This window comes from Scleropages formosus, chromosome 9 (assembly GCF_900964775.1).
Source record: "Scleropages formosus chromosome 9, fSclFor1.1, whole genome shotgun sequence".
In the NCBI taxonomy this organism is placed as follows: domain Eukaryota; kingdom Metazoa; phylum Chordata; class Actinopteri; order Osteoglossiformes; family Osteoglossidae; genus Scleropages; species Scleropages formosus.
Window position 1 is genome coordinate 13,895,115 of NC_041814.1, and position 57,881 is coordinate 13,952,995.

Sequence of the window (57,881 nt, forward strand, 5' to 3'; positions counted from 1 at the left end):
AACCCTTAGGTTTTAGAGCAGTCCCACGCAGCCTCTCCCGTGATTGGCTATTCCCTGCACGATTGTTACGTGTTCCAGCTCTCTGATTGGACAATTTGAGGCGCTCGCGATAAACCATCATTGGCTCTTTATTTCTATATATTTCGCTCTTTATGCCGCCATTCTACCAATCAACCTGAACCGAATACACCAACGCGTGTTTGAGGTGTATTCACGTAAAATTTAAGTAACTTCGACTACGCACTGTCGAGAAAGGAGGCGTATATTACGTAGTTTCCCTTAAAGGGTACACACCAGGTGAGGTCAAACGTCGTGTGCAGAAAAGGGAAGCATTGTTGACAGGTGCGCGGAATTATACAGGAAGAAATGGCTTCCAAAGCAGTTTTGTGCGAGAGCCTCCTCGTCTGGGTGAGTTTGGCCTGTTTTTTTTACCGCGTTGTAAAACGGCGAGTCAGCGTTTGCGGTGCCCGCGCCGCATTTTCCACTCTAAATGAGAACCGAAGCATTTTTACCTGTCGCAGGTAGCGACGGACACCATTCATACACGATCCAAGAGTTAGCGGCCGATGTTACATTTCATTCACTGCGCCTTCCGTTCCCATGATTCTGACAAGCGCGTGAGCTCTGCGCTGCTTTTCACTCCCGGAAAAAAATGGATTATGGAGCACACGCCTCCTTGTGTTAGATACATTAAATTATTATTCAAGGATGTGAAGTTACAGTGCAAATGAAATGAGTGAGTAGACAGAGAGAGCAATTTTTTTGCTGCTTGCTTTATCCTATTTCGCTGTCTCTAAATTAGAGTCTAATCTTGTTAGCAGCAGGCGAGCTATTTGTGGAGACATTTGACGATCATGGTTCCGAGTCGAGTGCGCAGAGTAACGCACAGACACTACTCCAGCCCAGCTTTGACAGGCTGTGCTTTTTTTTTTTTTTTTTTTTTTTTCTTCCCCTCGTTACTATCAAAAATTTGTTCGTTAAATGTTCCCTCCAATAACATGAAATTGATTGAAATTGTGCCAGAGCTGCCCCTTTTTTTTTCCTCTCTCTCCTCCCCTGAAGACAACGTGGGAAGTGCTGTAAGTGCGGGGATGCGGCAGTATCATGTTCCTTTTCAGTGTGAGAAATGAAGTGATGAAATCGAATGGTATTTTAGGGTAAGTGCACCATTCCCCCCCCCCCTGTACAGCGGTGCTACCTGGAGCTCTCGGCGGGGACGGCCTGTTGACCCTGCCTCTGTGTGCTCACCCTTTCCGAGTGGCTGCTGTGTTGGGCTGTGCGGCACAGGAGCCACTCGGAAAGGATCCCTAGGGTTTGCGGGGCACCTCTGATCTCTGTGCATCATGGCGCAGGAGCCACTTGGAAAGGATCCTTAGGGTTTGCGGGGCACCTCTGATCTCTGTGCATCGCGGCACAGGAGCCACTTGGAAAGGATCCCCGGGACACCTCTCGGATCTCCACGTTCCCGTGGCCCTTGATGCCGTGACTCTTCACGCCGCACTCTCGACCCTTCACTTTACACGCCGGCAGTGCTCTGAATTGTTAACGTGTGGCGGAAGCGCCTCTCTCCCGCAGCCCGCTTACGTTTGACCCCTGCCTTCAACCCGAAGGCCCGCGGCTCTGCGCGCGTGGAGCGTGACGTTCTTCCAGGTTTTTTCGCTTCGCAGCCGCATGCTGGGTGTCGCTACGGGAACGTTTGCGTAAACCTTGCGTGACGCGGGTGGCACCCGTCAGTTTGGGTGCCATGCTCCTGTTTGCCCATCTTGTCTTTGTTGCAGGTATTCCGCAGATTCGGGTTAGTGGCGTTAAAGATGACAGACCTACCATGGAAACGGTTTAGAACTGCGTGAGAACTTCAGCTGATGGATCACTTAACAATTAGTTTGGAGCTCAGAAAGTACAAAAAAAAACTGTACACAGGGTGCTGGCAGAACCTGCATTGAAACCTTTGAGCTAGATGCTGAACTGCTGTTAACTACAATCATGGTATCACTGCCAATACTTGCAGACTTTTTTTTTTTTTTCCGAGGAAGAAAGAATTAAGTTAATTGGCTAGCAACTGAAACTGCTGGTTTCGTTTCGTAGTTAGTCCTGCTGTCCTGGGATGCAGCGGTTGCAGGTTTGAATAACCACCTCTGGCTGTATTACCCTTGAGTAAGGTACTTACTCTAAATTTGATCTAGTAAAACTACCCAGCTGTGTAAAAAGGGTAAATAATTGTAAGTTGCTTTGCAGGAAAAAATGTCAGCTAAATGTAAAGTGTCAAAGGTTGTGTGTGGTTTTTTTTGATCACTTTACACCTAAGGTCTAGGTTTTTTAAATTTTACAAATGGTAGACTATGTTCCGCATAAGTGTGCTGTAATACTTCTATGTGATCCACAATTAGGAAATTTTTGTAATTCCTTGTCTGTTTCACCAAATTGTAAGGAAAATAAAGCATGAACTTACTGTTAAATATATAGGCTTATTTTCTTTAAAGGCTTTCAAATTTAAAGCAAAGTAATTCATCACTTCTGTTAGTGTGAGGTGATAATTATGTGTCAACATGCATTTTTTCCATCCAGTTACAGACCTTCAATACTCCTTCACCATGCAGGACTGTAGAGGACCTGACTTCAGGTGTGGCTGTATCGCAGGCCCTCCATCAGATGTATGTCCCATGTCAGTCTTCAAGCTTACAATATGCTGTTATCTGTGAAAAGTATTGCTGAGAATTTGCTTCAATTGCCTTACTCTTTAAAAATGAGTTGTGCCTCCATTTAGATATGATGAAAGATGTGATTCGGTTTACTGGTTGGGAGTTCTTGCCATCAGTGTTGAGTTGCTTGTATAGCATTTGAATTTCAGTGATTCTGCACTTGCATTTCAGAGATCCAGTGTGGTTCAGTGAGAACTGGCTGGGTCGCATTAAAGACGACGTGACTGACAACTGGAGGTTAAAGGTATTACCTCAGCATTTGTCTGCTCAAGTGTGTGAATGTGTCCAGAGTGTCGGTGTGTGATTGCCTTTAGCCAACAAGCAGAGCCTGCAGATGACTTTTCAGTGTGCCTTTGCTTAACCTTCCAAGATCGTTTTGGGAATTTTCTCACGTCAGTGCAGCACAGACGCTATATTCAATAAGCAGGTTTTTTTTTTTTTGTTTCTTAATTCAACAACATTGATGCAGAATAAGAAGAATTTTTGGCCGTGTCACTTGTGCACAGATCTGGTTGTTTTTACCAAATGGTATATTTTCACAGCTGCCCAGTAGTTGTTGTGGCTGCTAGAATAAACAGCTTTTTGCTTGTATTTGTTAATTCATTGCAATAGTGGTTGCTTCTTGTAATCAGCTGTTTGTTCTTTTCACCTAGATGAACAACCTTAAAAAGATTCTTCAAATGGTGGTGGATTACTATAATGAAGTAAGATACTTTTTACGTGATGATTCTGTACTATATTATTATAATTGAAAGTTCAGTAATGCATAATTTTGTAGTTTGCGAAAACATGCAAAATGTATTTTTTGTGTGCCTGTGATTTCCCAACAATGGCAGGTTTTGATGCAGCAGATTTCTGATTTCCCACTACCGGACCTGGCCCTGTTGGCAGAACGCTCTGACCCAGTAGAGCTGGGTCGCCTTTTACAGCTGATTCTTGGTTGTGCTGTTAAATGTGAACGAAAACAAGGTATTTGTAAACAAAGATGAAATCCACCTTCTTAAATAAAACCACCTTTAAATTTTTTACAGCAGAAGCCATTGAGTACCATAAATTGTGATGCTGAAAATAGAGGGTTTCTGCTTCTATATTGTGGTCTACTTTTCATTGCAGAATACATCAAGATCATAATGACCTTGGAGGAGTCGGTTCAACACGTTGTGATGACAGCTATTCAAGAGGTGATTTTCGACTTTTTTTAAAAATTCACGTACACCTGTAGGAATGTTGCTTTATTTCTGCGCAGAAATAGAAGGGAAGTGTTAGTGTTTAAACTGAGGGGTTTTTTTATATCAGATTTAAACAGTTTAGGCTGTAGTCTAAGTACCTCATTACTTGTATTGTTTCACAGATGGTTTGTACTGATGCCATCTGCACCATGGGGGTGTGCATCTTACACCCACCTACACAATTTAGTAGTCGGTTGCACTGAAGTGTAAAGCTGTGATTTGAACATCCTTACCTGTAGCACCCTAACAACACCCCTTGGGCACATTTTAATTGGGAACTCCAGGCTTTTTTGTTGCATTTTATAATGCCAAAACATAAAATAAACTTGGCTACCTTGCTGATGTATGCAAGTATAACTCTAATGCATGGATGTCCCAGTTTTAGATTTATTTTTGTTTTTCAGCTTATGAGTAAAGAGAACATTTCACATTTTGGAGCAGACACCCTGGTGGACATTGAGCAACAGGTAGCTGTTTGAATTGTGCAGCTGTGTATGCACACAGTGGGCATATTGAGGTTATCCCAGACTTCAATGCCACCTGTTTCTGTGACTTGTGATGTGAGCCAAACCCCCTTTTTGTTTTTCTTCCTAGTTGAAGAAAGCATTGGAGGATCTGTCGGAACTTGCGGCAGAAAAGGAGGAGCTGGCTCAGAGGTGTCTGGAGCTGGATGCACAGGTGAGATTGCTATAACTGTCAGTGATAAGGATAGAATAATAATCCTGCGATGCGTGGTGGATTGTATCCATCTTTCCATTTTGGCACAGTATACTGCACAGCCTAGCTGTAGCTTACAGCTTTGAAATCAATACTTTGGTTAGTAAATGTGTGAGCGTACTTATTTGCTTCTGTTACATCACTGCCGTTTAGATGAAATAAGGCTTGATGAAATGGAAGAATTTATCCTTTTAATTGCTAATGCCTTACTCGGACTGATTCTTGACAGATTTGAGTTATGTGAATTTTGTACAACTCAATCCCCATAATGGTAAGTAGAAACTGATACCGAGCTGGTATATAACTTCACTAATGTGCTGCCACTAACAAATGTAATATGGCGTGAAGGCTGAAAACACTTTCATTTGTTGTATTGCAACAACTGGTTTAATTTCAAATGGGTGTGAAGGAGAAGCAAAGGGTACAATGCTTTAATTTAACTGATATTGGCCCTTTTTGTTACAACTAACCAGGAATTCTTGAGTTCAGTTTTTATTAACAATGTGCTAACTTTTCTGTGCTATTAAATGGTGTTTTGGTAAAGTTGATGTTTACGTTTCAAAAATTGCCTATAAAGGTGGGGCTTTTTAAATCTGTTGCAAAATAAAAATTAGTACATATGGAAGGAAATTGAGTGAATGATCATTTATGAATATTCATAAACAAAATGAGAAATTAAATTCCAAAAAATTAGGAAATAGTGAATAAAGGGATGTAATGAAGTAAAATCAGTTTTTGCAAAACCAGTGTTCCTCACTGTCATACAATTAAACCCTATAGAGGTCTATGGGGTGGCAAAGAAATGGCAGGAAAACGCTTTCCATTTGTGTTCATTGTGTAAATGAACACTAACAGACAATTAAATCTGAAAGGATTAATTGGGGAATGAAAAGTAGCAAAACCGCATTTATATTACAGGTTCAAGCAATAAGAAATTCTGCCTTTGTTTCTAGTCCTGCACTTTTCTCACTTTTCACTGTCATAAATCTTTTGGCCATGCAGATAATCTAATACTTAATTTTTCCTACTCTGTTTGCTTAACCGTTCCCTGCCGACCAGTCCTCCAGCATCTGTAGCGCATGCCGCTTTTACGAGGGATCAAATTTGCCACAGAAAGAGGATTATGTGTGCATATTAAAAGGCTTGCTTATAAAATACTGCTCCCCTCTGGTGTTTTCTTCTACATTTCAATAGAGACATTAAACTGACAAAGCCTTTAGTCAGCAACTTGGAATTGGGTGGCCACAGTTAATCTCAATAATGCTGGTTAATTCCTACCAAAATGCAGGTTTTTAGGTCGCTGTAGAGAGCAGCCGATGTTATGCTTTCTGCTCCGGTTGCTGTTGTGGCTTTAACAAAGTCGGCTAATATGGTTGGTGTCTTGTGGCCAGGTGGCTATGCTTCAGGAGGAGAGGAACAGCCTGCTGGCAGAAAATGATGTGCTAACAGACAGGGCCAGCCAGCTGGACTCCTTTGATGACCCCAACACCCCATCGGGGAAGAAGCACTGGCAGCTTCAGCTGCAGCTTGAGCAGCTACAAGAGGAGAACTTCAGGTATCGCCTTCAGACGGCACACGGTTGTCATTAAGACCATTTGTAATAACGTTTTGAGATATGCGGCGTATTGGGGTCACGTACGTCAGCCGTATACAGCTGATTAAGATTAGAATCTTTCGTTACAGAAAAGTCCTTAATTGCTCATTCGGGAAACAATGCTTAATTATAACTTCTCTGCAATCAGTTTTTCGCTTGCTGACGTAATCCTTTCAGCAAGTGGAAAGAAAAATGTATTATCTTTCTAAACTTGAATTTGTGTGACCTCCAGGCTTGAGGCTGCGAAAGATGACTACCGCATCCACTGTGAGGAACTGGAAAAGCAGCTTGTCGAGATGCAGCACCGCAATGATGAGCTTACCAGCCTAGCGGAAGAAGCCCGTTCGCTCAAGGATGAGCTAGACATTTTGAGGTGTGTCCAGCTGATGGCTCATGCTTCTGTTCTTGAGCCCCCTCCAATATCCCTTTCCGTATACACGACACGAGTCTCTTCAACAATTAGTGTCTGACTTCGGGTAGGAGCTGTTCAGATCGGGCCGTGAAGTTGGAGGCCTCAGTGGAGACCTACAGGAAGAAGCTGGAGGACCTGGGTGACCTGCGGCGGCAGGTTAAGGTTCTGGAGGAAAAGAGCATGACCTATATGCAAAACACTGTGAGCCTGGAGGAGGAGCTGCGCAAAGCCAATGCATCACGTGCCCAGCTGGAGATGTACAAAAGACAGGTATGGAGTAGCTGTCAGACAAGTGACAATGATCTTGTCTTGTGTCTCTATATTTTGGTGTGTGGTTAGTCTCTTGAGTGCTGCAAAATTGACAGGAGCAAGTGGTTACAGTTGGTGGGGGAGTGGTTGAATGGGTGTGGTTAGACAGTACAAGTAATCTTAGTTTTTTCCATCTGTTAGGTCCAGGAGTTGCACAGGAAGTTGTCCGAGGAGACTCGGAGGGCTGATAATTTGGCATTTGAAATGAAGAAGTTTGAAGAGAAGCTGGAAACTGTGATAAAGGAGAAGGAGGTATGGTAAAATGTGGTGTTCTGCTGACTGCATATATAGTATACCAGGAAATAGAAACAGTAGGCTAGGCATGGTCTGGGAGCACCACATTATGTTCCTGTTTTTGCATTATGTCAGCTTTTAATTGGTTAAGTTAAAATTATTTAAACTGATTTTGTAATGGTGTAAAGACCATGAATTGCTTTGTGAGGTTTACTTGTCTGCTGGTGTGTCAGAAATAATTTAATTGCCAATTAAAATGTATTCTCTAAAATCTGCTGGACTATGGGCTTCTAGGGCCAGGTTTGACCACCTGTGCAATAGATTTGAGCTCCAGTTATGATGGGGAGCCTGAGCATTTTTCCATAGCCCAGATAGTGAAGTTAGTCCAGTTTCAATTAATCAGACTTTATTGCAGGACTCTTATTAAAATTCCCACACCGAGTTAAGGCAAGAACATTTATAACTTAATTTCCTGAAATGTGGTAACTTTCAGTACTCGCCTATATAGGGTGAAATCTAGTTGTGATTTATTGCTTTGAATTCACCATCACAACTCTTCTCCCTCCACCCCCTGCTAGAGGATAATCATTGAGCGGGACTCCTTAAAGGAGACCAATGAGGAGCTGCGATGCACACAGGCACAGCAGGACCAGCTCTTACAAGCAGGTTTGTCGCTGGAGGTCTTTTGTTTCCATGGCAATGTCTCTAGAAGAATTTCAGTAGTAAAATCCCTGTGCAGACAACAGGATGAAGAAGCACATTAAATTGAAAAATAAACTGAATGGTTTCATGTATTTCTCTCAAGGAATTTTTCGTGCTGGAGATGCAAGCCATGATAATCTCGCAGCTGAGATGTTACCTATAGAGTTCAGGTAATTGCTCTGTAGTTATTCACACTGACTGTTATAGCTTACTCAAGGTTACTGTAGTGTTGTAGTGAGTCGCATTGTGCGCTGGTGTGAGACGGTGCCCTTTTCGTTGGCCAAGTGACCCTTTCTGCCTGTGGCCCAAGGGAGAAGTTCATTCGGCTCCAGCATGAGAATAAGATGCTGCGTCTGGAGAGAGAGGGCTCTGAGAACGAGCGCATTGCTGAGCTGCAGGCCCTGTTAGAGGAGGCCCACCGTCATAGGAGTGAGCTGGACACAGAGAACAGGTACTGTACCTCCTACTCACGGGCCTTGTACCCCGTACAGAGCATTAGGTGTTTAAACTTGCCTAAGCGCTTACGTATTTAGGATTTCTGTATCACAGATCCTCAGTTCTCTGCTCTTATTACTCCTGGAGCTGCACAAAGGTGGCTGCCCACTAAAGTTTTGTACTGGGTTTTTTTTTTTTCCCCCCCCCCCTCCCCTCTCTCCTAATACTCTTGGAGCTATACAATCTGACTTTTTTTTTTCTTGGACAACTGTATCACTGGACATTTTGTTTTCTGTGTTCTATCCACAATAAATGTGGAGCTGCTGTGGAGTTACTCATCCAGCTGATTTCTACCAGCAGGGGCTGCAGCTGTAACAGCAGTGAGATTTTTGTGTGCAATGGAAGTCTGCCACTGGCCCTGAGGAGGCTGTGTGAGGCCTGTGTTTGCCCAGCAGAGGTTACATATTCTGAATCAGCTTGGGCATAGATCTCAGGGTTTTAGAAGTGTCTGAAAGGGTTTAGACTGTGCAAGGGGGTGACTATTAGTGCCGTAGAAGAGGTGGCAAGACCGCTGTTTACATGAACAGGGGGTGGTGTATCGGCAGACGTTGGCTGGAACAATTCTGTGGCCTGGGCGTTGTGTTGATTGTCTTTGGACTGTTCTTGTGTTCCTTGTGGGATTTCCCATACCAACAAGCACACAGGAGACTTCTGACATTCATATTGCAGCGAGGACACTTGGGCAGGAACAGCCTTATACCCTCATTGTGCTCTTCAGTGACCTTGTCCAGTTGAGCTGTTGTGCTGCTTTTTAAATTTGTCTGTACCCTCTGTGTTTTTATTTCCAGATCTGTACTTTCCTAGGTGTGATATTCACCTGTTCCAGAGTTTTTTGTTATTGCTTTGCTCTAGCCTTCTAAGGTTTCCTTTAGGATCAGTGAAGTTTGTCAGTCTACCGACCTAATCTATATCGCTCAAGGTCAGCTGGTGACTGCAGCATTCATACCTGGAAATTCATGATAGCAAAGTCATCTTTCAGTATTCTAGAAACAAATGTGTAAGGTTTTAGTACTTTTAGGCCAGATTGTCTTTATTTTTGTACTTTTCATCAGGTTGAACCGAGAAAGGATCACTGAGCTGCAGCTTCAGGTGGAAGATCTCCAGAAGGCCCTGCAGGGTCAGGGGTCTAAAGCTGAAGATGTAGGTGACATTTTATAAATAAGAGCTTCTGCTTTAAGCAGAAGCAGCTGCTATAGTTCTAGATGTTTTCTAGAAGTGGTTTTTTTGGGGACTCAACAGCTTTTGTCATGTTTTTATTTTCAGTCTCATCTGAAGAAAAAACTAGATGCTCATATGTAAGTATGACTCAAGTATTTACTTTCTAACAGAATGACACCATGGTTTCACTATGAATTTTTCCAAGGCTGGTGAATGTCGATTGTTTTCCGGTATTCTCAGGGTGCAGCTGAACCAGGCACAGGATGAAATAATGAAGAAAAAGGAGCTTATTGAAGACCTGCAACCAGACAGTGCCCAGACTAGTCAGTGTAACATGTTCTCTTTTTTATTTTAAAATAGTGAGTGGTACAGTGGCACAGCAAATAGTTTTTGTCTTTCATCTCCTGGATGGTGTAAAAGGACAGGGGTTTAATCCCTGCTCAGTTTGTTTGGAGTTTGCATGTTCTTCCTGTCTGAATGCAGGTTTCCTCAGGGTGCTCTGGTTTACTCCCACAGTCCAAAGACACATTTCAGTGGAGTTGGTGATACTAAATTACTTTGTGTGTAGTCTCGTGCTACTGTATGCATTTGTGACTGACTGTAGATAGTGTACAGCAGTGTATTTCATTCCGTCATTGTGACTGTGTAATCTTTGAGGAAAAGATCATATGAATGAATAGTATAATGTGGTAATGTAACATACTGTTGCTACATCTGTGCTGTAGTTTTGCCCCCAGTGCTCTGTATTAATTGCTTCATTTTTTTATATTTAATGTGGGACAATATGAAATGCAGACCTTCAGTTGAAAGCCATTTTCTGATCAGATTTAGTGGCATTAATAATTATGGTGAAAGGAAGATGTTTTGACTTGGGATTGAATGTTTTAAACTCTTTAATCTGGCAGAAATTTTTCTGAGTGTTAATGAAGCTAAAGTTTGTGTCATTGCAAAGAACTGGTTTTCTTTGTTTTCCTGAAGCTCTGAAAATTGATGAGCTGCTTGCTGCCCTGAAGAAGAAAGATGAAGACATGAGAGCAATGGAAGACCGCTACAAAATGTACTTGGAAAAAGCCCGCAATGTGAGTGCTTTTGACCATTGCTTTTATGGATTCATCAACACCCACTGCCAAGCTTGGGTCCCTCAATGTTAAACTGGGATCAGTCTGGATAAATTATCAAGAAGCACAGGTATGAACACTGTAATTAAGGATATTTCTACTGGCTCATCATTTGTAGGTTATTAGGGCTCTGGATCCAAAACTGAACCCAGCCACAGCTGAAATTCAGTCCCTGAAAAACCAGCTTGCGGAAAAAGACAAGAGAATCTTCAGCCTCGAGGTACAGCTGCTGAGCTCAGCAAAGCCCTTGCTAAAATGGAAAAACTGAACCTTTTCACTTTCCATTGAGTTTTGTAGTGACAGTCTCTCCCTTTCTATGTAGCGTGAATGTGAACAAGCAAAACTCCGGGAATATGAGGAGAAACTGATTGTGACAGCATGGTATAACAAGGTATTAAGACAATGTTGATGTTGCTTTTCTGTGCTACCAGTGAATGCAAATGCTTTTCTGCAAATGTGCACTGTCTTCACAAAGTCCACGCCATTTTTTTCACGTCGTCCTTCACAGAACAAAGCATGTAAACCTTTTTCCCTTCCTTTTTTGTTTGACATCAGCTTTTTCTTGGTTCTCTCTTTGCGTGCCAATAGAGCTTGAATTTTCAGAAAATGGCCATTGAGTCCCGGCTGGCAGGACGGTCCAACTCCACAATGGTGCCCCCAGGTCAGTCCTTCCTAGCACAGCAACGGCAGGTGACCAATGCCCGCCGCACTCTCTCCATCAACACGCCAGCAACGTCCTCGAAGTAACAGCATTTCCCCCACCGCCCTAAAGCGCACAATCAAGTGACCTTAAGCGCTATCACTTGCAACCCTTCTAAAGTAACTTCAGAGACGTGCACATGAGAAGCTCAAAACAAGCACGCAGAGAAAAGTCTGAGCTCTGCCCAAGCACACTGGGCTCATGAATCTGGGCTCTGCCAGAGCAGAGGATTCTCATGTACACTTGTTGAGTGGTCTAAGTCTCGCATTGATGAAGCCTTATCTTGTCATATCAAATTAAATTCTCAATTCCTAAGTCAGGGAGACACTGTCTGTGAATATACTGTATGTTGTATGCTGGGTAAATGAAGTTATGAAATGCAGATGTAAATATCTCAGATGTGCAGCTAAGAGTGTCAAGCTTGTTTATAAAACAAATGTAATTATCTCTGGAAATTTTTCTTGTGAAGATAAATGTATAAATAGCCTATTCAAGTTAAATTGGTGCTGGACATCAAATTTTTCTCCTTTTGCAGTGCTCAGAGTGCAAAAGTTTTAAAGAATTTCTTATGTAAATCAGAAGTAATTATTTAACAAACAGAAGCTGTGGGAATTGGGATTGTCTTGAAAGAGGTGCTGCAGTCAGACTCTAATTTGAAATTCATTGACGTTATCTATTTTGTCTGAAATTAAATGTAACCTGAATACTAATGCATGCTCTGCAATTATATAAGAATGCTTTCTTTTTAATTTCTTAATCCTGTTATATTTCTAAAGGAAGGACATGTCAAAGTTGAAAGGGAAAAAAAAAAAAAAGGGGGGGGGGGGGGAATCAAACATGTGTTTAGATGGTTCATAATTCATTTGAAAGGAGACCAAAAACTTTGATTGTACTGTCTGTTTTACTAGTAATTATATAGTTATCCTGTGTCAGTCACCATAATACTGTAAGACTTTGACTTATCTTTCCTTAACCATTCAGTGTGATTACTCAATTATCTCTTGTCTGGGAGAGGCTGACATAACTGGAGGAACATAATGGGGGTGGGACAACTTTTTTTTTTTTTTTTTTTTAATTGTTGGTTTCTAAATGGTGTATTTATAGTTAAACTGATGTACCTTCTTGCAAAATACAGAATGTTTTATTGCTTTTTATTTTCTCAGTTTTTCAACTATGTATAAGATCCACAGCCATGCATAAACTGTTACAAATTGGACCTGGATTATAAGCAATTTTGTTTTTAAGAAATGTTTATTAAAAGGCATAGTATAACCTCAGTGGCATCAACACCTATAAATTAATTTTCAGGTTTATGTTGATCATGTGAGGAAATCAAAATAAAGTTTTAAAGGATATGTGGGTTTTTTAATCTTTTTGGTTCAATGAGATATATACTGAGCTTTTGAAAAGTGTGCTGGAAGCAAGGAAAAAATGGGCATGGGTAAGGACCTGAGTAACTTTAAGAGCTAGATACCTGGGTCAGAGCATCTCCAAAACAGCAGGTCTTGTGGGGTGTTTCCAGTATGCAGTGGTTAATACCTACCAAAAGTCCAAGGAAGGACAGCCGATGAACAGACAACAGGGTCATGGGCATCCAAGGCTCAGTGATGCACGTGGGGCGTGTAGGATAGCCAGTCTGTCTGGTCTAATCCCACACAAAAGCTACTGTAGCACATATTCCTGAAAATCTTAATTTTAGCCATGACTGAAAGGTGTCGAACACAGTGCATCACAGTTGGCTGTGTAGTCGCAAACCAGTTGGAGTGCCTTTGCTGACCCTTGTCCGCCAACATGAGTGTCAGAACTGGACCATCGAGCAATGGGGAAAAATGTGACCTGGTTTGAATCACATGTTGTTTTAGAACAGGTGGATGGCCAAGTGCATTTGTGCCATTTACCTGGGCAAGAGATGGCAATAGGATGCACTATGGGAAGAAGGCAAGCTAGCAGAGGCAGTGTGATGCTCTGGGAAATATTCTGCTGGGAATCCTTGGGTCCTGGCATTGATGTGGATGTTACTTTACATTTTCTACCTACCTAAAGATTGTTGCAGACCACGTACACCTGTTCATGGCAATGGTATTCTCTGATGGCAGTAGCCGTGCCACATTGCGAAAATTGTTCAGGAATCGGTTGAGGAACATGAGAGTTCAAGGTGTTGACTTGGCCTCCAAATTACCCAGATCTCAATCTACTCAAGCACCTGTGGGATGTGCTGGGAAAACAAGTTTGATCCACTAAAGCCACATCTCGTAGGATGTGCTGCTAATGTCTTGGGGCCAGATGCATTTAATTAGCAGATGCTTTTCTCCAAAGCAACTTCTAATGAATTCTATGTAGTTATCAGCCCACCCACCTTATTCACCAAAGTGACTTGGACTACTTACAATGGGTCACCCATCAGTGGAACACACTCTTGTAACTCCCACACTCTGGGTGAACCCGAACAGTATGTCTTTGGACTGTGGGAGGAAGCCCATGCAGACTGAGCAGGGATTGAACCCACATCCTCTCTCACCACCCAGGTGTACCACCACAGGCTGCCTTCAGAGGTCTTATGGAGTCCATGCCTTGATGGGTCGGAGCTATTTGGTGGCACAAGGGGGACCTAAACAACGTTAGGCAGGTGGATTTAATGTTGTGGCTGATCAGTGTATCATTAAATTTGTTACATATGTACTGTTAATTTTAGGTGCTATAGGTGGGAGCTGTCTTACCTTTCTAGAACCAAATGAAGCAAAGAATATCAGTTTTTCTTGCTTTCATAGATCACAGAATGCTGCATATTGACATCATACAGTGCACCATCAATATGCTGCCTAAAAGATAAGATAGAACTTTATTCATCCTGAAGGAAATTCTTGTGCCAGAGATTACTCAGACTAACCACAACAATTAAATATAAAAGTAAAAAAAAAAGTACACAAAGCACTTGAGAAAAGAAAATTTAAGCATTATTTTCAGGCATCATTAATTTTGGTGCACAAGGTGCAATTTTCTTGACTCTGACATTCACAGTAGAAGGTATTAAGTGTACCATGGCTTACTGTGACATACAAAGTGAAACCAGTTCAACCCTTTCAGTGACACCTTAAAAGAGGGTAGTAATTGGTGTTGTGAAATATTATTGGAGTTTCTTCAACATCCAGTTTTTTTTCTCTGAAGAAACACTTTCATGTGTTTCTTGTAATTGAAAAGTACTGAACATTATATATGGGGGGGCGCGGTGGCGCAACGGGTTTGGCCGGGGTCTGCTCTCTGGTGGGTCTGGGGTTCGATTCCTGCTTGGGATGCCTTGCGACCTACTGGCATCCTGTCCTGGGTGTGTCCCTTTGGGCCCTGCGTTGCTGGGTTATGCTCCAGTTTGCTGCAACCATGGGACAAGCAGTTTCAGACTGTGTGTGTGTGAACATTATATGAATATATTTATGGAGGATTTATGCTTAGTGAATTAATTTCATGCATTTTCACTATTTTTTAAATGAGTTGTTAAAAGTAGCAGGTGTTACATTAATTGCATGATGTTAATTTGCACACATATTCCTTTGCAAAGTTTTTGTGATCCTGACCGCATTCGTAGCAGATACACTATAGTCTGTTAATGCTGATGTGTATTAAATAAAAACACTTGGCAGTATAACGAATCTCAACTCTATACTGCCATTAACGTGGGGTTGCACAGATCTTGAATGGTAGTGGTGTTAAGGTGGCTCCAATTCGCCCTTCGACACTCGGCTCCACTCCTGGGAGAAGGGAGAAGTTGAATTTCTGGAAAAGGGAGGTGAAGAATAGAAACAACTCCATTTTTGCGAGTTGCTCTCCTAGGCAAATCCTCCTCCCTGGGGAAAGAAGTGACAAATGCAAGGTTTGTTTCATTGCCTGCATATGCAGATGTCATATAAGATTTGCTGTGCACATTTTTAGCAGTACGAGATCCACTTACCTGCTGAAAAGGGCAAGAATGCATCCCGTCTCACAAATTTACCATTGGTGTCTAGGAAATGCCCAGGGTTGAAGTCTTCAGGAGCCTCCCATTCACTCTTGTCAAACAGCACTGAAGTCAAGTTTCCAATCACTGCTGTCCCCTTAAAATTGGAATTCAGTCAGTTGCATCTGCTGCTTCTGTCTGTCTGTTCATTCTAACTAACCTGCCTGTAGGAGATCCCCCCGCCCCCCCCCATGGAGACTTTTCAAATTGGGCACTCGGTTAGTCATAATGGAGATAACAGGAAAAGAAAAGAAGTAGTGTTTTTTTCCCCCCACATCCTTCATTATAGTAATGCTTCCATTTAGACATTGTATTCATACCATTGGTCTTGTGGTCAGTGTGGTGTATGTAACTCTATTAACTTCATGAATGGTGTCATTTACCTGTATTCTAAAGGCAAGTCTGTATTTATGGAATTTCTAAAATGTATCCAGACAGAGTTTGACATCAAATTCCTTTAGCTTTTACCTTTGGAATGAAGTATCCTCCCAGGTTGGTATCTTTGCTGGCTATCTTCGGACCACCAAGTGGTACGATATTTCCCTTCCTCTGGATTTCATGGATAACGGCATCAGTGTAGGGCATATTTACTCTGTCAGCCATGGTGGGGTGGCGTAACTGTCCTATAACTTTGTCTATTTCAGCCCGGACCTTTTCTGTCACATGACAAAACCAACAGGACTATTAGCATATTTGACATTTAAGCCTTTTAATTTGAAGTGAAAACAACACGTGGTAAATATTTGAAAAGGCGAAACTGCAGAAACATGGTTTATCAGTAAAATTAATTCCAACTCTTGGATTATTGTTATTATTTATCAGATGCCTTTGTCCAATAAAACTCAAAATACTATACATCTTTAATACTAGATATCTAATAAACACAATCAACAGACTTGTAGATTAATTTAATGAAAATGCTTTGTGTTTTTTCAGCAGTGTCTAATTCTATTTCTAGTTATTTGAGATCTCATGTGTCCAGTTGTGTCTTTTATCACCATATGGTCTTACAACATTCCAGTGCCTTTGGTTTACCTCATACCTCACCTGCTATCTCTGGGTATTTGATCATATATAGTAGGGCCCAGCGCAGAGTGGTGGATGTGGTCTCAGTACCAGCCAGAAACAAGTCTAAAGCACAGAAGATCAAGTTGGTCTCATTGAATCCAGCTGCAGGGTCCTCAGCATTCTGACAGGTGAAAGAACACTTGATAAAGCACACTTTACATAAGCGAATAATCCTATAAAGTTAAATTTGAATTACATTTTTTATCTCAGTCAAGAAGGAGTCAATGTAATCTCGGGGGCATGATGGATTCCATTCCTCCTTGTGTTTCTCCATCTCCTCTTTCACAAAGGCAAACAGCTTTTCATTGTAACTGAAGATGGCATTGTGTGGTCCAGGAAGAACCTTCATCGCAGAAGGAAAGGCCTCATACAGCTGAGGAAAGAATTTTTTGTAGTCTTTGAACAAGGGGTAGCATACAGGCAGCCCTCTGTCTTACCAATAAATTTGGTTTACTTGCAAAAGAAGATATATTAATTATTTTTACATATACAACATATTGATACATATACAATGTTATATATGTTGTATATATTTTTCTATATAATATATATTTTGTTAAAGGCGTTGATTTTCCAATATAAAAATAAGGAACATTTTGACATACCAAGGGTCATTGTTGTTATATTTGGTGTGACTGTAGTGCTGCAGTAATGTAAATTCTCTCCTCAATTCCTTTAACTACACTACTTTCAATATAAAAAGAGCTATAAAGATTTAATTTTTCAGACAACTTTCCCATTTAATATTCATAACTCATGTGTAAAAATTCAGATTTTTTTCACTAACATAAATAACAATAGCATAAACTTGCATCATAGCCACACTGTCTGAAAATTAGAAATTTGAAGTTTTATACAGGTAATTCCAACCATAACATTTTATTATTACAAACACTGCACTACATGATTATCGTCAGTTTACATCATTTGTGAAGTTCTCTGTAATACATAAAACCAGTTACTACCTGGGCCCATATAGAACCTTCCAGGTGAAGTGTTTTAGACAGCAACTTCAGCAATGTTTGGAATTTGTCATCACTGTAATCAAATCTATGTCCGAAGACCAGATGGCATATAATGTTGGACACAGCACTGGTGAGAAGCATGTGTGGGTCAAGAGGCTGACCTAAGAAACAAGATTACAGATATTTCTGGTTAAATTACGTTTTTCTGTAAATACTGCAAATTTTTCTATCGCCAACTTTTATGTTTTGGGTGTTATTTTTGTATGATCACAAAAGAATTGTAGTAAACCTATAAACCTTATTGTTTATTTAAAAAGAGGATTTGCACTGCACCTTTCTCTCGTTCTAGCTCTTCTTGGAGGAATCTGTTCTCCTCAACAATGACTGACTCAAGGGTTTTCTTTCCTAATCCAAAGTTTCTGAGGGTGGTGAGAGCAAATCTTCTTTGTTTTTTCCACTTGTAACTGTTGCTGAAAAACAAGCCTGGCAGAGAGTAGTTATTCAATCTATTCATTTGTATATTTCAAATACATTTTATTATAAGGTATGGATTTTGCAGCAAAATCCACTGAATTGCAAAAAAAAGTGCTTTCTCAATTGACCTACATCTGTACATTTATAATGACATAAGGAATAAGAAAACAGACAGAAAATACTTGCACTTATTTTCAGTATTAGAATGTGATACGCCATATTTGCTTAGTAACATTCATAATTGTTGGACATTGTTGGAACTTGCCATTTCCTGAATATATTCTTTCACACAAGGGACCGTGAGGTCTGTCCACAAAATTCTCAGCCTGAGTTACCAATGCTTCCTTAACCATTTTGTAGCCTGTCACAAACACCGTCTTGCCTCTGCCCAGGCGAATGCTGTAGACATCTCCGTACACAGTGGCAAGCTGTGAAATTATATTACAGTGAACAAACTTTGAATACAATAACTATGGATAAACTTGGGTCTTTGCTTGACACTCTCTCTTTACATGGGGATCCTACTTCTATACAGTTAAGACCCTTCATTCTTTACTGTCTACAACTATCCATATTCATAGTTGTGGAAATAAGTGAAAGATTTTCACTTTGATTTTACAAGTACACACAAATTTAACAGATCACCACACATTACATGCAAGAAGTCAACAACTTCTGAAGGGTCTTAGTTTAACAAGAAGCACAGTTTAAATGCTATATTCATACATAACAAAAAACTGCTTGGCAAAACCGACCGGCAGATGTGCTCACCTTGGTCAGGTAAATGTGTGGCTGTTTAATGTCGATGTTGAAGACATTTCCCAGAAATGGCAGGCCCCAGGGCCCTGGTGGGAAATTAGGGGGGTTCTTGCTCTTCTGGAAGTCTATAATAAGAAGAAATACAAAGAAGAAAAACAGCAATCCCTTTGTATCCAAAACCTCCAATAAGGTATACAGCCACATAGTTTAGGAAAGGCTTGTTACAACTGCAGGTTACAGAGAAATAAAGACACTGGCTGGAAGTGTTCAAGGTCCACTATGTTACCCAACCCAATATTAAATTTGCTTTAGTAATTTTGTTTTCTCCTGCATACGCTTTCCGCATATTTTGTATTCCTTTCTGTGGTTGTGCGCCTTTTGCTGAGTACAGATCCTTTGTCTGCTTTGGTTCCCCTCCCTGTCCATCATTGTCAGTTCCTCCATCTGGACCAATCATATCCAGGCCCCACCATCTTACAAATCCCACCATTTACCAGGTACACTCCAGACATTTGTCTCATGGTACTTGTGTTTCACTTATGATTGGATCATTGACTCTGTTTCTTTATGTATTCGTTTAGTCCTTCTTTCTTTGGTTTATTGACTTTGGGAGAGGGAGAAGCAGACAGGTAAGCACGTCATGTGACCTAAATGTCCAATATGTCAGTCTCAGCAGGTGGGTGCCACCCCCTGCATTTTTAGTTTTTGGTGGATAGAGTTTTTTTAGTAAGGGTATCATAGACCCCCTTTTTTTGTTTTTTTTTTTTTTTTTTTTGCAGCTAGGATAGTCTACCAACTAGAGAATTTTAGTTTTCCTTAATTCTTTGCTTTGGCACTGTGGTAGTTCCATTTTTCCCTGGAAAGTATCCTTGTGTTCTGTAAATATTATGGTGTGCAGTGCTATGGGTTTGGATGGGCAAAAGAAGGACGAACAGGCTGCATTCATCTTGAACAGTTTATTGAACACTGACACACAGTGAAAGAATGCTCTCAGTTCGAGGACCCCATTTCCTCCAGGACCTGCACTTCTAGCCAGCCTTTCCAGCCTGCTTAGCATCTCCAGACTCTCTCCTAACACACTTGCAAACGTCACCCCATTAGTTTCTCCATAAATTGCCCTAGTGGTTGAACCCTTTATTTACAATTTACCCACAATACAACTATTTACAATAAATAAATCTCCCCGCCTAAACATCAGTAATGTGGGTCGTTAGAATATTGTAAATAGTCATCTGAATATCTATATCAATTAGCAGGATGTTGTCATCCATGTCTTAGGTCATCTAGGACATTGTTGTAAATTTGGAGGTCCAGGGTATTTTTATGTAAGATACTGCTGTCTGTGAAAGGGATTGTCCACCTTATTCCCACTCATCACCACTCACCTTAATGTTACACAGACAAAAAAGGACCACATGACACCACATTACAGACTGAATATACGAGAACCAGTAATTGCAGACCATCAATGCTGTATTTATTATGAATTTGTATGTGATCTGGCTAATACTAATATAATTAAGATTTTTCATGCTTGTCTGATTTACACACTTTTCAAACCAAGTACTTTATTCATGTTCTCATTTTAAAACCATGTGGAAATATTTAGATGTCTTCAGTAAAACTTGCTGTGATGCTCTGCCTTTTTCTTGCCTGCATTTTATACACTAAAAGAGTAACACTTGATGAAACTCTTCAGGTCAAATCCAGAGCTACAACACCCATACCGCATGTTCCAAGTACAATACATTCTTGTGGCCTTTCAAAAATTGCTTTCTTTAAAATCAAAATGTAGGTTAAAGAGCTAATTTTAAAGTTTCAATGGAATCCTGTGCTCAAAAAATATGAACCTTTTTTATACAAATAAGCACAAACTATTTTACTACAATATAGCAGATAGACACTAGGCACTAGTTTGATTAGAAGATGGAAAAAAGACTATTACCCTGAAGACACAGGCAAACTATAAGGCCTTTAAGACATATAAAATTGTATCCCAACATAGATGAAAATGCAGGAAAATGTTAATTTCTTTAAAATTGAAATTTTGTCTAATTTTTACAATTTTAGGTGAAGGGTATTGGTTCACGTAGTTAAAAATTCTAGGCGTTACTTGAACAGTGTTCCATTCACAAACTTTTCACTAACAAACCAGCTGTTGGTCTCAATTAAATTCATATATAGGAGACTAGTTGGTACTAGGGGGCTGTGGTGGCAGAGTGGGTTTGGCTGGGTCCTGTTCTCTGGTGGGTCTGGGGTTCAAGTCCTGCTTGGGGTATCTTGTGATGGACTGGTGTCCCATCCTGGGTGTACCTCCAGCCTTGTGCTCTGTGTTGTTGGGTTAGGCTTTGGTTCACCGCAACCCCACTTGGGACAGGCAGTTTCAGAGAGAGTGTGCGTGCAACTGGTACTAGATATCCAATGTAGGAAAATCTCAAACAGGAAGGCAAATGTAGGCCTGTTGCTCAGCTCAAACTATAACAGTATATATGGATAGATTCCTCCTAGAGTGGATCCCATTTAGCCACAAGAGGGAACCAGTAGTCCACTGATTTTTTTTTCCAGTATGTTAATGAAGTAACTCAGTGTAAACACAGTCTTATTTTTTTTACATATTAGAATTAATAAATTAATCATAAATGATACTATAACAGTGCTGAGAGGAGCTGATGTGGATTTATGTAAATAGTTGATGTTAGTGTCTTTTCTTGTATATAGTCCTGTGTTCCTTTCTGATTGGCTGTTATGTTGGTGATGCTGGGGACTTCTGGGTGTGGTTCAAGAGGTGACTCCCTAACCATTGTGTGGAGTAGGGAGGGTTGGAGTGATCTGGGGGAATGCCAGTGTTCAGCAGACTGCATTGCACTATGTGTGGCATCTTTGTCAAGATAGCTCTTGAAAGACTGGTGTCCCATCCAGGGTGTGTCCCCTCCCTCACTAGCTTTGTGCTCTGTGTTGCTGGGTTAGGCCCTGGTTTGCCACAACCCTGCTCAGGACAAGTGATTGTAGGCATTGTATGTGTGTAAACACTAAGGTAAACAGCATGTTTAATTGTTAATCCCACACATCAATACTTGGTAGAGCAACCTCTAGCCACAACAACAGCTTTAAATATTTTGTGGCACAGATCTCTCGGATTTGCACACTGCTCTGGGTGATGTTTGGCTTGGGAGCATGTGGAGAAGCGGAAGATCAGCTGGCGTGATCTGTGGGCGATGGACGCCGGTCGTATTAAGTTTCTCATCGGAGCCACCTACGATGTTCTCCCTACTCCGCAGAATCTTAATCGCTGGGTAGGTACAGAGCCGACTTGCAGCTTGTGCGGTGGTGTAGCCTCTTTGAGGCACATTCTATCTGCATGTAAGGTTAGTTTATCTCAGGGAAGATATACTTGGAGGCATAATGAAGTGTTAAGATCCTTGGCATGCTTGTTGGAGAACAAGCGGGTTGAAGTTAATTCACTCCCGCAGTATGGAAGAAATAAGCTTATTTCTTTTGTGCGGGAGGGGGAGAGTGCTATAAGTCACGTGCGTGGTCGTGGTGATACGAGTTTTAAATGGGGTGAGGTGCGTGACTGGAAGCTGGTGGCGGACGTGGGAAAACAGCTGCAGATGCCGCAGTGCATTGCGATCACGGCGTTGAGGCCCGATATTGTGCTGTACTCCGAGGGCGCACGGATAGTGTACTTCATTGAATTAACAATACCTTTCGAAGACTCATTGGAAGATGCCTTTGAGAGGAAGAAATTGAAGTACACTGAGTTGGCTGGTGAGGTGAGGGAGCGAGGCTGGCAGTGCGTTATTAGACCAGTGGAGATCGGTACTAGAGGGTTTGTTGCAAAATCAACCACGTCGCTACTGTTGGAGTTTGGTTTTAGGGGTCAGTCGTTAAGAGCAGCCGTTAAAGGCTTGTCAGAGGTAGCAGAAAGATCCAGTCAGTGGTTGTGGATGAGAAGGCACCAGGGTGTTTGGGGGAGGCACACTTGAGTGGGGAGTACTCGCCTAGGTGAACATCAATGGTTTGAGTTTTGTTGTCACCTCCATATGCTGGTATGGTGTATTGGTTGGTTGTTGGTGGTTGGGGTGGGTTTTCTGTGGGTGGAGTCGCTGGGATGGCACTGTGGGCATGGAGGGGGGTGGTTCTGGGACGCCAGATCTCGCCGTTGAGCCTTCTGGAGGTGTCGTGGGCTCAATTCAATGAAACATCAACGAAGGAAGGTGCCCACTTGACAACCCCAACGAAGTGCACGCGGTGGCTCCCGGCAAGGAGGATGGTGTTTGCCCATGATGTGGGATTTTTTTTTTTTTTTTTTTTTTTTTTTTTTTTGTGAAGGGATTTGTTTGGTGGGGTTTTGGGAGGGATGGAATATTGCGGCATGGTTGGTCTGTGTCTAGCCCCCTTGATTTTGGCACGAGGGGTTGAACATCTTTCCCTGTGTATTATTGTATGGAATGACTTTGGCCTTTTCTTGTAGGTAGATTTGTACCAAGTTGTTTGAAGTTTGATCACCCTTATGGACTAAATTTTCAAATCATGACATCGATTATCAGATGCGACTGAGATCTGGACTTTGACTGGGCCACTTCAGGATATTCACCTCCTTGTTGTTGAGCTTTAACAGTGTTGTTTTGGCCTTGTGCTTGGGATCATTACCCTACTGAAAAGTGACATTTCTCCTGAGCTTAAGTTTTTAGCAGGCTCCCTTGCAGTATTTCACTCCATCCATTCTTCCTTCCATTTGAACAAGATTCCCAGTTCCTCCTTAAAAGAAGCCCCATAGCATGATGCTGCCGCAACCATACTGCTCCCTAGGGATGGTGTTTCATGAGGCAGTCAAAAATTCATGGCACAACCAGGTTTTGAATTTAGATTGATTGACTGAGGAAAGGCCTGTCCTGAATTGGTACATTTGAAACTCAATTGTCATGACCCACAGGGACAATACTCCTAGTGACCAGAGGAGACACTACTCAGTTCCACTTGTCCAGACTTTACACATGTTCACAATTTGGTAAGTAGTCACATATAAAAGGAGCAAGCAGCTGAGGCAAAATTGTGGATTCTTAATCAGCGTTCCATTTGCGGTTTCCTGCTAAACTTTAGCTACCTGTTTCTCAAATCTTGTTCCATAGGTGTTTATGTTCCAGTCCCGAGTGCCTGTCCTGTCTACGCCTGCCTTTTGTGTTCCTGTCCAGGTCCAGTGTTTCAGTCCAGTGTTTCATCACACCTCCATATCTGAGTCCCACTTATCGATCTGTGGTTCATCGTTTTACCTTCACTCTGTGCTTTATAGTCTGCACTCACTTTTAAATGCACTTTGCAAGTGGGGTCATTATACTTTGTTTTAAAGTGTACTATTTGAGATTGACACAGACATGTCGTGTTGTAATGTCTGAACATAGCAATTTAAAAAAAAAAGGCAGACATCAAGGTCTTGTGTTGCATTTTTATTCTTCAGAACATCAAGCAGAACGAGGAACACAAATACAAAGACCAGAAAGCTTCTGAAGTCCATCCACTCCCAAAACGAATTGAGGATCATGGCAGAATCTTTGTTCTGAGAAAAGACAAATCTGGAGATCCACAGAGGAAAGAATATTTTTCTGCAAGTGGGAAAAATTGGTTGCAATTGACTTAAGGATCTTGCAAATGTGAAAACCATTTAAGGCAAAGAGGGCCTCTTTTTGTTGATTTTCTAAGCCGTTATATAAGTGCCACATGGGATTGCACAACAGTATAGAACGGACATTCTGAGAAATCTTAGCATAATGCCAAGGAGACTCTGGCCTTTCTGTACCCTTTGAAACCTTGAGCTGTTATTTGAACACTGGTAATTTTCACATCTCAAAAGGCACAGAGATCCTACAAAGTCGGTCTCCTAGCAGTTCCTAGGGCTGAGCTGTTGATCAGAACATTGGCTGTGTATTCATAGAAGCTCCCCCTAACCTAAAAAGTTAGCACCATCTTTACATTACAGTGTCAGACTATTGGCTTCTTACAGCTTCAGGCCCCACTTGTCTTTTGAGAAGAAGAGGCCTAACAGGGAAGCACAGTGAAAAAGGAAGAGGGAGGGCAAAAACATTTCGAAATCACAAGAAGTAATCCTGCTCCAGTCACTGAGGTTTACATTTGGAAAAGTCAAGCTGCAGAATGACCTCTTCAAATCCAAATGTGGAATTCCGCTAAAATTGTTTGGAATATACAGGGTCTATGTTGTTGAAAATATCATTTTTCATACTTTTTAGAATGCTTTTAAAACCATTTTAAAAGCACACTAATGACACATGATTGATCATTACCAGTATTTTAATTTACTCTTCGTTTGGATTTTTTTCTTTGTGTTATCACAACTGAAATAATACTTAAACAAAACATTTAAAGTATTTCTACGAGGAAATGTAATAAAATATATATGTTGTCCTACAGAAAAAAATAGAAAACATATATATTGTAATTTGTATATTATCTAGGACTAGATTTGCTGCCTGGTTTTTCTCTGTAATCTTTAAACATTAATACTAACAGTGCTGAAAGAGAAAAATGAATAATGAAACAGGTGTTTTGCCATTTGTCTTCTGGAATCATGTTGTGCATGACATGGGACTGCTGTTATTTAACCATGGGTTCTGTCCTTTGGACCCCTGTACTCCTCATATCTCTGTGCTACCTGCAAGTTATCTTGTACAAGCTGTTTCAGCACTTGCCCTTTGTACTCACTAAGATATTAGTTCACCCGTCACTCGCTGTCTGATGGTAGTTTTCCACTTATGAATATTCATGTCCCCTCCCTTACATCATAAAATATATACCTATGACATGCCCTGTTAGGGGAGCCACTCTCCGATGTTGCCTCCCAGCATGTTGTTTGTACAGACACTTGGAGGAAATGAAGGCTTTGACGCATCAAACTGTTTCCATTTGAACTGAAATCCACGACAGCTGCAGCTTCTTCAGTGGTCATAAATATTCTTAAAAATGTTCATAGAAACGAACTTCATGCTTCTAAATTAGCAGCTTTGCTCAAAACTGCTGGTTTTCAATAATCGCTCAAATTTATTTTTTGCAGTTTACAAACAAAAATAATGGTTTGGAATGGCATACTCACACATTTTCAGAACCGCTTGTCCCATACAGGGTCACGGGGAACCGGAGCCTACCCGGCAACACAGGGCGTAAGGCCGGAGGGGGAGGGGACACACCCAGGACGGGACGCCAGTCCGTCGCAAGGCACCCCAAGTGGGACTCAAACCCCACACCCACCGGAGAGCAGGACCCTGGTCCAACCTACTGCGCCACCGCGCCCCCTCAGAATGGCATACTTCATTATTAATTGTTACTGACAGTTTGTATTTATTGGAGACCTTCATTGAAAGCAACATAAATGCTTGATACACTACACTAACCCACTTACGAGTATCCACAGTACAGAGCAATATAACGCACAGTCACAGAGTCAGGACAGTTTAGAGTCACTAACTACACCTGAAACATGTTCTTGGAAAAAACCAAAACAGCCGGTTGAATCCCAAATGAACATGGGGAGAACATTCATAATCTACACAGACTGAGCTGCAACTAAACTTATGTCCAAACTCACTGGCCAAGAGTGAAGCTAAATTGAACATGACTTTTGTGCAGCTTATATTTCAGTAAACTTGTGAAGTACTTTTAAAGATGTTCTCTTGAAGCAGGGGAGAAATGTTGGAGGCTTGAAAATATTGAACATGTTTTTTGTTTATTGTCGATTTCAGTTCATCATCTGTGCAGATCCTTTTCCATCATTGTACTGCATTGTACTGTTCATGCAAAGAAAAATTTTGTATAATTTTCTTGTATTGCTGTATTAGTGTGTAGTCCTTCTGCATCAACAACCTGCAACATTAGCACTGTGTGACACGGTGTAATTTCACTAAAAGTGCTGCACTTCTGTCTTGATGTTGCACTCCTGAAGGCTAAGTCACAAACGTTTCTGTGAATATATAAAAATCCTTTGATATACGTTATACCCTATTGCACAATTGTATTAATTTCGAGATGCAGCAAAAAATAAGTTTTCGATGTAGTTACAATTACAATACAATACAATTATAAATGTTGAAAAGGAATTTACATTTTAACCAGGTACAGACATGTTTCTGTGAGGATGCGTTTAAGTGCTTTCTATAGGCTGCCGCATTGGTTTCATAGCACTGTGCTGGGGATCAGCGAGCCTTAACACATATCTTGAAAGGCTTTGGGGCATGAGTGAACCCAAGCACACCTTCCAGGTCAGGCTCTACACCAGGAGGTGAAGAGAACGTGAACCGCTGAAACAGTGAGGTGAAGAACAGGAACAACTCCATACGAGCCTGCATCTCCCCAAGACATCCTCTCATTCCTGAGGAAAGTATGAGGAAAAAATGAAAACACCAATATTTTTGCTCAGTGTGAAGTGGAATGTTTTTTACAAGAATCAATTAGGGATATATGCAAATATAGAAAGTTAATTGTACATTACCTACTGAAAATGGGTAGAATGCATCTCTTCTGCGAAATTTCCCTTCTGAATTTAGAAAGTGTCCAGGGTTGAAGATGTCTGGTGTTTCCCACTCACTCTTGTCATTCAATACCGAGGACAGATTGCTGGTTATAGAAGTTCCCTTCAGAGGTGAGAAAATACATAACATACAATTGAATGGACCAGATTTCAGTAGAAAAAGGCAGTCATTAAACAAATGTTAACTGCAAGTATAGCATTTCAAGTTATATCATAGAACTGCTTTTGGTTCAAACACAGATGATGACGAAGATGCATTTTTCAATATTGCTCATGATGTCTGTTTACTGATTTTTGTCACCTTTGGTATAAAGTATCCTCCCAACGTGGTGTCTTTGGTGGCCATTCTGGGGACCCCAAGAGGCAAAATGTCAGCCTTCCTTTGAATTTCATGGATGACAGCATCACAGTAGGGCATGTTGACTTTGTCAGCCATGGTGGGTTGGCGTGACTGTCCAACCACTCTGTCTATCTCTGCCTGGACTTTTTCTGTTGAGTGAATGTTGAGCTTGTACTTAACTTATAAAACTAAGGTATTTCAGTGTGTGTGTGTGTATGTGTGTGCGCATTACATCTTCATCTTTCTATTATACATTTCTTTTTAATAACATGAATATCTAGGCAAGAAATATATAATTAGTATAGTAATTAATTAATAATTCTATAAATGCTTGTATGCAACCTACTTTGCACTTCTGGATTCTTTAGGATGAAGAGGAGGCCCCAGCAGAGGGTTATTGCTGCTGACTCTGTTCCAGCCTCAAACAAGTCCAGAATACATATTGTCAGGGTCTCTATATTGAATCCAGCCTCAGGGTCATTCTTCATCTAATTGATTGGAGAGGGAGAGTCATCCTTATGCAGTGACCTCTGGAAAAATATTACTTGCTCAGATAACAATGTGACTCTGACCTTACCTTCTCCATCTCTCCTAAATAGGCATCCACAAAGTCACGAGGATCTGATGGATCCCATTCCTTTTTGTGTCTTTCTATTTCTTCTCTCAGGAATTTAACAATTTTTTTATAATTGGAATGAATGGTATGATGAGGTCCAGGTAGGAACTCAAATAGTCTTGGAAATTCGTTATAAAGCTGATAAAGACATAGCAGGCAAATAGCATTAAATCTGCTATGAATACACTTTATATAATCTTTCAGTTACCTGCATGACAACCATTTGTGTAATGGTTTCAGAAATTTCATATTCAGAAATTGAATAAGCAAGCATAATATTGTGCAATTCAAAACAATAAAACTGCTCTTCAGAATAAGCAGATATTATGGACCTAGATCATTTCAGTCATTGAACAAGATGAATATATACTAACCATTGAACAACGTTTACCCGATAAAACAAAGCATTCAGTATCCCACCGTAGAATATTTTTGAAATGTTCATTGTTGTAATCATAACGACGGCCAAACATTAGACTAAACATCACGTTAGAAACTGCATTGTTTATTGTGAATTTTGGGTCAAATGGTCCACCTAAAAGAAAGAGTCAAAAAAGAATTATTCACTTTGTAAGACTGGGTTACAATGAACAAAATGTTGCTCCCTCAGCATCACAATTTCTACAATAATGCTGAGAAATAATTCCTACTCCTTGTTGGATAGAGTGCCTTTCAGAAGACCCAGTACATTAAGAAGGAGCAAAAATGATTCAGAAAGTACAGCTACAATATGAATCTGACTCATAAGATTCTGATTTGTATGTTTATGTTTATTTAAACTACAGGACAGAACAACAAGCTGAATCTATCTTTGCTTGTTACTCTGATGTTTACTTTTTTAGATCTGTTATCTTCTTCAAGATATATATGCGATCTTTGTAAAGTCATTCCCAGCTATTTAAATTGAATTCAAAGCCTTGGAAATGAAAGCTGCAGGGATGGACAGTAAAGAAGAAAGGAAAGAAATGTAAAAGAATGAAAGTGCAACCACCTTCAGCATAAACATAGGATGACTGTTTCTGAGATTTATATTCAGACTCTATGGATGGAAGTAAATATTTAGAAATGATTTTGATGTTGCTCTTGTGCATTTACCCTGCTCCTCTGCTATGGCTTGACACAAGAAATTACACTCCTGTTGAATGTATAACTCTATTGTCTTCTTTCCTTCTGCGAAGGACTTAAAGTGGGTACTTGTAAACTTCTTTTGCTTCTTCCACAAGTGGCCATTGCTAAACAGCAGACCTTGATAAAGAAGTAAAAACATGCACAAGATTAAAGAACAAAAAGAAATGGAAACATAATTACTGAAGTAAAGAAAACTGCCTCTTTTGCATTAAGCATTGTTTTATAAACAAAAGGGATCAACAGAATATCACTCTTCTAGTCTAAATAGAATGGGGGTGTGGTGGCGCAATGGGTTGGACCAGGTCCTGCTTTCCAGTGGGTCTGGGGTTCGAGTCCCGCTTTGGGGTGACTTGCGACGGACTGGCGTCCCGTCCCGTCCTGGGTGCGTCCCCTCCCCCTCCGGCCTTACGCCCTGTGTTGCCGGGTAGGCTCCGGTTCCCCGCAACCCCGTATGGGATGAGCGGTTCAGAAAATGTGTGTGTGTGTGTGTGTATATACATACAAATATTAGTATACTAATCTCAATAGCTTTAAGTTATTAAATAACAGATTCTTGCACATTATCAAAATGTAGAAACTTAAACATATACTATAAATATGCGTAGAAACAAAGTAAATTAAACATTTTCTTTAGAGATGAAAAGTATTCTTTTTGACAAATACTTACCAATGCTTTGAAAAATTTTATGGAACAAAGGGATATGTGGACGGCCAACAAAGTTTTCTCCTTGATTGACTAAAACTTCTTTCACCATTTTATACCCTGACACGTAGACAATCTTCTCATTGTACTTCCTTAGACTGAAAATGTTCCCATTTTTTTCAACAAGCTGAAATTTTTTTTATAAAAGCATAGTGATTATTTTTAAATCTGTTATGCAGAATTTAGTCATTTCTTTTTTTTTTTTTTTTTTTTTTTACAAAAGGCAAACATTTCCTAAGCATCTTTATTAAAGTAAACTCAAATTTTGTTTCGAAAACTGAAAACAGTGAAGACATATAAGGTGACACAAACAGAAAAAAACATGCTGCCTCAGTGCAATTTACATAGGATATGAAACAAGTGTATGCAGAAAGCAGCATTTAGTAACAAAAGGAAAGACACAGCTAAAGAGAAATGTGAGGAAAAAACTGGCAGGCAGCTGAGACAAAAGGAAAGACACAAAAATACTGAAGCTGGTACAGAGAAACCCCTGTCCATAGCCAACTGGCATGCTAAAATGATACGCTGATGGAAAAGTTATAACTTGCATACAAATCTACCCAGTCATTTTGATCAGAGATGAAATAACTTGGTCCTCCTAACAAGAAAAATTTTTCTGTTACAGTGCACACACCAAAGAATCAATCCTGCATATTGCCTTAACACTTACCTTATTCACAGTCTTAATGTCAAGGCCAGTGAAGATGTTTCCCAAAACAGGCAGAGGCAAAGGTCCTGGTGGAAAATTTGGTGGATTTTTATTCTTCAGGATTTCAGTCAGAAGCAGGAACACAGACACAAAGAGCAGAAAGCTCTTGATATCTAGCAACTCCAAAACTGAGTTTACAGTCATGGCAGATGGTCTTCAGTTAACAATAACAGTTTACCAAATCAAATTTTGTTTTAGAACTTGTGGGAAGTGCGTTGCAAGAGTCAGATGCAACTCTGAAACTTTCCCTGGACGAAGGCTCCGTTATTATTAAAGTTCAGTCCTGTGTTACGTAACTTATGAGTTAGCAAAAATGATGGGCAAACAGCCCGTATATTTTGTAATGTTCCTGAAATTTCAATGATTATAGTATTCCAGGTTTTGTTAATACAATGTAAACAGATATCAGTCTGAATTGAAGAGCCACCATGCATTGTCACAAGCTCTATGGTTGACCAAAACCATTGCAATTTCCTCAGCCCTCATTCTCCTTGACCTCTCGGCAGCATTCGACACTGTCAGTTTCCGAATCCAACTTTCCTCTTTAGAACAGCTTGGAATCTAAGGATCACCTCTGAGGCAAATTTCAGTCTTGTCTGTCAGGTAGACCTCACGAGGTGGCTTTGTGTGGGTCCCTGTCTTCCCCTCATTCTCTGTCATCTGGGAATCCACATGGCTCAGTGTTGGGCCCCTTAATCTTCTCCATCTACACTGCTTCCCTTGACTTTGTCACTACCCCTCATAGCTTCTCGTATCACTGCTAAACTGATGATATTCAGCTCTTTCTCCCTTTTTGCCCAACATACACAGGTGTGTCCTTTGACTTTGGACTTACCTCTGGCACCTCTGCTTGAATGACTGACCATCATCTACAGCCCAGTCTTTCCAAGACTGAGATGCTCAGTGTCCCAGCAGCTCCATCCATTTTTTGGGAACTTTAAAATATCAGTTTTAATAGTTAAAGCCTGGGATTTACAGCTGACTCATTCCTTTGCTTCTCCCAGCACAGCGAAGCTATAACCTGATTCTGCACATATCTCCTGTGCAACATTTGCAGGATGTGCTCATACTTTCCAACATTATCCAGACAACTCCTGGTCCAGAATATGGTTATATCTCACCAGGACAACTGCAGCTCCCTCCCGCCTGGTCCTCCAGACTTTTCTATTTTCTCCAGTTGATCCAAAGTGTGAGTTGTGTTTAACATGTGAAAGCGTTCCCAGATATCTTCACTTGACATTTCTCTCTTTAGGCTGCACATATCTTTTGGATCCACTTCTCTCCTGATCCTGTATCGGCTTCATCTGTAATGATCAGATTGGCATTTCCTGATTCTCTATTCTATAGGCGTCTACTTGATTAATGTGCAGCAACAAAAAAATTGTGGTATCAGACAAAAAAAATGTGTTCCGATAATCAGGTTGTCACACGGAACAGAGGACACGGGTAAGGCAGGACCCAAGTGCAGGATTGTTTCTTTAGGACAGAAGGATCAGACAGGTACTCGTTGTTGGGGACGGGGGAAAGGTCAGTCGATCAGCGAACAGGACAAAACCGAGGATCTGAAGTCATAGTCGGGAGCTAATGAGGGTGGTCGTTTTCCAAGGAGACGTGGAATGGGAATGGGGAGCCACAAGAGGAAGGACTTGGAAAAAGCAAGCTGGGGTAAGTTTAAGAGCACACTTGGGAGGGTTGTCTCACTGAGATTCCGCAACCAAAAAGGGGGTGGGTGAGGTGTATCTTTTGTTGACTGCTCCGGTCACCGGGTTTAGTGTCTGCTAAATGAAGAAATCTAAAAATGTTATGAATGTAAATAACATATTTTTTCACTGCCGATGTGCAGGTTTCAAAAATTACTGTTATAAGTAAAAATGTTATTTTGTTATGGTGGTAGAATGAAGAACGTAGTATTTTTCGCTGATGTCACTGATTGACTGAAACATGCTATGAATGTCTAGTGCTCAGTGCAGTTTTTATACATCCGCACGCTGTTGTTCTTGTCACGTCCACGCCTGCAGCACAATCGACGGCACCCGATACCTATCAACCACCTGACGGCGATCGGAGCACTCACCTTTAAAAGATCCTCCTCCGCCCCTTTGCACTCGCAGAATCTCACTGAGACAACTGTCCCCTTTGTGCTTATGTCTCAATCTCCTTCAGTCTTCATCCCCGTTTTTCGTTCCCCGGCTTCTGACCATTCGCCTCATATCCTGACTACATCCCTGGATCCTCACTCCCACTCTGACTGCCGATTGACCGACTCTTCACCCGTCCCTGACAACAAGAACTTGGCTGACCCCTCGGTTCCTGATCAACAATCCTGCACTTGGGTCCAGCCATCCCCGTGTTCTTAGTTCTGCGTGACAGAAGATTCCGACTTAAACATGGACCCAGCAGTGATTAAACGCCTAAAAAGTGCTCTGCAGAAACTCCAACGTTAATTGTGTCTGGAAACAGATCCGAGAGCTGAGACGACGCGAGCTTTACAGCCAGACCCTGGATCGCCACCAGAGGATGTCCTTGCTCCACCAACAACTTCTCAGCTCGCCTTCCGAGGAAAAGACCGGATTCTGTATCAAGTCATACAGCAGGGTATCACTCTGGACAACCTGGTCCGTGAGAGTCTGCAATACCTCCAGCCGGCCACGAGGGAAACTCCAACGCGCTTGTGGGTTGGTCGAGAACACCTGACCCCCACCGAAGGACAGCGAAGTCTCCAAAACGGTTTTTGCCTCTAGTGCGGTGGTTCCAGCCATTTCCTAGCGACCTGCCCTGAGCGGCCTGTCACAGAAGCCTCCCATGCATGACAGTCAAAGGTGAGTGACCCCTCCAGGCAGTCTCACAGCTCACCGTTCCCATAGTCCTGACGTGGGAGGGGGTACCCGTCAGTTGGTTACACATGTGTTTATAGACTCTGGAGCAGCTGGCAGCTTCATGGACACCGCTTTCGCAAAGTCACATGGTATTCCCACATGAGACTGTGACGTTACGTTACAGATTAGTGCACTCAATGGGCAACCGCTAGGGAAAGTTGTGGTGGAATCTTGAACAGAGGAGCTTGGGCTTCAGAGATGGGCGTGTCATAAGGAGACCCTCTCCTTTTTTCTCATCACGTCTCCTGACAACCCGGTAATTCTGGGGTACACCTGGTTGGCCTTACATGACCCGGTGTTCACTTGGAGTTCCGGGCAGCTGATATCATGGGGAGAGCGATGCGTCTCCTCTTGCCTCTTCCTGCCCCATAGAGCCACATCGGTCGAGAGCCCTGATTCCACACAGCATCTGATTGTGCCAGAGGAGTACACGGGCCTTGCGGAGGTCTTTAGTAAATTGCACGCATCTGCAAAACCTCCTCACCGTCCATGGGACTGTGTTATCGACCTCCTGCTGAGAACTTCCCCTCCGAAGGGCCGGGTTTACCCACTTTCCCTTCGAGAGCAGAAGGCCATGGAAACATATGTGATGCAGGCCCTGTCCTTGGGTATTATTAGGCCATCCATCCACCTCACCGGCCTCAGCAGGTTTTTTCTTTGTGGGGAAAAAGGATGGTGGCCTGCGTCCCTGTATTGACTGCAGAGGTCTCAACAAGATCACTGTGAAATACCCTCATCCCTTTGCCATTAGTCACAGCCACGCTATAACAGGTCCGTGGCGCACAGGTCTTTACTAAATTATACCTGTGCAGCGCATATAATCTAATCCGTATAAGGAAGGGGGATGAATGGTGTTTCGTACCGCCCTAGGCAATTACATTACATTACATTATATTTATTCATTTAGCAGACGCTTTTGTCCAAAGCGACGTACATCTCAGCAAAAGTACAATTTATGCATTACATTAAGAGAAGGAGACATAGCTGCAGACATGAAAGTCTCAAGCAAACTTAGTTTGTTACCTACCACTTGCTGAACCGAGGTTCATCGTTCAAGTAGGTACATAAAACACAGGATAGACAAATCCCGATACCCTCCCACCAATATTTTTTATTTTTATTTTTTAAATATTATAAGATACACAAATAAGGAAGAACAATGCCAGAGTAGTGGCTGAATAAAGGTTGTATCTGGGGATGTTTATGGAGTTACGATGCGTGAACAGTTACACCGTAAATGAGCTGGAGAGATCTTGGGCGAAGTGGATCAGGAAAAGGTGAGTTTTCAGACCCGTCTTCAATATAGACAGAGTTTCCGCAGTTCTTAGTGATAGGGGAAGGTCATTCCACCACAACGGACCCAGAACTGAGAACCTCCGAGCTTTACCTTTTGTGTGCGGGACCACCAAGCTAGCATAAGTAGACAAGCAAAGGGGCCTGGCTGGGGTGTAGCGGTTGATTAAGTCTTGTAAACAGCCGGGAGCAGTTCTATTGATGCATTTGTACACAGTAACCAGGGTTTTGAATTTGATTCGGGCAGCTACAGGAAGCCAGTGCAGAGGAACGAGTAGAGCAGATACATGGGAGCGCTTTGGCAAATCAAACACAACTCATGCAGCAGCATTCTGTAGAAGCTGCAGAGGTTTGATGACAGTAGCAGGAAGGCCACACAGGAGAGAGTTGCAGTAGTCCAGACGGGAAGTCACCATGGCCCGGACAAATAGTTGGGCAGAGTCAATTGTGAGGTAGGGACAGATCCTACGAATATTATGCAGGATGTATCTGCAGAACTGCGTTGTGGCTTCGATATGTTGAGAGAATGACAGACTCGCATTAATCGTTACTCCCAGACTCTTAGCAAAGGAGCTAGGCGAAATGAGTGAGTTGTCCAGTTTGATCGACAGGTCGTGACAGGAGGACAGGCCAGCTGGGAGGTAAAGAATCTCTGTTTTGGAGAGGTTGAGTTGGAGGTGGTGATCATACATCCATGAAGAGACATCTGACAGGCAGGCAGCAATGCATGCGGAGATGTATGACATACCAGGTGGAAAGGAGAGGAAGAGCTGGGTATCATCAGCATAGCAGTGGTATTTGAATCCATGGGAAGCTGTGACCGGACCGAGGGGGGAGGTGTAGATCAAGAAAAGAAGAGGACCCAATACCGAGCCCTGCGGAACACCGGTTGAGAGCGGCAGAGGAGAAGAACGAGAGCTCAGCCAGACCACTTGATAGTATCTGTCAGAGAGGTAGGACTTAAGCCATCTTAGTGCTGCACCTTTGATCCAAAGCCAGTTAAGAGAGGAGAGTAGAACCCGGTGACTGACAGTGTCGAACGCTGCAGGCAGATCGAGGAGGATGAGGACCGAGAAGAGGGAGGCAGCTCTAGCAGCTTGGAGAGCGTCAGATACTGCCAAAAGGGTAGTCTCAGTGGAGTGACCAACTTTGAAACCAGACTGATAAATATTGAGGAGATGGTTCCGGGTGAGGAAATCACAGTTGATCACAGGCCGTCCAGCCTAGGGTTTTCGACAGGAAGGAGAGGAGAGAGACCGATCTGTAATTTTCAACCAGATTGGGGTCCAGGGTGGGTTTTTTTAACAGGGGTGAAATTAGAGCGGTTTTGAAGGCAGCTGGAAAACAGCCAGAGGAGAGTGAGGAGTTGATGATTGTAGAGATGAAGGAGGAGAGTTACGGAGAAATGTTCTGAAGGAGTGATGATGGGATCAGCTCAAGAGAGTAGGTGGTGGCTCTGCACAATATCAGGAGGTCAGCGACTTTGGGTTCGGAGAGCGGCTTGAATTTAGAGAGGATAGCTTCGCAGGGAGGTCCAGCGTGAACCTGGCAGGTTGATGGTGAGAAATTATCAATGATCGCTTTAACTTTGTCTCTGAAAAACAAAGCAAAGTCTTCAGCAGTGAGAGAAGAGGGAGGAAGATGGGGGGCACACAGAAGGGATGAGAAGGTGGCAAAGAGTCTGTGTGGTTTTTTGGATGCAGACTGTTTTTTTGTGGAAGAAGGAGGTTTTAGCTGAAGAGACAGCAGACTGAAAAGCAGCTAAGAGTGACTGGTAAGCATCCAGGTCCGATGGAGTTTTGGATTTACGACATCTTCACTCTGCAGCCCGCAGTTTGGTCCTGTTAGCACATAACGTATCAGACAGCCATGGGGTAGCAATGGAGTGTGCTGGTCTAGAAGACAGAGAGAGTCAAGGGAGGAAGATAGGGCAGAGAGGAAAGTGTTAGTGGCATCATCTGTAGAAGATCTGAGAATTGTGGAACAGAAGGGAGAGCGGCCAGAGTAGCAGAGGCAAAGCAGGAATGTGAGAGAGATTTTAAGTTGCGGCGAAAGGTGACAACGGGTGCAGGAAGAGACAAGGAGTTAGTGGTGAGGGAGGGTTGAAAGGAAATGAAGAAGTGGTCAGAGACATGCAGCGGAGTGACAGAGAGGACGGGACAGCCACAGTTGCGGGAAAATACAAGGTCATACTACGCCCTAGGCCACTTTCGTACCGCACTAGGCCACCTGGTTATGCCTTTCGGTCTAGCTAATGCTCCTTCTGTATTCCAGGCCTTCGTGAGTCACGTGCTGGGGAATTTAGTGAATAAGTGTGTACTCGTTTACCCCTGATATCCTGGTGTTCTCGCATTCTATGACTGAGCATGTGACACATGTGGCACAGGTGCTCAGCCACCTATTAGAGAACGATCTCTTTGTTAATGGTGAAAAATGCCTGTTTCACCAGGAGCACGTGTCTTTCCCGGGTTTCGTCCTTGGCCCAGATGTGGTAGCAATGGACCTGGCTAAGGTCCAGGGAGTGCTTGATTGGTCCTGTCCGACCTCCCTGAAGACTCTACAGTGGTTTTTGGGGTTTGCAAACTGAGAACCGGGGCCACCACACAGTTCTTGGGCAGGATTGACTTGGGAATTTCGGGGGACAGGTTGGGGTCATGTAGGCTTGGGATATGGTAAACTGGAACCTGGCGAGTATCTCCAATTGGCCCAATGAGCGTTCGGCCAATTGGATATACTCCAGGTTACAATAGTCAGTAAAAACAAGGAAGCGATGCGCGGCCCCCTCAAGCCAATGCCACCTCTCTTCTAGGGCCAAGTTAATTGCCAACAACTCCTGATTCCCTATATTGTAATTTCTCTTGGCCAGGGACAGTTTGCGTGAGAAGTAGGTGCAGGGGTGGAGCTTTGGAGGATCACCCTGTCTCTGAGACAGTACTGCTATAACTCTTACAACAGAGGCGTCAACTTCCACAACAAAGGGCAGAGCGGTGTCCGAGTGATCCAGCACGGGCACTGAGGTGAACCTGTCCTTCAGCTCCTGGAAGGCATGCTGGGCTTTATCAGTCCAGGCCAGATGGGGTTCTTTACGTGCTGTGAGAGGAGCAACGATAGAGCTGAAACCCCAGATGGACCTCCCATAAAATTTAACAAATCCCAGGAACCACTGCAGGGCCCTCATGGTCTTTGGCCTCAGCCACTCCAGCACCAATTGTATCTTCTCAAGGTCCATGGCCACTCCCTCTTTCCTCAGGATGTACCCTAAGAAGGACACCATGGGCTGGTGGAACAGACAGTTCTCCCCTTTGACATAGAGGTGCTTCTGGAGAAGGCATCATAAAATGGTCCGTACATGTTGCACATGTAGCTCCCAGGTCTTAGAGAAAATTAGAATATCGTCAAGATACACTAGGATGTATTCATTAACCAGGTCCCCGGGGAATGTTGTTCACAAAGGCCTGTAACACATAGGGCACGCTTAATAACCAGAAAGGCATAATGAGGTACTCAAAGTCAGGTGATTGCTACGAGTTGCGTCTTCTCGAAAGGAGGTTCTGCACCCAGGAATATTCAAGCTGCCCTTTTATCCCCTGCCTCCTTGAGTGGTCGCAGGTATGGTTGTTAGGCACGTAGTCATGGGTGTGACAGAAACATTCCTTTGGGATACCTTAGGATCTCAGGTAGTACATAATTATGTCTATAATTACAATGAAAATCCTTGTTTTGCTACAGTCTAGTCCTATCTTATGTAGGACTAGATTTGCTGCCTGGTTTTTCTCTGTAGGGGGGTGCAGTGGGTTGGACCACAGACCTGCTTTCCGGTGGGTCTGGGGTTCGAGTCCTGCTTGGAGTGCCTTGTGATGGACTGGCGTCCCCTCCTGGGTATGTCCGTTACGCCCTGTATCACCGGGTAGGCTCCGTGACCCTGTATGGGACAAGCAGTTCTGAAAATGTGTGTTTTTCTCTGTAATCTTTAAACATTAATACTAACAGTGCTGAAAGAGAAAAATGAATAATGAAACAGGTGTTTTGCCATTTGTCTTCTGGAATCATGTTGTGCATGACGTGGGACAGCTGTTATTTCAGCATGGGTTCTGTCCATTGGACCCCTGTACTCCTCATATCTCTGTGCTACCTGCAAGTTATCTTGTACAAGCTGTTTCAGCACTTGCCCTTTGTACTCACTAAGATATTAGTTCACCCGCCACTCGCTGTCTGATGGTAGTTTTCCACTTATGAATATTCATGTTCCCTCCCTTACATCATAAAATATATACCTATGACATGCCCTGTTAGGGGAGCCACTCTCCGATGTTGCCTCCCAGCATGTTGTTTGTACAGACACTTGGAAGAAATGAAGGCTTTGACGCATCAAACTGTTTCCATTTAAACTGAAATCCACAATAGCCACAGCTTCTTCAGTGGTCATAAATATTCTTAAAAATGTTCATAGAAACAAACTTCATGATTCTAAATTAGCAGCTTTGCTCAAAACTGCTGGTTTTCAATAATCGCTCATATTTATTTTTTGCAGTTTACAAACAAAAATAATGGTTTGGAATGGCATACTTCATTATTAATTGTTACTGACAGTTTGTATTTATTGGAGACCTTCATTGAAAGCAACTTAAATTCTTGATACACTACACTAACCCACTTACGAGTATCCACAGTACAGAGCAATATAACGCACAGTCACAGAGTCAGGACAGTTTAGAGTCGCTAACTACACCTGAAACATGTTCTTGGAAAAAACCAAAACAGCCGGTTGAATCCCAAATGAACATGGGGAGAACATTCATAATCTACACAGACTGAGCTGCAACTAAACTTATGTCCAAACTCACTGGCCAAGAGTGAAGCTAAATTGAACATGACTTTTGTGCAGCTTATATTTCAGTAAACTTGTGAAGTACTTTTAAAGATGTTCTCTTGAAGCAGGGGAGAAATGTTGGAGGCTTGAAAATATTGAACATGTTTTTTGTTTATTGTCGATTTCAGTTCATCATCTGTGCAGATCCTTTTCCATCATTGTACTGCATTGTACTGTTCATGCAAAGAAAAATTTTGTATAATTTTCTTGTATTGCTGTATTAGTGTGTAGTCCTTCTGCATCAACAACCTGCAACATTAGCACTGTGTGACACGGTGTAATTTCACTAAAAGTGCTGCACTTCTGTCTTGATGTTGCACTCCTGAAGGCTAAGTCACAAACGTTTCTGTGAATATATAAAAATCCTTTGATATACGTTATACCCTATTGCACAATTGTATTAATTTCGAGATGCAGACAAATAAGTTTTCGATGTACTTACAATTACAATACAATACAATTATAAATGTTGAAAAGGAATTTACATTTTAACCAGGTACAGACATGTTTCTGTGAGGATGCGTTTAAGTGCTTTCTATAGGCTGCCGCATTGGTTTCATAGCACTGTGCTGGGGATCAGCGAGCCTTAACACATATCTTGAAAGGCTTTGGGGCATGAGTGAACCCAAGCACACCTTCCAGGTCAGGCTCTACACCAGGAGGTGAAGAGAACGTGAACCGCTGAAACAGTGAGGTGAAGAACAGGAACAACTCCATACGAGCCTGCATCTCCCCAAGACATCCTCTCATTCCTGAGGAAAGTATGAGGAAAAAATGAAAACACCAATATTTTTGCTCAGTGTGAAGTGGAATGTTTTTTACAAGAATCAATTAGGGATATATGCAAATATAGAAAGTTAATTGTACATTACCTACTGAAAATGGATAGAATGCATCTCTTCTGCGAAATTTCCCTTCTGAATTTAGAAAGTGTCCAGGGTTGAAGATGTCTGGTGTTTCCCACTCACTCTTGTCATTCAATACCGAGGACAGATTGCTGGTTATAGAAGTTCCCTTCAGAGGTGAGAAAATACATAACATACAATTGAATGGACCAGATTTCAGTAGAAAAAGGCAGTCATTAAACAAATGTTAACTGCAAGTATAGCATTTCAAGTTATATCATAGAACTGCTTTTGGTTCAAACACAGATGATGACGAAGATGCATTTTTCAATATTGCTCATGATGTCTGTTTACTGATTTTTGTCACCTTTGGTATAAAGTATCCTCCCAACGTGGTGTCTTTGGTGGCCATTTTGGGGAACCCAAGAGGTACAATGTCAGCCTTTCTTTGAATTTCATGGACAACAGCATCACAGTAGGGCATGTTGACTTTGTCAGCCATGGTGGGTTGGCGTGACTGTCCAACCACTCTGTCTATCTCTGCCTGGACTTTTTCTGTGAAAGCAAATCATTCAGTGAATGTTGAGCTTGTACTTAACTTATAAAACCAAGGTATTTCAGTGTGTGTGTGTGTGTGTGTGTGTGTGTGTGTGTGTGTGTGTGTGTGTTGTGTATTACAGCTTCATCTATCTATTATACATTTCTTTCTTTTTAATAACATGAACTCAAAGCAGTAAACATAAATAATATTTTTAGTTTTGTTGTTCATTTGTCTGGAATTTATCAATTGAAAGAATTTTTTTCTGAAATACCCTTTTTGTTGCCGATCGTTCCAGGAATGTGACAAATATAATAATTCTATAAATGCTTGTATGCAACCTACTTTGCACTTCTGGGTACTTTAACATGAAGAGGAGACCCCAGCACAGGGTTACGGCTGCTGACTCTGTTCCAGCCTCAAACAGGTCCAGAGTACATATTGTCAGGGTCTCTATATTAAATCCAGCCTCAGGGTCATTCTTCATCTAATTGATTGGAGAGGGAGAGTCATCCTTATGCAGTGACCTCTGAAAAATATTACTTGCTCAGATAACAATGTGACTCTGACCTTACCTTCTCCATCTCTCCTAAATAGGCATCCACAAAGTCACGAGGATCTGATGGATTCCATTCCTTCTTATGCCTTTCTATTTCTTCTCTCAGGAATTTAACAATTTTTTTATAATTGGAAAAAATGGTGTGATGAGGTCCAGGTAGGTACTCAAATAATCTTGGACATTCATTATAAAGCTGATAAAGACATAGCAGGCAAATAGCATTAAATCTGCTTTGAATACACTTTATATAATCTTTCAGTTACCTGCATGACAACCATTTGTATAATGAATCATTTTTGGTTAGAAATTGAATAAGCAAGCCTAATATTGTCCAGTTCATGTGAAACTACTAAACTGCTCTTAATGAGTAAAAATGGATTGGACGTGCCTAGATCGTTTCAGTCATTGAAGAAGATATAGTTACCATTGCACGATTGCTGCCTGATAAAGCAACACATTCACTATCCCAGTGCAGAATATTTCTGAAATGTTCATTGTTGTAATCATAACGACGGCCAAACATTAGACTAAACATCACGTTAGAAACTGCATTGTTTATTGTGAATTTTGGGTCAAATGGTCCACCTAAAAGAAAGAGTCAAAAAAGAATTATTCACTTTGTAAGACTGGGTTACAATGAACAAAATGTTGCTCCCTCAGCATCACAATTTCTACAATAATGCTGAGAAATAATTCCTACTCCTTGTTGGATAGAGTGCCTTTCAGAAGACCCAGTACATTAAGAAGGAGCAAAAATGATTCAGAAAGTACAGCTACAATATGAATCTGACTCATAAGATTCTGATTTGTATGTTTATGTTTATTTAAACTACAGGACAGAACAACAAGCTGAATCTATCTTTGCTTGTTACTCTGATGTTTACTTTTTTAGATCTGTTATCTTCTTCAAGATATATATGCGATCTTTGTAAAGTCATTCCCAGCTATTTAAATTGAATTCAAAGCCTTGGAAATGAAAGCTGCAGGGATGGACAGTAAAGAAGAAAGGAAAGAAATGTAAAAGAATGAAAGTGCAACCACCTTCAGCATAAACATAGGATGACTCTTTCTGAGATTTATAATCAGACTCTATGGATGGAAGTAAATATTTAGAAATGATTTTGATGTTGCTCTTGTGCATTTACCCTGCTCCTCTGCTATGGCTTGACACAAGAAATTACACTCCTGTTGAATGTAGAACTCTATTGTCTTCTTTCCCTCTGCGAAGGACTTAAAGTGAGTACTTGCAAACTTCCTATGCTTCTTCCACATGTAACCATTACTTAAAATCAAACCTTGATAAAGAAGTAAAAATATGCAGAAGATTAAAGAACAAAAACAGATATCAACATAATTACTGAAGTATTTCAAACTGCATCTTTTACATTGTGTTTTGTTGAAAAAAAGACATCAATATAAGATATCAGTGCACTAATGAAAGTAGTTAATGGCTGTTTGTAATTATTAAAATAACATTTTTGCACATTATCATAATAAATAAATAAAACTTTACATATACTATAAATATGCATAGAAAAAATACTAAAACATTTTCTTTACAGATGAAAAGTTGTATTTCTTTCAGACAGATACTTACCAATGCCTTTAAAAACTTTATTGAACAAAGGGATATCTGGACGGTCAACAAAATTTTCTCCTTGACTGACTAAAGCTTCTTTCACCATTTTATATCCTGAGAGGAACACAATCTTCTCATTGCTCTTCCTCACACTGAAAATGTTCCCATATTTTTCAGCAAGCTGATTTTTTTATTTTTTTTTTACAAAAACACAGTGGTTATTTTTAAATCTGTTGTACACAATGAAGCAATTTGTGTTTTTTCCATAAGGCAAACATTTTTAACATTTTTTAGCATTTTGACATTTATTAAAGTAAACTCAATTTTTGTTTTGAAAACTGACAACAGTGAAAACATATTTAAAGTGATACAAAAAATAAAACTATGCAAGGTGGAGGTTTTTGAAAAAAATTGTTTTTCGTTACTGAGTTAGTGTAAGTCTACAAAAACACCACTTCTGATTCTAAATCACAGTAAATGCTCCACTCTCAGGTTATTGTATTTTTGCACCATTCTGAGCATGCTGCCTCAGTGCAGTTTACATAGGATATGAAACAAGTGTATGCAGAAAGCAGCATTTAGTAACAAAAGGAAAGACACAGCTAAAGAGAAATGTGAGGAAAAAACTGGCAGGCAGCTGAGACAAAAGGAAAGACACAAAAATACTGAAGCTGGTACAGAGAAATCCCTGTCCATAGCCAAGTGGCATGCTAAAATGATACGCTGATGGAAAAGTTATAACTTGCATACAAATCTGCCCAGTCATTTTGATCAGAGATGAAATAACTTGGTCCTCCTAACAAGAAAAATTTTTCTGTTACAGTGCACACACCAAAGAATCAATCCTGCATATTGCCTTAACACTTACCTTATTCACAGTCTTAATGTCAAGGCCAGTGAAGATGTTTCCCAAAACAGGCAGAGGCAAAGGTCCTGGTGGAAAATTTGGTGGATTTTTATTCTTCAGGATTTCAGTCAGAAGCAGGAACACAGACACAAAGAGCAGAAAGCTCTTGATATCTAGCAACTCCAAAACTGAGTTCACAGTCATGGCAGATGGTCTTCAGTTAACAATAACAGATGTGAAAAAAAATTTTAGGAACTTGTGGGAAATTACTTGCAAGACCAATGAGTCAAATGCAAGTCAAATGAAACTCTCACTGGGTAAAGGCTCTGATGTTATTACAGTTCAGTCCTGTGTTATATAACTGTCATGTGAGTTAACAAAAACAAAGGGCAAAGAGCCCTTCTACTCTCTTATGCAGCGTTCTTGAAATATCAATGATTGCAGTATTACAGGTTTTATTAATACAATGTAAACATTAAGTATAATACAGTATTAAAGAAAGGTGTCTGCCAACACGGGTCCTGCTCTCTGGCGAGTCTGGGGTTCGAGTCCCGCTTAGGGTGCCTCGCGACAGATTGGTGTCACGTCCTGGGTGTATCCCCTCCCCCTCCAGCCTTGTGCCCTGTGTTGCTGGGTTAGGTTCCAGCTTGCCGTGACCCTGCTTGGACAAGTGGTTTCAAACTGTGTGTGTGTGTGTGTGTGTGTGTGTGTGTGTGTGTGTGTGTGTACGTGAGTGTCTGCAAACTGAATAAATAAATTGAATATACTGAAAACTTTCTAAAACGCATGAACGTGTAGCTTATAATTAGTTATCTATATTCCTTGTCCAGAATGATCTTCTCAGTAGATATCAGTCTGAATTCAGGAGAGGCCATGGACTGTCACAAGCTCTATGGTTGACCAAAACCGCTGCGCTTTCCTCAGCCCTCATTCTCCTTGACCTCTCGGCAGCATTCGACACTGTCAGTTTCCGAATCCAACTTTCCTCTTTAGAACAGCTTGGAATCTAAGGATCACCTCTGAGGCAAATTTCAGTCTTGTCTGTCAGGTAGACCTCACGAGGTGGCTTTGTGTGGGTCCCTGTCTTCCCCTCATTCTCTGTCATCTGGGAATCCACATGGCTCAGTGTTGGGCCCCTTAATCTTCTCCATCTACACTGCTTCCCTTGACTTTGTCACTACCCCTCATAGCTTCTCGTATCACTGCTAAACTGATGATACACAGCTCTTTCTCCCTTTTTGCCCAACATACACAGGTGTGTCCTTTGACTTTGGACTTACCTCTGGCACCTCTGCTTGAATGACTGACCATCATCTACAGCCCAGTCTTTCCAAGACTGAGATGCTCAGTGTCCCAGCAGCTCCATCCATTTTTTGGGAACTTTAAAATATCAGTTTTAATAGTTAAAGCCTGGGATTTACAGCTGACTCATTCCTTTGCTTCTCCCAGCACAGCGAAGCTATAACCTGATTCTGCACATATCTCCTGTGCAACATTTGCAGGATGTGCTCATACTTTCCAACATTATCCAGACAACTCCTGGTCCAGAATATGGTTATATCTCACCAGGACAACTGCAGCTCCCTCCCGCCTGGTCCTCCAGACTTTTCTATTTTCTCCAGTTGATCCAAAGTGTGAGTTGTGTTTAACATGTGAAAGCATTCCCAGATATCTTCACTCGACATTTCTCTCTTTAGGCTGCACATATCTTTTGGATCCACTTCTCTCCTGATCTTGTATTGGCTTCATCTGTCATGATCAGATTGGTATTTCCTGATTCTCTATTCTATAGTCATCTACTTGATTAATGTGCAGCAGCAAAAAAACTGCGGTATAATACAAACAAAATGCGTTCCGATAATCATGTGTCGGTATCTAATTCTCTTCATCTCAGGCACACCACAAGCATGTACCGGAGGTGAGGCCAGCACACCTAAACAGAGTTTAGGTCCAGTATAAATAGGAGGCCACCACTGAGAAGATGTGAAATCTCGCAAGAGCATACTTGCCTGAAACCCATGCTTCACAGTTACTTTTGTTCTAAGACCAAGGTATTGACTCTACTTTTTTACAATTCTATCAACGTTCCCTTTGCGATTTTCTAGTGAACTTTAGTTGCCTATTTGTCAAGTCTTGTTCCATAAGTGTTGATGTTCCAGTCCTGAGTGCTGGTCCTGTCTACTCCTGCCTCTTGCTCTCCTGTCCAGGTCTAGGGTTCTAGTACAGAATTTCATCACTCCTCGGTGTCCAAGTTCTACTCCTGTTTCACGTTTCACCTTTGTGAGAATACACTGTGTGTCTCTCTGTCCTGTGTTCATTGCTTCACCTCTACACTGTGCTGTACAGTTTGCACTGACCATGTGGGGTCATTATACTTTTTGTCCGTAACAGCAACACGCGTCCATGCCGGACTCTCATCCGGACGCTACATCTATTCCAAAGTGCAGCATAAGGAATAGTATTTTGTGTAATAAACATTTTTTTTTCAGAAAATACATTCCTTTGGGATACCCTAGGAACTCTAATTGTACATGTCTATAATTACAGTAGGGGGCGCGGTGGCGCAGTGGGTTGGACCACGGTCCTGCTCTCTGGTGGGTCTGGGGTTCGAGTCCCGCTTGGGGTGCCTTGCGACGGACTGGCATCCCGTCCTGGGTGTGTCCCCTCCCCCTCCGGCCTTACGCCCTGTGTTACCGGGTAGGCTCCAGTTCCCCGCGACCCCGTATGGGACAAGCGGTTCTGAAAATGTGTGTGTGTGTGTGTGTGTGTGTGTATAATTACAGTTATAGCAGGCCTACTTATCTTGTTACATTCCTTTTGTGACCTTACTTGTACTGCATAATCATCAAAATTGTCACAGTGATGACATGTAGATAACATGAAATGCCATGAAGTCCCACAGTTGAACAAACTTTGACAGAAATGATATAAAAAATAAGTGAAAAGAGAGGAACTCAGATGAACACATATTAGATTTTTCATCATAGACTAAACAAGCATGAGTAAATTTCACGTTTTTTGTTGCAGTTGTATAATTAATAACATTTTTCCTCCATAAAAGCAGCTGGCTAGAAATGTAGACTACAAAATGTTATAAATGGCTGGTCTGCCCGGTACCTGCTCAGACAAATGAAAGTAATCACCCCTGCTAATTTGGGCAGAGAGAAAAGGGAACTGTTTTGTGAGTTTTTATTTATATTCCCAAAGTTTAATGTGAGAGATAAATACACAGTTTTTTTAAATACATACACGTGTTTAATGTATTGAAAATAATTTTAAAAATCTTCACAGTGTGGAAAGGTAGCCTGTTGATATAATGTTTGGAATTATTTAAGATAATATTCTCTTCATTGATATTTCAATGGCTGCAATGGTAAATTATTTATTCCAACTTTGAAGTAATGTTTCATATTGCAAAGGTTCAACAGTCAATTAAAAGCCATGTGAGTGACTTTGATGTAATCATTTTACCAACCTTTTTTATGTTACATAAAATCTTCTACTATATTTTATTCCTCAGTCTATAATAGACATGCATCTTGTATTACACTCTTTTGAGATGCCCTAGGAACAAAAATAGTATTGTAATTTTATCTGAGGCTGCAATTAAATTACTAAGCTTGCTGTGGTTCACTTGTTTCATAACCTTAGCTTAACAGCACATTCATTTAAACCTTCTCAGTGGATGCATGTTTATAAATGTAAAATGTTCAGTAGAGTGACTGATGAACATACTTACAACATAATAAAAGATATTATCTCTGATGAAGACATATGAAGTTCTTCATCATATTCTAAAAATGCATGAGCAGTTTTCTTTCAATATGTATTACTTCCAGTAGTCTGCTGCAGTGGTTTCATGTTACCATGCTAGGGATCAGCGAGGCAGAATACACATTTTGAAAGGCTTTGGGGCATAAGTGAACCCAAGCACACCCTCCAGGTCAGGCTCTACCCCAGGAGGTGGAGAAAAAGTGAACCGCTGGAGCAGTGAGGTGAAGAATAGGAACAACTCCATACGAGCCATTTGTTCTCCAAGACACACCCTCATTCCTGAAAAAACAGGAGGAAAACACTGAATATAACAAAGCAAGGCTCTGTAAGTTATATATGCACAGTAGGATATTTCATTGTAAATGACCTGCTGAGAATGGATAGAATGCATCTCTTCTCCGAAACTGTCCCTGTGAATCCAGGAAATGTCCAGGGTTGAAGCTACCTGGTGTTTCCCACTCATTTTTGTCATTCAGCACAGAAGTGAGATTAGCAGTCACTATAGTTCCCTACAAAGAACAGAAAAAAATATTTTAGTCTGCAAAATCTGCTGTTAACCCAACACAATACAAGTATCACCTTTTCCAGGTACAGCTGGGATAACAAAACTCTAACAGGCAGTATACAGAACATTTTCAGTTCACAATACACAATGTGAAATAAAATTACAGATTGTTTCTGTAATAAAATTACAAAATTACAAAACAATAAAATAGTTTTTTTTCATATACAATTCTGGCACTTATCGCTCACTTTTGGTATGAAGTATCCACCAATTGATGTGTCCTTGCTGGCGATTTTGGGGAAACCAAGAGGCAAAATATCAGCCTTTCTCTGTATTTCATGGACTACAGCATCAGTGTAGGGCATTTTGACTCTGTCTGCTATAGTGGGTAGACGTGACTGTCCAATGACTCTATCTATTTCAGCCTGGACCTTTTCTGTAAAAGCAATCAAGAGCTGAACATGTACTATACTTAACAGGTCAGATGCAAAGTAAAACTGCATCCATCAACACAAAATCTACAACTTTAATAGAGAAGTTCAAGCCTATTTTGTCTTCAGTCTTTTGTCTTAAATCAAAAATGTTGTTGACTGATCAAAATTTCTGAACAAAACTGAATAACCTATTCATAATTTTCAATTTATTGTTATGGTTGTTATGATTTTGCTTTCTTGCATAACACCAGGATTAGTATAACTGTGAAATCTGCAACCTACTTTGTACATCTGGGTATTTCATCATGAAGAGGAGACCCCATCGTAAGGTTGTGGACGAGGACTCTGTTCCAGCCTCAAAGAGGTCCACAATGCATATTGTCAGGGTCTCCAAATTGAATCCAGCCTCAGGGTCATCCTTCATCTAATTAATTAGAGTGGGACAGTCATCCTTATGGATTCACTTCTGAAAAATTCTAGCTGCTCAGGTAAAGTTGTGATTCCGACTTTACTTTCTCTATCTCTCCTATGGCATTCTATGTCTTTCTTATGAACACATCCAAAAAGGTATATTGATTCATCACATGGTGGCTGGTACTCACGATTCACTTATGACTGAAGCACAATGCTTGAATAGAATACTTTCAGCAAAGACACTTTGATATGAAAATAGCATATTGGTGAAATTTTGGTCAGGTCTTACCTCCTCTATCTTTCCTATGTAAGCGTCCACAAAGTCGCGAGGATCTGATGGATCCCAGTCCTTTTTATGTTTCTCTATTTCTTTTCTCAGGAAGTCAATAATTTTAGTATAGTTAGAAAAAATTATTTGATGAGGTCCAGGTAGAAATTTCATCAGTCTTGGGAAATCATTATACAGCTGATAATGACATGGAAAAGAGCATTATACTTGCATTTAATGACAATGTAAGGCATTATGATTATCTTCACCAGTCTGTATTGTAGTCAGTATTATTGTCAGTTTTCAGTTATAATGTAAACTAAAAGTTCTTATATAAATATCCCCTGGAGTGAACACAGATTATATAAAATCATTTCAGAAATTGTATCTATGCACACCTGAGCATGGGTAGTGCCTACTAAGTGGATGCATTCAGCTTCCAAACGTAGAAGCTCCTGAAAGTCTGCATCACTGTAGTCATAACGATGACCAAACACCAGAGTGCATATGACGTTGCTGACCGCATTATTTATTAAGAACTGAAGGTCACAGAGCTTTCCTGGTGTGTACAAAAAGAACAAGGTTTATTATAGCTTGTGAAAAAGACTGAAAAGCTATGCAAACAACATCTCTTCCAGTAGTACTGTTGGTGTGAAAATGGTTTTCTGATGGTATAACACTGACCATGTCTACATGTTTACTACTCACCTGACAGCATTATTGGCTGAATTTCTGAAAATTCCCACTATGGTATACATATCATACAAGTAGCATTTTTATAATATTGTTGTGAGATAAAGGTTCCCAATTCTCATGTTTCGAATATACTATCCATCCATTCAATTTCAATAACTCCCTGTCCTAAGCAGGGTCACAGTGAACCAGAATCTGGAATAACTGGGCGAAAAGAGGTGGATGGGGGTATACACTCTGGACAGGACGCCAATCCATCGCAGGGTAGCCACAAATTCACACACTCACTCACGCATTCACACACTATGGGCAATTTAGCATCACCAATTCACCTGAACTGTATATCTTGGGACTGTGGGAGGAAACCAGAGCAGCTGGAGGAAATGCAAGCAGACAGAGAGAATATACTCCACACAGACTGAGTGGGCATCAAACCCATGCTGTCTTGCACCACCCAGGCAAGCTATTCATAAACAAGTTATTCATAGAAAAGTACTTAAAAGAAATTAATAACACTGCATGTTTCTATATTATACGTATTAAATAAATTAGACATGTCAATCATGGTCCTGTTTACATGCTCAGACATTTTTGTGTACTCTTGTTGGTGTAAAATTACCCCGTTCTTCTATGGCGTGACAAAGGAAGTTACACTCCTGTTGAATATATAACTCAATCGTCTTCCTTCCCTCTCCAAAGGACTTAAAGTAAGTGTTTGCAAACCTCCTGTGTTTCTTCCACATGTGGCCATTGCTTCCAATCAGGCCTTTATCAGGAAAAATCAAAATGAAAATTAATCATTTAGAAAGAAGACTGAAATCTATTGTACAATATCATTAAAAAGCAAGCTTGTCCATAAACTACAAATAAGTTTTAGTCTTAAGTCTAGAATGGGTTTCTACATTACTACAAAAAAATATACAAAATGAATTTTAATTATTGCATTCATTGACTAATTTTAGTCAATAAATTACATCCTAAATATATTTTAAAAATGTATTTGACAATTGATATTGATTGAAATTTCAGATTTATATTCCTTCTTCAAAAGATACTTACCAATAACTTTATAAGCTTCACTGAATAGAGGCTCGCTTGGACGGTCAACAAAATTCTCTCCTTTGTTAACTAAAGTTTCTTTGACCATTTTATACCCTAACACAAACACATTCTTTTCACTCCTCTTCCTAAGACTGAAAATATTGCCGTATTGTTGACCAAGCTGAAAATAAATATATTAGACAAACAAAAGGTCTTATAGCCAGCTTCTGAATGGCATAAGGAGAACACTCATAAACACTAGCAATTACCACAAATAACAGTTACCACAGTTCTTAAGTACTAATATTTGCCAGTAACAATTTACGAGCTTTGATGAATGTTTTTATTAATACTGGTTTTTTTTTTTTTTTTTACCTTAGCCATTGTCTCTGGATCCTGCACAATGAAGACATTTCCCAAGAAAGGCAGAGGCCAAGGTCCTGGGGGAAAATTTGGAGGATTTTTATTCTTGAGGATTTCAGTGAGCAACAGGAAGACAGTCACAAAAAGCAGAAAGCTCTTAATGTCTAGACACTCCAAAAGTGAGTTTACAGCCATGGCTGAAGTTCCTGAGTGAGGAAGCTTGCTATCTTTTGTTCAAAGTGCAGGAAGCATATCAAACTAATCCACAAGTACAGTGAAGGCTCCCTCCTTTTAAATGCTTGTTATATAATAGTCACATGGGTCTGAAATCAACAAAGAAAAAACATTCCTGAATCTCCTCAAGTTCTAAGGCCTTTCAATCACCCTTTCTTGGACTGAATCTCATAGGAACAATGGTTGCGGAAGGGCCAAAAAAAAAAAAAATTAAATATGAGATTGGAACAGGGGGGATGTGGTGGTGCAGTGGGTTGGACCAGGTCCTGCTCTCTCGTGGGTCTGGGGTTCGAGTCCTGCTTGGGGTGCCTTGTGACAGAGTGGCGTCCTGTCCTGGGTGTGTCCCCTCCAGCCCCACAAACCTGTGTTGCCAGGTTAGGCTCTGGCTCCCTGTGACCCCATATGGGACAAGTAGTTCAGAAAATGTGTGTGGGATTGGAATTATAATGTCTTTATTTAAGTGCTAAGTTTTATCATCAGGGCTGTAGCCTCATGACTATATTGTTCAAGGGGGCCAGAACAAGTTTTTACCCAAAGTTTCAGTGTAGGGAATATGTACACAACATACAGTAACTTCTCAACATACGATTGCCCCTATTTGGAATATTTAAATATTAAACATCAGGGATGCTCCTATTTCAGTAATATGGCTTGTTTACATTAACCAAGGCATTTTAGAAAGGATTTCTTAACACAGAAAAGTCATTTGAGGAGTTTCAGAGGAGAATGAGTGTATTAATTTATACATTTGTAAACTGCTTATCCTGGCATAATTCTTTATGTCATAAAAACCACTAAACTGAAAAAATGTACATAATTGGCTGTAGGTAGCTTGTCCACCCTGCTGTTCTCTCTTGGTCTTGCTATTAAAGATTGTATTAAAAAACATTAATGCTGATGAGGAAGGCACGGAAGCAGCTGACCAAGGAAGTGGAAAAGGGAAGCGTCTGGCTGCGGCTAAGAAGGAAGGACAATATCTGGGGAACCCAGAGTTTATGATGCCAATATTTAATGGACAGGTTGAAAGAAGATGTTAACTGTGGCCATGGTGAAAGGATAACATCTGGGGCCAACCAAGGACGAGGGGGGTGAGATGCAATTGCTCCACTGTGAAAAGAAGTCCCAGGATTTAAAAAGAGTGAACTTTCGATGAGGGCTGGATCCTGGCTGAGGACTCTGCAACTGGTTCGAAGGCACTGCTGGAGGTAAAGGTGCAGCAGGGACTAACGACCAGGCACTGACACCTGTGTACCTGACTAACAATGTTTTTAAACTAAGAGCAATGTGGATGAGAAATTTTATGCTTCATATGATTGCACCTGGTAGCATAAAAGTTACAGCTTCTTCCTTGGAGCCAAAAGGTTAGAGGTTCAAATCCCCCTTCTAACTGTGGTACCTGTAAACAAGAACTTTACTGTAAATTGCTGCAGTAAAATTACCCAGCTGTAGAAAAGGATAAATAATGGCAAATAGCTTAAGAGTAGAAGTTTCTTGGCAAAAAGTGTCAACTAAATGGGAAAAACGTGAGTTTTGTTCATGACTTTTTTATGGCACATGATTACTATCTTTCACTTTTAATGAGTGTCTTATGGAAGTACTTCTGAACCATTGACTGATATTTTTTAATATCTATACAGCTTATTTTTTATTTAAATGAGGTTGTAATATTTGTTTGTTGGAGATGTGTTTGTTGTGTTTTAAATTCTTTCTTTGAATTTTACAAGGGTGGGCAGAATCCCGTGCTGCCTACAGAGCGTGGCCGGCAGGTGGCGACAACAGGCATGTTGAGCAGAGGCGAAAGACACGCAAAAAGAGCGCTGTGCGCGAGCAAACCAAACACAGGCAAACCCGCTGCACCACCTCACCCCTACATGACACACACACACACACACACACACACACACTTTAAGAACCGCTTGTCCCATACAGGGTCGCAGGAGCCTACCCGGCAACACAGGGCATAAGGCCGGAGGGGGAGGGGACACACCCAGGACAGAACACCAGTCCATTGCAAGGCACCCCAAGCAGGACTTGAACCCCAGACCTACTGGAGAGCAGAACTGTGGTCCAACCCACCGTGCCCCACCCCTACATGAAAATAATTATAAACTAAACATTACCTGTCAATAATTTTAAACATTTTCAAGAAGAAAGCAAATATTTTGGTAACATTGCTATTAAAATAAACATTCTGAGTTGTGCAGAATGTTCAAGATTTTAAAAAAAATTGATTTAAAAAAAAAAACTCTTTAGGGGGCGTGGTTGGCACAGCAGGCTTGGCCGGATCCTGCTCTCTGGCAGGGCTGGGGTTCGAGTCCTGCTTGGGGTGCCTTGCTACGGACTGGTGTCCCATCCTGGGTGTGTCCCTTCCCCCTCTAGCCTTGTGCCCTGTGTTGCCAAGTTAGGCTCCAGTGTGCTTGACTCCACTTGGGACAAGTGGTTTCAGTCAATGTGTGTGTGAAAAAATCTTTTTTTTTTTTAAAGTTAAATTTTTCCTTAAAAATAATAAAAGAAAATCACCAACCCTGTGTACCTTATTCAAACTCCTTATGCTTCCTGGATGGACTCTGTGTCTCTGCAGTCCTCCATTATACAACTGGTTATTTATAAAAAATTAACTGAAGAAAAACTATGTTAGATGAGAAACTAATATTTATTTGTTCCAAATGTTATAAAATACATTATATAGGTATTATAATTGTTATGCATTAAAAAACTCATCTGATTATAGATAATAGTAATTTGACCTGAATTACTTAATTTGTCCTGAATGGTCTATAGCTTGTGAAGGAGGCTCTGGTTGAACATTGTGAAAACTTTGCTGTTCGTCCAACAGTACCACTCTCTGAAGATATTATGTTGAACAAGGGTAATTTGTGTTTGTCCTGGCATTGACTCATATGAAAGATCATATCCTTATTAATTTTAGTGTGGAAAACTAGGATGATGTAGTATGCATGTGTCATGTTGAATGGTGGATTAGAGCATACTCAATTGCTGATGCTTATGTGCTTTATTTGTATCACACAGGGTTACACCCAGAGAACAGAGCAGAACAGTCAGCCTCAGAAGATAGGTAAGGAGAATGTCTCTCAGTTGGAGGTTCCGCGTCCAGGTGCGTCGGAGCGGTGCTTTATATTGAGTCCCTGGGGTCGTCAAAGGAGGGGGTCACGGCGGTTGTGTTGTTGCTGGGTACACGGTCATCAGGCACGTGGTTGTCAGGGGCAGGAACGTCAGTGACAACATAAATACTACATGTCTTACTGAGCCTTTTTTACGTATACTGATGACTGCATAATAGAACCGTATCATGAAGCTAGGATTAAAAATAGTTCATTCTGGCTTGTCCACATGAATTTTCATTTTTTTAAATTCATGTGGACAAGTCAAGAAACAACAGTTTGGAAATTTATAATTAGGTTTTTGTAGTTTCAAGTAATGTAAGTGAGCTGTTCCAGTTAATTCACAGTGGCTGAGAAGACTATTTTCTTACATGTAAACTTTAAAAAGCATCTAATGCCACAAGGATTTTCTGGTCCTTTTTGGATAATTAAAAGGACATGTATTCGTTGTTGAACCCCGCATGCAGAATGTATTAGTAAAATAGCAGAAATCTATACCAAATGGTAATAACATTACTAATGATTATGCAAGAAATACTTACACACTTGTTTTTCAAAGGTTTGGTTGCCTTCAATGGATATCAATGAACGCAACAAAGAAGGTTTGCTCTCCCTACTCTGAGAAACTTTGAACTGGGGAAGAAAAGTCTTGAGTCACAGATCCAAGTGGAGTGTAGGTTCCTAAATGACATCATAGACAAGAGTCAAAGTATGACTGAAACAAACAGTTCTACTCTCCATTTTCTTTCCCATTGGTTCCCATTTGAAGGGATCAACACACACACACACACACACACACACACACACACACACACACACACACACACACACACACACACACACACACACACACACACACACACACACACACACACACACACACACACACACACACACCAGAGCCTAAGACGGGGCACAAGACTGGAGGGAGAAGGGACACACCCAGGAGGGGCTGTCAGTTCGTCACAAGGCACCCCAAGCACGGCTCGAACCCCAGACCCACTAGCGAGCAGGCACAAGCCAAACCTGCTGCACTATTGCGCCCCCAGATCAACTAACACTTTTTTTTTTTTTTTTTAAAAAAAACACACATCCTGGGTTACATAAAAGCAAGATGTTTTGTGTGCTGAGGAACAATACATTTTTATTAAATGGTGTAAAGAAAGTAAAATGTGAAAACACAAACTGCTATAATATTTTTATAATATCAGTAGCATCTTCAGAGTGACTCTTTGAAAGCAGTAGGCCTTGGATGGGTGTGCAGAAGTGGTCTAAAAAGAAAAACATGGACATAAGCTATAACTTTTCTGCAATGAGATATATGTAATTATTTTACTGTACAATTCAAAATATTTATCCAACATAAAATTAGCAGCCTATGTCCTTACTAACAGCAATTCCTACTAATTGTTAATTCAGATTTATAGCTTTTAAATCCAAATTAACAGCTACATATAAAATTTATGTTTGTCCAGGTAGATTCTTCTTGGGGATGTTTGTTGTTGGGAAATATACAACCCATGGGGTTTTAGTCTGTAGAAGCATACAAGACAAAGATATTCAAACATGGTTTATGTAACATTTATGAAAAATACACAGTTCTTTCCTCCACAATGATCTCACAGAAAAAATGTGGATAATTTTGAGAGTCACCATCATCCTCCATGTTACAACCCCAGGTGTCTAGGGGCAGGAAGTGGAACATCAACTGAATGGTAACCAGTAGTAACAAGGGCCCAGCAAAATGACACATATAAGAACCAAGTGCTCAGTGTAGTTTCCTTTACAGTGGAAACTGAGGCAGATGATGTTCAAGTGACTTTGTTTGTACAATATTTACAAAGACACTTTCCAGAGGGAAAAGGAACTACAACACTTACAAAGCAAAGAACATAGAAAAACTATTTATCTAGTAATACTACCCAAGCTACGGAAAGAAAAACAAAGGGCTCTTGAGCATCTGTGACACCCTAACTAAGGTATTGTATCCAACAACAGCCAAAAGCACAAGGGGTGGCACTTAACTCTTCCCAACCAGACAGTGGCAAAACCTGTGTGTTGGACATGCAAGGCACGTAACATTCTTACCAGTTCTTTTTGCCGACAACACCACCAAGATAAACTAATCACAGTCAACCAGGGTACAATAACTGAACAGAAGCCATGAGTAACACTTCCATTAAAAACAAAGCGAAGTTATGCTCTGAGACATAAATCCGAGGATCAGTGGGCAAATAGGAGGGTTTTAAAGTGCCGGGACCTGGAGGTGATTGGTGCAGATGGAGGAAGTGGCAGCAGGACTGACGATGATCGACAGGGAGTACAACCAATGGTAGAGAAAAGAACCTGTACGGGGCAAAAAAAACCTTATAAACAGAGAAATAAAAAACACAAGCTTGTACAGGGAGGCAATGCTCTGGTTTTATGAAAAGGGCGTTCTATATTTCAGTTTCTGTGATATAAGCAGATCAAGAACGAAGTCAGTATCATAATGATTATAACCATCGGCATCGGCTAAGTCCAAGCCAGAGAGACCGCGGTTCAAAACCGCTGCCTCTTTAGTATCCGCAATCAAAGTAATCACCCTAAATTGCTCCCGTAAAAAATATTCACCTAATTAAACCGGAAAGTAATTACAAGTAGGTTAATAAACAAACCCGAGAATGAACGTAAATAAGCGCAACTGACATAAACCACAGTTTTTCTCGCCGTGGAGTTGACCTGCCAGTGGGCGGGACTCAGACTCTGATTGGTCACTCAAGTGTCCATCAAAGGTGTCCTCGAGCTCCAGTCTTGCGGAATATTTCTCAAAGTTCAATACGGTATAGTGTGATTCTGGAGGCAGAGAGGGAGCAGAACTGGTGTTACCTGTAATACGCAGCAATAACAGCAACCATGTCCGTCCTCTCCTTGTCAGGATGGTTAGACCTCAGCAGTGTTTTAATCTTTCTCTTTGTGCTTTTGATACTTGTG

General features: G+C 41.1%; 6 protein-coding genes and 1 long non-coding RNA gene across 9 annotated transcripts in view; 2 read left to right on the forward strand and 5 right to left on the reverse strand.

Annotated features, from left to right (window-relative positions):
• The first annotated feature begins 248 nt into the window (after positions 1–248).
• Positions 249–12,187, forward strand: hook1 (hook microtubule-tethering protein 1). Of its 2 annotated transcripts, XM_018734222.2 has the most exons (22): positions 249–408; positions 2,566–2,651; positions 2,871–2,943; positions 3,353–3,403; positions 3,536–3,668; positions 3,813–3,880; positions 4,333–4,395; positions 4,523–4,606; positions 6,037–6,200; positions 6,472–6,612; positions 6,720–6,921; positions 7,102–7,212; positions 7,773–7,860; positions 8,000–8,066; positions 8,207–8,347; positions 9,444–9,531; positions 9,655–9,686; positions 9,790–9,872; positions 10,528–10,628; positions 10,786–10,887; positions 10,990–11,058; positions 11,256–12,187. In XM_018734222.2, exons 1-22 carry the CDS (start codon positions 367–369, stop codon positions 11,412–11,414), a joined length of 2,148 nt encoding a protein of 715 aa, XP_018589738.1. In that variant the 5' UTR covers positions 249–366; the 3' UTR covers positions 11,415–12,187. The 2 variants fall into 2 exon arrangements, with proteins under 2 accessions (XP_018589738.1, XP_018589740.1); XM_018734224.2 differs by lacking the exon at positions 4,333–4,395.
• Positions 12,188–14,730: 2,543 nt separating this feature from the next.
• Positions 14,731–18,987, reverse strand: LOC108923521 (cytochrome P450 2J2-like). Its single transcript, XM_018734311.2, has 9 exons — positions 18,634–18,987; positions 18,128–18,290; positions 17,722–17,871; positions 17,389–17,549; positions 16,620–16,796; positions 16,403–16,544; positions 15,824–16,011; positions 15,311–15,452; positions 14,731–15,206 (listed from the first exon to the last, which is right to left on the reverse strand). The coding sequence occupies exons 1-9, from the start codon at positions 18,823–18,825 to the stop codon at positions 15,031–15,033; spliced, it is 1,491 nt and encodes a 496-aa protein (XP_018589827.1). The 5' UTR covers positions 18,826–18,987; the 3' UTR covers positions 14,731–15,030.
• Positions 18,988–26,337: 7,350 nt separating this feature from the next.
• LOC108923515 (cytochrome P450 2J2-like) lies at positions 26,338–30,933 on the reverse strand. The gene is made up of 9 exons (XM_018734298.2): positions 30,615–30,933; positions 29,909–30,071; positions 29,209–29,358; positions 28,488–28,648; positions 28,075–28,251; positions 27,844–27,985; positions 27,459–27,646; positions 27,119–27,260; positions 26,338–26,998 (listed from the first exon to the last, which is right to left on the reverse strand). Exons 1-9 carry the CDS (start codon positions 30,795–30,797, stop codon positions 26,823–26,825), a joined length of 1,482 nt encoding a protein of 493 aa, XP_018589814.2. The 5' UTR covers positions 30,798–30,933; the 3' UTR covers positions 26,338–26,822.
• An 8,852-nt stretch (positions 30,934–39,785) lies between these two features.
• Positions 39,786–44,576, reverse strand: LOC108923516 (cytochrome P450 2J2-like). Of its 2 annotated transcripts, none has more exons than XM_018734299.2 (9): positions 44,082–44,576; positions 43,232–43,394; positions 42,780–42,929; positions 42,059–42,219; positions 41,651–41,827; positions 41,421–41,562; positions 40,905–41,092; positions 40,565–40,706; positions 39,786–40,444 (listed from the first exon to the last, which is right to left on the reverse strand). In XM_018734299.2, exons 1-9 carry the CDS (start codon positions 44,262–44,264, stop codon positions 40,269–40,271), a joined length of 1,482 nt encoding a protein of 493 aa, XP_018589815.1. In that variant the 5' UTR covers positions 44,265–44,576; the 3' UTR covers positions 39,786–40,268. The 2 variants fall into 2 exon arrangements, with proteins under 2 accessions (XP_018589815.1, XP_029110881.1); XM_029255048.1 differs by having other exon boundaries at positions 43,232–43,365; positions 44,082–44,098.
• Positions 44,577–47,937: 3,361 nt separating this feature from the next.
• LOC108923502 (cytochrome P450 2J2-like) lies at positions 47,938–51,747 on the reverse strand. The gene is made up of 9 exons (XM_018734276.1): positions 51,565–51,747; positions 51,208–51,370; positions 50,768–50,914; positions 49,854–50,014; positions 49,477–49,653; positions 49,056–49,197; positions 48,588–48,775; positions 48,202–48,343; positions 47,938–48,113 (listed from the first exon to the last, which is right to left on the reverse strand). The coding sequence occupies exons 1-9, from the start codon at positions 51,745–51,747 to the stop codon at positions 47,938–47,940; spliced, it is 1,479 nt and encodes a 492-aa protein (XP_018589792.1).
• A 3,098-nt stretch (positions 51,748–54,845) lies between these two features.
• LOC108923504 (uncharacterized) lies at positions 54,846–57,133 on the reverse strand. Its single transcript, XR_001965232.2, has 3 exons — positions 56,997–57,133; positions 55,451–55,589; positions 54,846–54,974 (listed from the first exon to the last, which is right to left on the reverse strand). It is a non-coding gene; the product is annotated as an uncharacterized LOC108923504 (long non-coding RNA).
• Positions 57,134–57,690: 557 nt separating this feature from the next.
• The window catches only part of LOC108923503 (cytochrome P450 2J2-like), a 9,780-nt gene continuing 9,589 nt past the window's right edge, over positions 57,691–57,881 (forward strand). The window contains exon 1 of the mRNA XM_029254654.1: positions 57,691–57,881. This exon is cut by the window's right edge and continues 117 nt beyond it. Within this exon, the coding sequence (XP_029110487.1) occupies positions 57,804–57,881 (78 nt within the window). The 5' untranslated portion in view covers positions 57,691–57,803.

What these genes read in the sequence shown, in the direction of transcription:
- hook1 (XM_018734222.2), top strand. Translation starts at nt 367, where the DNA reads ATGGCTTCCAAAGCAGTTTTGTGCGAGAGCCTCCTCGTCTGG. An exon ending in TAAATGTGAACGAAAACAAG is followed by an intron (nt 3,669 to 3,812) that starts GTATTTGTAAAC and finishes TTTTCATTGCAG; the next exon opens with AATACATCAAGATCATAATG. An exon ending in ATGTTACCTATAGAGTTCAG is followed by an intron (nt 8,067 to 8,206) that starts GTAATTGCTCTG and finishes CTGTGGCCCAAG; the next exon opens with GGAGAAGTTCATTCGGCTCC.
- LOC108923521 (XM_018734311.2), bottom strand. Translation starts at nt 18,825, where the DNA reads ATGTGGCTGTATACCTTATTGGAGGTTTTGGATACAAAGGGATTGCTG. An exon ending in CACACATTTACCTGACCAAG is followed by an intron (nt 18,291 to 18,633) that starts GTGAGCACATCT and finishes ATAATTTCACAG; the next exon opens with CTTGCCACTGTGTACGGAGA. An exon ending in AGAGCTAGAACGAGAGAAAG is followed by an intron (nt 17,550 to 17,721) that starts GTGCAGTGCAAA and finishes CTTGTTTCTTAG; the next exon opens with GTCAGCCTCTTGACCCACAC.
- LOC108923515 (XM_018734298.2), bottom strand. Translation starts at nt 30,797, where the DNA reads ATGACTGTAAACTCAGTTTTGGAGTTGCTAGATATCAAGAGCTTTCTG. An exon ending in AAAGAATCCAGAAGTGCAAA is followed by an intron (nt 27,647 to 27,843) that starts GTAGGTTGCATA and finishes TTCACTCAACAG; the next exon opens with AAAAAGTCCAGGCAGAGATA. An exon ending in ATTCTACCCATTTTCAGTAG is followed by an intron (nt 26,999 to 27,118) that starts GTAATGTACAAT and finishes TACTTTCCTCAG; the next exon opens with GAATGAGAGGATGTCTTGGG.
- LOC108923516 (XM_018734299.2), bottom strand. Translation starts at nt 44,264, where the DNA reads ATGACTGTGAACTCAGTTTTGGAGTTGCTAGATATCAAGAGCTTTCTG. An exon ending in TAAAGTTTTTAAAGGCATTG is followed by an intron (nt 42,930 to 43,231) that starts GTAAGTATCTGT and finishes TTCTTTATCAAG; the next exon opens with GTTTGATTTTAAGTAATGGT. An exon ending in GAGGATACTTTATACCAAAG is followed by an intron (nt 40,707 to 40,904) that starts GTGACAAAAATC and finishes TCACCTCTGAAG; the next exon opens with GGAACTTCTATAACCAGCAA.
- LOC108923502 (XM_018734276.1), bottom strand. Translation starts at nt 51,747, where the DNA reads ATGGCTGTAAACTCACTTTTGGAGTGTCTAGACATTAAGAGCTTTCTG. An exon ending in ATCCAGAGACAATGGCTAAG is followed by an intron (nt 51,371 to 51,564) that starts GTAAAAAAAAAA and finishes ATTTATTTTCAG; the next exon opens with CTTGGTCAACAATACGGCAA. An exon ending in GAAATACCCAGATGTACAAA is followed by an intron (nt 48,776 to 49,055) that starts GTAGGTTGCAGA and finishes TTGCTTTTACAG; the next exon opens with AAAAGGTCCAGGCTGAAATA.